The sequence below is a fragment of the Cryptomeria japonica genome, chromosome 3 (assembly GCF_030272615.1).
Source record: "Cryptomeria japonica chromosome 3, Sugi_1.0, whole genome shotgun sequence".
Lineage (NCBI taxonomy): Eukaryota > Viridiplantae > Streptophyta > Pinopsida > Cupressales > Cupressaceae > Cryptomeria > Cryptomeria japonica.
In genome coordinates, this window is record NC_081407.1 from 13,066,388 (window position 1) to 13,138,476 (window position 72,089).

At 36.7% G+C, this 72,089-nt stretch overlaps 1 protein-coding gene across 2 annotated transcripts; it reads right to left on the minus strand.

The window, feature by feature from the left end:
* Positions 1–4,115: 4,115 nt before the first annotated feature.
* On the minus strand, positions 4,116–7,879 carry LOC131049126 (sm-like protein LSM8). 2 transcript variants are annotated; one of them, XM_057983157.2, is made up of 6 exons: positions 7,688–7,879; positions 7,536–7,576; positions 7,345–7,419; positions 4,914–4,966; positions 4,611–4,703; positions 4,116–4,423 (listed from the first exon to the last, which is right to left on the minus strand). In XM_057983157.2, exons 1-5 carry the CDS (start codon positions 7,719–7,721, stop codon positions 4,616–4,618), a joined length of 291 nt encoding a protein of 96 aa, XP_057839140.1. In that variant the 5' UTR covers positions 7,722–7,879; the 3' UTR covers positions 4,116–4,423; positions 4,611–4,615. The 2 variants fall into 2 exon arrangements, with proteins under 2 accessions (XP_057839140.1, XP_057839139.1); XM_057983156.2 differs by having other exon boundaries at positions 4,611–4,706; positions 7,688–7,876.
* Positions 7,880–72,089: the final 64,210 nt, after the last annotated feature.

A 72,089-nucleotide genomic window follows, 5' to 3' on the forward strand; every position in this document is an offset into this window, starting at 1 on the left:
AGATTTCTATACTCTACTTAACAAGCAATAATATCATCTTGGATTAAACTTTGTGCTTCCTCCATAGGAATAGTTTCTTCCTTCCAAATTAAAGTAAGACAAGAGGTTTATCAACAAAACAAACTAGGTTCTGTATGCATGACATTTTTGCTTATTATTGTTGCTGTTATTAGCTTTAAAAGAACTTCACTCACTATTTTGATAGTTGGAATTTCTTGCATTATTCTATGCTTTATGATTGTTATGCATCATATGTAACATCATCTATCCCATCATATTAATGTAAGGTCAAACTTCCTTTCAAACTTATTTGTAGAATCTTCCTTGAAGCTTTCTTCTCTCTTTCCATATTTACTTCTTATACCACAAATTCCAAAGGAGTCTCTATTTCTTTGTTCTTAGAATTTTTTATTTTTTTTACATTTTCCCTTTGATGATACATGATGACTATCAATTGACTGCATAAGAAAGGAATCTCATAGGCTACCAAGATCCATCTCTAATAAAATTGCATTTGCCCATTTAAATTTTAGTTGCATTATTCCAAAAATTGTACAACAAAACATAAACTGAACCTTAATTTTGACCAATTCTATTCAAAATGCAATACTTTGATTTGGATATGTTGTATTGGTGCAATGACCCCCATAGATCATTGTATTCTAGTAATACAACAAAAAATGATGAAGTGTGTATCTCTCAATATTGTCCAAGGCTTGAAATATGCAACAACTTACATTATTGTCAATGGCTCCTAAAAAGGTGCATACCAATGCCTTTTCACTCTCAACTTACTATTATTCATATCTTCAGCAACAACTACAATTAGTACAAGGTTGACATGCTATCGAACCAATCCAATCTCAAAGCAACAACTTGAAAATTAAATGAAATAAATTCCTTAACTCTTCAAGTGGTAAACCCCACCTAATGTAGAATGTAGCATTGCTTGTTTATTTTTTATATTGTCCTTAAACCATTGCAATGTCAATTAGTGTAGATCCCATGGGTATTTGTTTTCCTTCACATTAATATTTCTAACTTGCTAGTAGACCACAACTGTCTACTACTTATGATTGAATCAATAAAATATCTACTAACTAATTATGAATTGCAAGTTTGAAAGGATATTTCTCTAATTATAAAGTCACAAGAATTAACCAACACATCAATTTGCTCTCCCTAAGGTTTTGGAACATCTTTTAAACTTCAATCTTTCAATTTCTTTTGCTCCTCTTTAAATACAGCTTTGTTGTTGGGCCTTGCGTGAACATATAATGCACATTTGAGCCCCCATCCATATATTTTCTCATCTTTTCACTAAGCAAAGTGGCTAAAAAAGAATCCAATTCTGAATTTAGCATAGAAACACTTAAAGCAATTATTAGACCCTCCCAAGTTTTGGGCAAAGAACAAAGTAATAAAATACAAATATCCTTCCCGTTCTAGCTTAACATCAATAAAGATGAGCAAACTGAAAATCAAATTAAAAGCATTCAAATGCTAAACAACAAAGCTTCCCTCTTTCATTTTCCAATAGTAATTTTATTTTTTTCAATTGTAGCTTATTCTTGTCCATCTTTATCCAATCTTCTTCAAACATATCCACAAGTATTAACTCATTTGCAACTACCATCAAATTGATCCATTTCTTCCATAAGATTCTCCATTTTAATTCCATTGCTCATTCCCAAACCATTAACTTTTCAATATCTGATTGAGATGTGATAGCCATGGCTTCAAACACAACGAATCTACCAAACCCATTAAATCACACTCACTAAAATAAAAATAACCTCAACATTCAAAAAAAGGCAACCCCCTCTAAACAAAGTTGTTAGCTCTAGTGCTAAACATTGAAAAAACCAATGAACAACAACAATGGTAGCATAAATATAGCGTACAAATCCACTTAACTTGATTAAAAGTACATGTGATCAACTATAAATCTGAAATGGAACATAAATAAGCATGTAAAACATCAAAAAAAATTAAACTAATAAACATGAACATATAACACTAGATGTATCTAGAAAAAAACTTTTTGAAAAAAAGCTTCCAACAAATAAAGGACAAGTCTACATTGATCCAAAATAAATCCATACATCCAACTTTCTCCCTTCAATATCATAGCATTCCAACAATGTGGAAGTATCCACCTACAAACACTTTTTGAAAAAAAGCTTACAACAAAGAAAGGACAAGTCTACATTGATCCAAAATAAATGTTATATCCGTACATCCAACTTTCTCCCTTCAATATCATAACATTCCAACAATGTGGAAGTATCCACCTACAAAAGATCCATTAAACAACCATTCAATGCATCCAATTATGGATAACCAGTGAGGGAGAACCATAAATGGTTTCCCAAAACCAAAACTACTAAAATCCATAGTATGGCAAAAACCAAACACTCCCACAACAATATTCAGTACACCACAAATAGTAACCAATAATGACATCTTTGACCCATGTGAAGGGGGTACACAACTTCTCAGATATGGCACCCCATTTCCAAACCAACCCCACCAGTCATAACACAAGACGCAACATTCTCCCATCTATAAGCTAGGCATGAGAAACTGGTAAAAATGAAGTCAAACCACTCCATAATTGACACTGTCATAAGTGACATCCCCCTTGATGCCACTACAACTAATATTCCAAGTTACAAGAAGATTAATAATAAAAAAAAAATCTCTCAATCACCATGGGCATCCAAGTGTACCCATTCCAAAATGCTTGGAGATTCAACATTAGTACATAAGATTTGCAAGGTTAATACTATCATAATCTTAACACATTTTACAAGATTAAAAGATATCATCGAGACAAGGGAAATAACTGATCATTATGCCAAGAGTATAGATGGTACTGAGTTGCAAAACAACAACTTCAGTCTTATTGTGTATCCTAGAGGTAGCCTGCAAAATTTGTTGCTTTGGGACTATTGCAATAGCATTTAGCCTTTTATTCATCTTTTGTTTCATTCTGATTCATCTTCATTTTTCCCAAAAAAAGGAAAATTCGTTTCCTTTTATTAAATTGATTTTCACACCTGATGCTTCCCACATAATGTAAGTTGCGGTAGATTATTGACCTAAATTATTTCTTTCTGTTGTGGGAGAATATTGTCATAGACATGCTTCTATCTTTGATTATATTTAGTTTTATGTGCTTAGTGGTGTCTTTCGATGAGATTTCTTAAAAAAAAAAATTTATAAACAGAGCTGAATTGAGTGTTTTTAGACTGCCAAGCTTTTTTTTCTTCTGTCTGACGTCATTGGATCAGAACAGTAAGGTTATATTTTTTTTGTTCATCTGTTGGACTTGTATTGCTGGTCAACTTGTCTTGATTGTAACATGTCTGGAATATAAAATTGAACTGAGAGTATTGTCATCTGGATAATCAAGGCAACCCCTCGTCGCCTTTCAATGTTTCTCAAAGTTACAGATGCACATAATAATTCTACTGAGTGGAGTTGTTTTCTCAGTTACTGTTTATCAGTCATGAATAAAAAATACAAAGAAAGATCCGACACAAAAGAAACTCAATACCATTATTCTAAGACTGCTAAATATTGGCGTTGCCACAAATTTTTGTGACCCTTACTAGCTAGCCTATTTGACCAAGATTCAGGGTTCTTGGTGCAAGGCACGGTCATTTTTCTGCAGAGTTTCTCATTTTAAAAGAGATATCTACAATGAAACATTGCAAATATTAAGAATATGATTATAATGCCTTTGGAAATAAATCTGGAAGAAACATGAGCAGAGCAGCCTTTGCATGAAAAGTTGAGAATTGTTTAGCTATTAAGGATATCGCAGAGACAAGGAAAACATTTTGCAAATTTTTTTAAGGATGGTGGCCGTAAGCTATGCATAGGTGCAGCATTGAATGTTTATAATATTTGATGTCTGGTTTTGCTTTGTCATTCGAATATATTTCTTTTATCCTTGTTTAACATTTTTGTAGATATTGCTGCAAAAAAATCTGTTGAACCCAATGAGCACAAAATATTAACCTTTTTGGTTTAAATGTAAATACACAGCAACTAGTAGGTAGAAGGAAACTCAAGCTTCAAATTTGCATTTTGAAAGTAAATACATGTAACTAGCAGAAGGAAACACAAACTTTAAATTGAGGTCTGACGAAATAAATATATATAAGAAATTGTTTAAAATTACCACCAACCAGCCTTAAGCTCTTTGTCAAGTAACCTGAAACTTCTGTATAATAAAAAATGTTTCTACAGGAGCTCGAAGCTCCATTCATTTTACACGACTGGCTACTAGGCTCCAGATTAGAATTAAGATCTCCTCTCAAGCAACTCTATATCATGAGCTTGAAATCATGAATTGATTATCTGCTTCCAATTGCTGAAGACAAAACAAATGAATAATACATCTTGATCCCACCTGTACCATGCACCCCAACAGAGTAGCATATTTCCAAACCAGTTCAATCAGTATTTGGAAAAACTTATTGATACATAATGTGAAACTAAGCTGACTAGAAAAATAAATGATCAACAAGCACTTCACTTATTTGCCAAGATGCGAGCCTTTAGAATAAATATGGAAAGCTCTGGAGGGTGTCCCAAACCTTAATTAATGAACAACGGGCTTTAGAGGATGTGCTCTGAGTTTTGATAAGTCGAGATTTGAATCAAGCTCTTCATCCAACTCTCCAACAACGCTACTGGACACAAACACAATGTTTAATCTTAATTAAAGAATGACAAAGAAAGGATGAAAATGCTCCTAACAGGAAGGGAGTTTCCAGCCTGCACTGGATATAAATTGGGCACAGGCACAAACTCCACCAATGTGGGGACTCTAACTGAATGTGCAACCAAAGCAAATTTGGTGAGACAGCCACTCTAACATATGGGTTGAAGTAGCATACATATTATCTCCTCGGATGATATACAAACCCAAGACAAGTTGCTCTACCCCTGCCTGCCCAAGAAGACCAGTGAAAACCAATAAAAGAATTCAGCATAGAATCTAAATTCTAATTGTTGCTCATTTAACAACTAAGGTTTTGACAGAGCCATCTTTAGCCTTACTAAATGGAATGGAAGAAGCAAAGGGAATTAGCATACACAGGTAGCAAAGTAACTAAGAAAATGCTGTCTAGTTTCACTCTGTCAATCAAAGAGAGATAATATTCAACCTGATAAATATGATCAAGTCTCCATGTTGCCTCTATTACCATGGAACAGAACCCAACCTCATTTAGCTCAATACAATATTTTTTCAAACTATCTACTAAGTTTCTCTTCCTGAGAATCTGTCTAAACCAATTCACAGAATGAAAAATAAACAAGTGCTTGGTAGGTAGTGAATGTCAATTTCACAGCAATCAGAGTACTCGAAAAAAGAATGATGCATCAATTCTCTTGTGCAAACAGTATGCTTATAAAACTATCATAGCAAGTACCTGTTATGACTTGAATGAAACCTTACATGATTCAATCAAGTTAAATAGTTAAACTAACTTTATGACTTGCACTCTTCTATTTGTTTGACAGGTCTTTTAATCCTCCTATTCTCTACGGACATATGCTCCATGATCTATTCATTGGCACCACACACATTATCTCCGTTTTTGTATCAAAGCATAGCTTGTTCCATGACCATGAAAGATCGTTAAATACACACCAATATCATATCAGAAGGAAGAATAACATCCTAATTGAAAAAGAATTTTAAATATATAGTTCACCATATTTTCAACAAAATTTCTGTGAATTATTATCAACCTACAATTCACCTTATTTGCAATTATTCTTCTTTGCTCAATAGTCTCTTGATTCATGTAGTCAAAAGATTTATGGCATTCTTTTAGTCTCAATCTCACGAAGACCATAAAGCATGGAACCATTTCACTCACCAATCTTTAGAATTAAAGAACACACCTACTAAGCCCTAAGCAAGCCCTAACCAAATCCCTTGGTATAGAATTGCTTCATAAACCCTTTTACCTACTAAAAATTCAAGTTTCATGCTACAATCTACGAAATGCTTATCCTAGTTTCCTATGTCCGTCCCTAATGATTGCCTCATATTTAGAACCCTTTCCATGCTGTTTTTAAGAAGTTTTGCAATTAGCCATGAGCCGAGCATTATTTGCAAGGGACAAATTATTTACATCATCTTACCAATTTATCTGCAGATTGGGAACAATACCTACTCAAGAATGTTTTATGCATCTTTCGAAAAGTTTCTTACCGCATGCTTGTGTTTGGGCACACTGCTAAGAGTACTTAACATTGGCATCACAATAGAGAATCAACGAACAGGTATTCTGATCCATTCTTATTACCCAACATAGGAAGGATACTATAGTAGCATTCTTTAAGATATGGAGATTTAAAATTTAAATTCCGATAAATCATTCTCTTATTTAACACAGCAGAATTCTTTACAGTACTGAGATTTAATCTCCCATTAGCCATTCTTTTGTTTAGAAATTACTGCCACATTTATGTTTCCCTCAAGATTTTGTTAATTATTTTCACTTGGATTACCCATTAAATTATTGTCTCTATCCTCCAAAACCTTTGATATAATCTATTTCAAAATACTCAAGGAAAAGAAACAGAATTGTGTCTAACTGAAATCAATTTAATCTCCTAAAAATGGAAAACAATAAAATTCAGTAAGAGCTCATGCAAAGACAGGATCCTCACGGATCTGATCTGGTCAACTTTAGTAAAAGTTTATAGAACTAATTCGGGGTCAGGGTTTAGGGTTTAACATCCCCTATGCATATGCTGTACACACATCTCTGAACTTCTCAAGAAAACTCGATAACAACAATAACAATCCATAAGAACGTGGTATAATAGTAAAGGGATGCATTCCAGTAAAGAGTGACTCTCCATCAAATCTCCACAGTACGATAATGTGAGATTTAACTGGCGAACCATGTCTTATAGAAGATATGGAGTGTGGAAATATGGATAGTGAGGTTTTGAAGCATTAGAAATGGGACACGTCATTGAGTATACCACTAGATTCAACCATGTTCTTTAGGTTTCCATCCACATCCCTTATGTCTCTGTCCCTGTTCCTAAGATTTAGTGTTTACTTTTAAGCGTCATATTCCAGTATTTCTCCATTCACCACAAGGGGACTGGGTGGAAAATTGGTTGAACCCACTCTTCAAGGAAATGCCGTACAATTCTAATTGGGAATAGTAAGAGAATGACCTAAGTTCATATCTCTGTTGTGCTCATTCAAGTCTGCCAGATCTAAAAACTTGAACCAGGCTTAAATTTACTAAAAATAAATTAAAAGGCCACTGATTTATACGACAGGGAACAGCTTACCGTGGTGGAGTAAACCCGTTCATGCGATTCATCGAGAATAAGATTTGTGGCCTGATCAAAACCCCTCAAAATACCCTGCATATGCAGTACTTTCAATTCTCCGCCATAGATACAAAACACATCCTTGAATCATCGTTTTAACAGAAGAACCCAAACAGAGCAAAACCCAGAAAGCACATACTCATACATACCACTATATTACGTCCATCGTTCGTAATGACGGAGATGACCTCTGAAAATTTTAAGAAACGGATTCATAATTTAAAATTTGAAGTTTAAACCCGAAATGGAAACAGTAGATGTCCATTCTGTACTATTAAAAGAAAAGGGTAAAAACACATACGGTCCATCATGGAATCCAATCCTGCTATTGACATTGCTGTGAAAATATGGTTTTGCGATACCCACAAAGCAGAGAAGACGTAAGAAGACGAGCAGGAATGTAAGAGGACATGAGAACTATATATGAATGCTATGCAACTTCTTCATCTTTCTTCAAATTGCGGGAATTAGATGAGGCTTAGGCGCTTACAATTTCTTCATAATTTCTTCATTTATTATAAATTTTTAAGTTTGGGTTCTTAAAAAATGCTAGAAACTCGTTTGGTTTTTTTAAAGGTCACCATGGGGAAGAGCACGAATTAATTGGTTCTCATATTGTGATATTTGTATATAATTATTGGTAATTTTAAGTATATGGTTATTGTAGCATTTTTAAGCAAGTAAATGTGTTTTTTTTGGTTCTTGCATGCATAATAGAACTTATAATGTGTATGAGTTATAGGCACTTAAGTCCCATATGAAGTCCCATATGAAGACGATCAAAAAAATTGTCAAAATCTAATGTACCATTTAGAATATATAGGTGCATGAAGTTAGACTACTTTACTAATACACTTCCCCTAAGTGAAACACAAATTTAATTGGAAAAGGCTTATTTGTGAAAGTTTATAAAGGGGCTCTTAATTAAAAAATTAGACTACAAAAATAAAACATCTGAAAAATATAATAAAGAAAGATTGAATTACTTAATTTATTCATCAAACAATATTACATATTTATAGTTGTTGAAGACTCAAAGATCTTCCTATAAAAATAGCTAATTTATTTGGCAGCACACTAGATATAATTGACAACAAACTAGAAACTAAGAGATATTGACACCTAACTGTTGGATATTGACAACATACTGGAGAAGGAGGACAGATCTACCAGAAGTCATTGTTGCAAACTAAAACTCTTTGACACATATCTAATTCAGTTTTGACTTCTCCAACATTCCCACTCAAGGAAAAACTAAATTTAGATGGACTTCTAACATACTTGCATACTACAAACAAGGTATTAAATTGACTAGCAATATAAAAACAAAACAATACATTATATAAAAACTATCCTTTTGAAAATAGTTCATAGATTAGTAAGACTTCTTCAAATTGCTCCCAACTGTTGAAATAGTCATGCAACTGTCATCCAAGTTCCCAACACCATTGAATACTATTTGCACATGAAGTGTCTCATCACCCTCGTAAAGGTATGATGCTAAACTTCTAGATTTTCTGGATCTCCCTTGAACTATTGGACATCAATCCTCACATGCATGTCTCATAACCTCAATGAGGTATAGTTTCTCCGATCCGTTAGCACCTCAAACTATTGAGCATCCATCTGGCCTCTACTACATACTTTCCTATCTTCAAAGGATTGACCTCTTCAAAATAGAAAAAATTCTTCATATGGTGTAAGCATCACTATCTTCATCAGATGGTTCCTCTACAACTACTGACATTCTTTCAGCTCTTATAACTGTAGTGCAAAACTTATAGAATACTCAATTGTTTAAACAAAAATCAAGCACATGGCTTTGATACCAAATTAAAAAATTAGACTACAGAAATAAAACATCTGAAAATATAATAGAGAAATATTGAATTACTTAATTTATTCATCAAACAGTATTACATATTTATAGATGCTAAAGACTCAAAGATCATCCTATAAAAAAACTAATTTATTTGACAACACACTAGATATAATTGACAACAAACTAGAAACTAAGTAAGAGATATTGACACCTAACTCTTGGATATTGACAACATATTGGAGAAGGAGGACAGATCTACAAGTACTCATTTTTGTAAACTAAAACTCTTTGACACATATCTAATTCAGTTTTGACTTACTCCAACACTCTTTTCCACTTAATTTATATAATTTTTTTATATAGTATAAATTAATTTGATTTTATAATGCAAATTTAATTAGCTAGTGTATGTGTGAAATTGGTACAATGGAGTCATATCTTGTGAATGGATTAGTATGATGTTTATGGTTGAGGATGAGATAAAAGTGAGTGATCCAATGGGTGGATAGTTGGTTTGATTATATATGGACAAGTAATTAAGGTTTTGGTTACATGGGAAATAAAAAAAAAATTATTGAAAAAAAAAAAAAGAGGAAAAAGAAAGGGAAGCAAAATTCTTCAAGTTGTGGGAAACATTATCTTTATCCATTCATCTTTTAGGATGTTAAGTTGTTTGAGAAAGAGAGCAATAGAAGTTGGGTTTTTTTTTATATAATTTATTTATTAAATTTAGTCATAAATTAGAATATATTAATTTGCTAAGTTTAATCATTTAGATTAGTTTTTGTTTTTGTTTGAATGTCTTTTGATTTGGAAACGACTATGTAGCCCTTATGATGCACCAAAGTATCATTGCCTCTCATACAAATCGTAGGGGTTAGATAGCCATTTTCTTGTTTTGATTTGTTTGCATTTTTTTTTTTGGTTGAACAATTTGTATAGTGGTAAGAATTTTTGTTTTGATTTTTTTGTGTTTATCTTGTTATTTGAATGCCTTTTTTTATTTTTGAATATGTATATAAATTAATCTAATTAAATAAATCTAAACTAAATTAATCTAAATCTATCAAGTCTGGTAACTAATCTAATAATTTATTAATAATTAATTAACAATTATAATAAATTAAATAAAATTATTTCGATTAATTTAATAAAATTAATTATTTAAATGAATGTAGTTAATTTAATCTTTTTATAAAGTAAATAAGAAATGTTAATTTGTTATTTCAATAATTTGCTTTGTTCTTGTATTTTTGTGAAATAAAATGATAAAGTAACTAGTCTAATTAATTAATAATAGATAGTTAATAATTATAATAAATTTATTTTGATTAATTTAATTTGATCAACTTAAATGATTGTAGTTAATTTAATCGTTTTGTAAATTAAACAATAAATTTAATTTTTCTATTTCTAAATTTTGTTTTTTTTCTTTTATTTTTTTGAAATATAATGGTAAAGTAAGTAATATATTAATCAATAATAGATAGTTAATAATTATAATAAATAGATCAAAATATTTGTTTGGCTAAAAATCTCGCATATTATGGTCGTACTAAGCATGCTAATGTTCAATATGACTTTGTGAAAGAAATAATTGAGAATGGTAAGGTCTTGATTGATTGAGAAGGTTGGCACTTTAAATATTGTTGCAGATTCTCTTATGAAGCCAATGACGATAAATAAGAACTCTATTGTGTGTAGGAAGGTCATGAGCCTTGATCACTATACTTGATTTTATTATTTGTATCTCTGGGATGTAATTACACTGTATAATGTCAAGTGGGGGAATGATAGGAGAGGTGATATTAACATTGCATTCGTATGTCATTCATGTATCTCCACGTTCCTTGAAAAGTGTTCTATAGGACATGAGAGTAAAAATATTTAATATTTGTTTCCTATGACGAATTGTAATTGCATACCAAAGAATTGAAGACATGTCGATGGCAGTTGCAAGTAAAAATAGCATAGAATTCTTTCTAGGAGTCTAGTTTGGGAATATGAACAATCATGAGTTGGGAGCCCAAGTTTGGAAGATGAAAGATTGTCCTATTATGTAGTCGAATGATTCATTAGGGGGTTATAAAGCATCTAGGAAGATAAAGAGTTGATTAGCTATGGGCTAGACACTAAATGCTTTTGAATCGAAGCTATGAACTAGTGAGGTCACAAATGGGGGATCTCATCCCCATTTAATTATTCAATAATAGCATGTCCCAATGGGATTTGAACATTGATGGAAAGAACAACACTACCACAACTTAACCACCACAACATGCCAATGTCGACAAGGCTAGACACCCATGTTTTAGCCATGTGACAATTAATATTTTATTGATATGACTATGGATGTCCATTATCCTAGGCATGGGTTTTTACAAGTGGTCTTTGCCTCTTGTTTGGATTATCACTATGGTTTTACCTCCCAAATTTGTTACAAATTGGATCCATTAGATAGTAGTTTTATGATTATTATTTTACAAGTAATATGGTATTGCTAGATTGATAAGAAAATAGTATGCAAGTTCATTGCTATGTATCTCTTCATTGAAGATTCATAATATACTTTCCCTCTTTCTCATGTGGAATTATTTTCTAAAAGGGGTTTGTTGAACCCAAGATAGGACTAAGAGGGGGGGGGGGGGGGGGGGGAGGGGGGTGAATCAATCCAAAACAAAAAATTAATAAAAAATACTCATGCAACACATAAACACCAAGACTTATACGTGGAAAACCCAAACAGGGAAAAACCACGGTGGGAGTTAACCCACATGATAATTCACTATGTATATCAGATTACAAAGAAAAGAATAAACTGCTCTAGACTTGCACACCAAGGTTAACTGCTCATGGGGCAAGATATAAAGAGGACTTGCAAAACCTAAAGTTAACTGCACTCAAGGCAAGATATAAAACTAATATGAAAAGAAGGATCTCCTGATCATGAAGCTATCCTTGAACTCTGCATTAAGAGACCAACATCAACACACACAACTCTAATCTCAACTACCAACACTTTGTTCTCAGAACTCTGACACAGTCTCAGCACAACTTGCATATCATTCCAGCAAAACTCTTATCCTACTCTTTACCAGGCCTCATTGATTATCCTCGTATATATATTCACCACACTTTTCTTCCTTGCTTCTCTTCTCTCTACATAAATCAATCATACACATCCTTATATACAAGATAGATCATCAAATCTTAAACCAAGTCGACTTGAATCAAAATACACTTTCTGAACTAAAAATACACACACTGATCCACTCTACGAGAAATAGGGGACCAAAACACAACTTCCAAAGATCAATTCACCAATCTGCAATCATTGAAACATAACCAACAACATACACACGACACATCCATATAAGCAATTAACGGTCAACAACATACTCTGCAATGCAAATTACTCAAATCTAGATTTCGACATGCTATGGTGAGACCCATGCCACAACACTCGAACACAGATATGTTTTCGGGCCGCAGAACCATCTTATCCATAATATCGAAACTTTATCTAATGAAGATAACAACAACACTCAACACCAACAACAAATTATGGACCCAAGCACTTTCGAAACAACCAATAGAACAACTGCAACATCAACAATGCAACAAGATAACTCTGCACCACAAACATTCTGGACCATAGAAATTCCAAAACAACAAGTTTGACATCAACGACAACCACAACAACACATCAGTACATGCTTCCAACAATCTCCCCCTTTGTCATTTATAGAAACACTTGATGACACCTGCACCTCAAAGAAGAAGAATACTGCTTACTATCTCTCCAAAAATATACATTACATTGTTGCACTATCTCTCTCAATCTCAATCTTCAAATTGTTAACTCAATCTCAATCTCTCTCTAACACATCAAACCTGCTCAATCTCTCCCCCTTTTCCATCAAGGACAAAGGTCACAACAACATTGCACACACCACTGCTCCCCCTGAGAGCAATCACAACATCAATCCAGGAAAATAAATAGGCATGAAAGCTCCCCCTGGAAAGATGCATCCCCATAATGCACCTAGATAGAAGGAGGAGAAATGACCCCAAGCTTTTCCCGAAGAAACTCAAATGTCTCCTTCGCCAATGCCAGTGAAAATATTTGCAGCCTACTCTTTCATAGAAATGTATTCCAATCGAACTTCCTTCTCAACAACTTTCTCCCTTAAATAATGATATCTGATTGAAATATGCTTTGTTCTTGAATGCATAACTAGATTCTTTGAAATGTTTATTGTACTTTCATTGTCACACATAATAGGAATTGCTTCATCATATGTTACCTTGATATCCTTACGAGTCTGTCTCATCCACATTACCTGAGTGCAACAAGATGTCACTACAATATACGCTGCTTCGACAAAAGATAAGGAAACTAAATCTTGTTTCTTACTGAACCAGGGGACCAATATGTCCCCTAAAAAGAATGCAACACCACCAGTGTTCTTCTGGTCATCAACACTTCCAACTCAATTTGCATCAATATAAGATTTTAACATAAAATCTCCAACTTTTTTATACCAAAGTCCATAATCCATAGTACCTTTCAAGTATATAAAAATTCTCTTTACAGCTTGTTCATGTGTCACCTCCGGATTTGTTCGAAATCTAGCTACCAGACAAACAACCTACATGATATTTGGTCCGAATACAATCAAACATAAAAATCCACCAATCATCAATCTATACTTCTTTTGTTCAACTTTCAAAGACTCGTCATCTTTTCTTAACTTGCACCCAACGGTTAAAGGAGTTGTAACCGGATTGCAATCATCAAAACCAAAATTCTTCAACATTTCCTTCACATACTTGCTTTGAGAAATAAAAATTCCATCGTTTGATTGAACAACTTGCAACCTAAGAAAGAAAGACAACTCACCAATCATTGACATTTCAAATTCTTTTTGCATCTCCTTAGCAAATTCTTTACATAAACTATTATCTCCTCCAAATATAACGTCATCAACATAAACTATAACAATCAACAACTTATCTCCATCAATATTGAAATAAAGATTACTATCCATTGTACCTTTCGTAAAATTTTGTTGAAGCAAATACCTATCCAATCTTGCATACCAGGCTTTGGGTGCTTGTTTGAGTCCATTCAATGCCTTCTTCAATCTGCATACCATATTTGAATCTTCTGTCAATCTGAATCCATTCAGTTGCTCAATGTAAACTTATTCTCCTAGATCTCCATTCAAAAATGTTGATTTGACATCCATCTGATAAACTTTAAATTTAGTGTAAGCATAAAATGCAAGAAACATACGAATAGCTTCCATTGTTGGTACTAAAGAAAACGTTTCTTCAAATTCTATACCTTCCACTTGAGAATATCCTTTACATACCATCCTTGATTTATTCCTTATCACTTCTCATTGCTCATTTAACTTATTCCCAAATACCCTCTTAGTTCCTATTACATTCTTGTCTACTAATCTAGGTACCGGCTCCCAAGTCTTGTTCTTTTGAATCTGATCTGTTTCTTCTTCCATTGCTTTTACCCAACTCTCATCTTTTCTTGCTTCATAAGTATTTGGCTCTATCATAGATAGAAAATAGTAATTAGCTTGATCTTGAGCTTTTGTAATCTTCCTTATGGTCTAACCACCTTTTGTCTTATCTCCAATTATCTGATTCTCTAAATGATACTTTTAAACATACTATAGTGGAGGAAATTTTCCACCTCTAGGATGATGGATCCTTGAGAACAAACTATCCCTCTGATACCTCCTCAAATTGGCACTAAGATGAGCCAGGGGATATCAGAGTTATGCTAAAGTGTCAGAAAGTCGAGAGGACTCTTTGGATGGTTCCGCTAAGCCTTTGTCCTTGGGAAGAGTGCGTAGAGCTGGGACACCAGTGTGACGCGTTGTCGTCCTATATGGACGAAGTGTAGAGTCCGAGCATAAAAGCTCCGTACGCACTAACAAAATGTATTAACTGATAAAAAGGTATTAAAATAAAACGATAACACAGAACGCGAGACTAAACCAAGAGATAAAAAGGAATGAGAGAATGTTACACGTGGTCCCCACTATGAAACCTCCCTCAAGTTTATCTCCTCTTCATGGTGAGGTACCTACACACATGCGAGAAAGGAAAATGTTGGGGGTTGTGTTTTGGAGACTGCCTAAGTCAGACCCTCATTTTGGTGTTTCCACCTCCACGGACAACCCAAGATAGCCACAAGAATAGGAAGGCGATAAAGATAATTAAAATGTAACAAAAGATTGGTAAAAGATATCAGAAAGCGAAAAATCTTTGTTGGTGTAATTAATTATTCATGTTGTATATAATTAAACACTTTACTTAAGTTTACTTAAGTACATTCATATCATAGTAGTTTGCATATGAGACACTTAGGGAGATGTGCATACATTGGGATGTGTATGTAGGAGGATTTCCACCTTTTATGTTGTGATATTGTTGTTACTTTATCATATCCACTTATTGTGGGATGATAATTCCACCTTCATTGGGTGATCCACCTCTCGTGGAATATTTCACTATTTCTCCTACCTACCCTTACATCTCATTGAGCCACATGTCATCATTGTGTGCTCTCTTGTCTCTTAGCCCTGCCTTTATAAGTAGGCTCATCTACATTGTATGTAATTTTTGATGATCTAGTTGATCAGTATTTTCATCTTGATTAGATTACAGTTTATTCTTATCAATCAATTTTGTCTCTCTTATTGTGCTATTCAACGTGCTCTTGATCTTGGCTATTTTCAACAAATTCTCACATGGTATCAAAGCCAATAGGGCTTCATCCATTAGTCATTTTGGAGAGCTTTTGGAGGTTTCTATTTTTTGATCTGAGGAGCTACTCATTTTGGGTGTGTCTTATGCTGATTTGGACCTCTCAGTTGTGTACAGGTAGCCGTTTCCATGAATTTTGAGTATAAATTCGATCTATTTTGGTGAAAATCAATTTCGGGCTTGGAGAAAAAAAATTTGCGCAATTGGGCGGTACGATATGGATTATCAAAAAAAAAAAATTATTATTATTTTCTATGAAATATCCTTAACTTCAATATTGTTTTTAAAAATTTTGCATTTTTTTAATATGTCAAAAGGTCTTTATTGAATACCAAATCGTAAAATTTTATATTTTATTTCAAAAAAAAAAAAAATCAAAAATATTATTTTTAAGGGGGGGGCTCCCCTCCCCCCTGACACCGTACTGTGCTTTATTATGTAGTGATCATCGGACATGACCATCGCCCTCTGTGTTTTTTGTCACCCGCTGCTCCGGCTCCTCCTCCCACTGACGTTATTTGCTCTATCTCCCGCCGATAGCCGCTTGTGGGTTTTTCGGCCACTGCCTAGTCTGGTTCTCCACCACCCTCCCGCCGCTCTTGCCGCCTCCAACCACTAGTGTCTAATCCTGCATTAGCGGCCACACAAGGGCCAAATCATTTTCCATGCTACATCTGTTGGAGTTGTCAAATTGTTGCTACTAGGATATGTTGTTGTCATTGATGTCAACATATTCCTATGGTTTATTACGGTGAGTTTGGGAAGATCTTCTGATCCAGTTTTGTAGAATCTAATATTTCCTTCGGTATATTCCAGTGTGATCATATCTTGTGTTGAGGTTTTGGGATATTGTTTGGGATGATCTTATGTATCTTCATTTTAGATGGTTTGTGATTTGGTGCCCCACAAGTTATCTTTCTTTGTGGCAGTTGTTGATTGGCTGTGTTCTTGAGCTTTCTGATGTTGATCGATGAAGATTTGATAAGTGGTGTTAGTGCAGCTGTTGATGATGATTCTAACATGCTTGCTGGTGTTTCCTAGTCGTGTCCTATTTGTTTTGGCGATCCCATTGACCATTGTGTGATTTTTTGATGGTTTTCATCAATTGGTGATGATTTTCATGTTATGCGGTATTTCTAGTGGTGTAGCATTTGCCGATTGATCTTGGCGTGATTTCTGGTGGATGTAATCATTTGGGAATTTGAATTAGGTCCACGCTATATAATGTAAATCATTTTATTGTTCTAGTGGTTGGTCTTTGTATCATGCAATGTAATGTTGTGAGTTGAGGGTTGAGGGTTTAGTAGACCTTGTTATCAAGGTTGATGAATTGTATATATAGGTGAGTTATTCACTTAGTTGTGGTGTCGGTATTATGTTTGCATTATCAGAGAGAGGTGAATGTGTGAACAAGAGATTTATCATTCAGTGAAGTGTTCAGGTGAGATTGGTGTTGCAGAGTAGACAATTGTGCTTAACCAGAACTATCATCAGGCATTTGTAGATGCTATCATTGCAGTTCATTTCTTTCGGATTGTAGTCCGAATCATATTGTAAGTCAGTGAGACTTCCGGGCAAATATCTTTTGAACATTGAGCTCTAGGCAGTGTGTCTGAATGCATGTGCATTCCCCATTGTAATATTTTCACATACTACTGTAGAGTATCATCTTACTGTGGATAGGTTCCCATTGTGGTTTTTCCCTTAACCAGGTTTTCCATGTCAAAAATCTTGGTGTTGTGTGTTGTGTTGTTAATTTTCTTATCTGTTCATTGTTGCAGTTTATTAGTTTTGTTTTGGAGTTTCATTTTCAGATCCGGTGAAGACTGATTCACCCCCCTCTCAGTCTTCCCTCTTGATTGCTGCTATGAACTGGTATCAGAGCCAGATGCTCCGGTAGAAGCTTAATCGCTTGAGGAGATCCAGGATGGCAGCTCAAGGTATTCTTTTCAAGGACAGTCCAAGGTTTGATGGAAGTAACTATATTGTATGGAAGAGCCTGATGGAGGTGCACTTGAAATGTCTTGGAGAGGAATACTAGAAGATTACTAAGAATGTCTATGTTGTTCCTCAGAATGGACCATCCACTCCCGATGAGATTAAGGAAGAAGAATATAACATCAAAGCGAAGGAAGCATTTCTTAGTGACTTGACTGATTCTGAAATGATAAATGTTATGAGACTTCAGACTGCACATGAGATCTGGGAGAAGCTTGAGATACTATATGAAGGTGACACTCAAGTGAAAGTTGCAAAGTTGCAAAGCTTGAAAGGAAAGTATGAGACATTGAAGATGAGAGATGATGAGAACATACATTCATACATGGCTAAGGTGAATGAACTTGTCCTTGGTATCATGTGTGCCGGTGGAAAGATTGAGGAAGATGTGATTGTTGCTAAGGTGCTGAGATCTTTGTCTCCTGCTTATAAACACAAGGTTGTCACCATTGTTGAGATCTAGAGTGTGACTATAGTAACTAGAGATATATTGGTTGGAAAACTTGTGGCATTTGAGCTGAGTGAATTTGGAGAATCACATGGAAAGTCTGAAACAACATTTAGAGCATCAACATCTGTATCTGGTAAGCATAAATATGATCTTGATGAGTGCAGGATATCCAGATATGAAAGAGAAAGAAGAGAAATAGCAGAGCAAGAAAGAGAGCTTGATGAGCTTGAAGCATTGATTGCTCAGAGATTGCCTAAAGGTGTTGGTAAGTATGATGGAAAGTTGCCCTTGAATTTTTTTTCTTGTAATTAGATAGGACATTTTGCTTCTAGATGTCCGAAGAGAATGGCTAAGTATGACAAACATGATAAGTTTGATAAGCATGATAGGAATGATAGATATGAGAAGCATGAGAAGTATGATAAGCCTTATAAGTCTAACCAGAAGTTTAGGAACCAGAAGAACTGTTATTATGCTGCAGCTGAAGGTGTTACAGATGATGAATCAGAAGGAGATGAATTTGTGTTTATTACCATTAAAGAAGATAGACTTGTACCTATTGATTCCACTAGCTATTATGTTGAGGAGAAATCTTTGACTGCTAAGGTAGAAGAAAAAGGTGAATGGGTGATTGACAGTGGTTGTTCACATCATATGACCAGTGATAAAGGCAAATTTGTAAGCATGGAAAGGTATGATGGTGGAATAGTTAGGTTTGGAGATGACAAAGCCTATGTAATATGTGGGAGAGGTTCTATTTCTTTTGATGGTAAGAATAACACTGATGATGTCTTGTATGTTGAAGGTTTGAAGCATAATATTTTGAGTGTTGGATAGATGGTTGATAAGGGTTATGATCTACAATTCAAGAATGGTAAATGCAAGATCTTGAATGCCTCTGATATAGAGATTGCATCCAGAACTAAGACTGAAGGTAACATTTTTCATTTGAATGCTGGTGAGAAAAGTTGTTTAATTTATAAGATAGATGAGAGTTGGTTGTGGCATAGAAGGATGTGTCATGTAAAATTTGATTAATTGATTAAGATCAGTTCTACACAAGCTGTTAGAGATCTGCCTAAGATTGTTAAACCTATTAATCTGGTATGTAAGGAATGTCAGTTGGGTAAGCAAACAAGGATTTCTTTCAAGAATAAACAGTATACATCTCATGGATTGTTGTATCTTGTATGTATTGACCTGTGTGGACCTACAAATGTCAGAAGTGTGCAGGGTGATATATACGTTATGCTGCTAATTGATGATTATTCCAGGATAATGTGGGTTGTCTTTTTGAAGGAAAAATCAAAAGCTTTTGAGAAATTTAAGATATTGAAAGCTAAAGTTGAAACTGAGTCCGGATTGAAGCTAAAGTATCTGAGATCTGATAGAGGTGGAGAATTATGCTCCAGTGAGTTCAATTCATTCTGTGAGATGCATGGAATCAAAAGACAACTATCTGCTCCTAGAACCCCATAACAAAATTGAGTTGTTGAGAGAAAGAACCATATTGTTTTGGATACTGCAAGAACTATGTTGATTGAAGGAAATGTTTTGAAGGTCTACTAGAGAGAAGTTATTAGCATTGTAGTCTATACATTTAACAAAGTTCATATCAAAGGTGATACCAGTAAGATCCCTTATGAGCTTTGGCTTGGTCATGTTCCTACTGTTAAATATTTCAAAGTTTTTGGTAGAAAATGCTATATCAAGAGAGATGAGGATATTAGAAAGTTTGATGCTAGAAGTGATGAAGGTATCTTTTTGGGATATTTCACAAAGAGAAAATCCTATCGGTGCTATAATAAGAGTCTGAGAAAGATAGTTGAGAGTGCAATTGTGAAGGTGGGTTATGTTGGCATTTGCATGAAGATTGCATTAATGATATGTTATGTTATCATTGATGTCAATTAACCGGTAATAATATTGTTGATATTGTTGTAATATTGTTACTGTAACTGGTAGGAAGAATTTGTGGAGTGAACCGGTAATCAGTGTAAACCTTATCTATTGATGTAACCGGTAAACCCTACCTATTCTTTTTGATAAACCCTAACCGATTAAGTTTGGTAAATTGGTTATATTGGTTTATGATCTGATGATGAGCGGTAATGATTATGACACGTATGATTATTGTATGAAGATAATTTCAAGAGATTTTAGTGAGTTGTTGTAACTATTTTTGTCTAAGGAATGAGCAAATGTATTGCATCTAATGCAAAGTGCGTGATAAGTTACTAAGTTCGATGAAGAGGTGATCAAGGAGCGATCAAGGTTTTCTTGATTGATGTACAGAGATTGCTATGTAATCCAACGGTCATACTTAAACCGATTTGTTTGTAATCTCTATGAGAATTAGGTTTTTGTTGTGTTACCGACCTAATTGATTTGTTTATAAGGTCAATGAAGTTGTTTAGTTGAATGAGTTGGCAAAGAGTTAGAAAAGATCAGTTGAGTGTGTCGTTGCCAAATCAGATGATGTATCTGTAGTTTGAGTAAAGGCAAATAGGAGCATGAAATGGATCTGATCAAGCAAGTGTAGTGCTATTCAGACAGATCAACAAACTCTTGTTGTTTTCTAACAATTACAGCAGAATTGAAATCCCCTAACCGGGTAAGATCTAACAAGCTTGGTGTTATTCAAATCCTCTAACAAGGTGATTCATTAGCTTGGATTTTCAAATCCTCTACCGAGGTTACTCCTTACAGGGTATTGTTTCTAACAAGGCATTGTAGTCAATCCCTTAACCATGTGATTCCTAACAGGATCAACTCTTAATAGGAATTTTTGTAAAGCTTTAACATGATAGGCTCCTAACAGGGCAAACTTCAGAAGAGTTCAGATAGTTATCTTGTGAGTCTCATCTCACCGTGGTTTTTACCTATTTGGATTTCCACGTCAAAAAATATTTGTGTCAAGTGGTGAATGTTTTTGTGGTTATGTTTTCATGGTTGATTTACTTAACTACTTAACTACTTTGATAAGTCATGATAACTGGAAGCATTGAGAAATGAAGAAGTTGTTTACTATTAATTTGTTGTAACAGTCAACCAGTTTATCTTATGAGTTTTTATCTTGACAGAAGTATTGCATTGTTAGTTCTAAGTTTACTTGGAGAGATTGATTTTTGAGATTTGTGAAGTTTGTATCAGTTTTTCTATCTACTAATTCACCCCCCCTCTTAGTAGTTGACCGGATACTTATTCTTTCATCATACCATCAGATGAGAACCTTGGGAAGGAGATCAAAGCTTATGATGATGGTCAACACATTGTTTTAGCTCTTGTTCAGCCTGAAGAGCCTAAGTAGAATGATCTGGTAGAGACTGTTAATCCGGATGCTGCTACTGTTGGTGATGATGTGCAGGAACCTGAGGATCAGAACAAACAAAAGACTCCAAGGTATGTTAAATTGAATCATTCTGAGAATCAGATTATTGGTGATAAGAATAAAGGTGTGATGACTAGAAGAAGGTTAGTTGCAGAAGAAGTATGTTTGATTTCTAAAATTGAACCTAAAGATGTTGCTAAAGCCTGTAAAGATGATAACTGGATAAGAGCCATGGAAGAAGAGTTAGATCAGATTGAAAAAAATAACACTTGGGAACTTTTGTGTAGACCTAAGGATAAAATGTTATTGGTATTAAATAGGTTTTTAGGAACAAATTGAATGAAGTCGGTGAAGTAGTCAGAAATAAAGCTAGACTGGTTTGAAAAGAATATTCACAACAATAAGGAATTGATTATGAAGAAACTTTTACTCCAGTTGCCAGAATTGAAACTGTTAGACTATTACTTACTTATAAAGATTTCAAGATGTATCAGATGGATGTCAAATCTGCATTTTTGAATGATGATCTAGAGGAAGAAGTTTACATTGAGAAACTTAATGGATTTTCACTGTCGGATGATGGAGACATGGTATGTAAGTTGAAGAAAGCACTTTATGGATTGAAACAAGATCCTAGAGCCTGGTGTGCTAGATTAGACAAATACTTGTTGAAATTGGGATTTACTAAAGGTGTTGCTAACAATAATCTATACTTTAAGATTGAAAATGATAACTTTCTGATTGTTGAAGTCATTGTTGATGATATTATCTTTGGTGGTGATGATGATATGAGTATGAATTTTTCCAATGATATGCAGAAAGAATTTGAGATGGTTATGATTGGTGAGATGAAGTTTTTCTTAGGTTTACAAATTGCACAAATAGGAAAAGGTATCTTTATATCTCAAAATAAGTATGTGAAGGAACTATTGAAGAAGTTTGGACAAGATGATTCCAAACCGGTTGGAACTCCTATGGTGACTGGTTGCAAATTGTTTAAAAATGATGAATCCCTGAAAGCTAATCAGAGTTTGTACAGATTTATGGTTGGTGGAATGCTATATCTTACTCAGACTAGGCCTGACATTATGCATGTTGTGTGTATGGTTGCTAGATATCAAGTTGATCCAAAGGAGAGTCATGTCACTGTTGTTAAGAGGATATTCAGATATCTAAAGGGGACTATGGCTTATGGTTTATGGTATCCAAAGAATGATGATTTTATGTTGTGTGCCTACACTGATGCAGATTGGGTTGGTGATGTTGATGACCTGAAGAGTACTACCGGTGAAGCATTCTTTTTGGGAAAGAAGTTGGTTTCTTGGGCAAGTAAGAAACAAGAGTCAGTATCCTTATCTACTGCTGAAGCTGAGTACATTGCTGCCACTAGTAATTGTGATTAGATAGTTTGGATGAAGCAAATGTTGAAAGATATCAGAGTTATTCATGATGAGCCTACTGTCATTTACTGTGATAATTCCAGCACTATAAACATGTCAAAGAATCTGGTGCAACATTCAAAGACTAAGCATATATCAATCAAATACAATTACTTGAGAGAGCAAGTCAGTGAAGAGAAGGTGAAGCTGGAATATGCATCTACAAAGGAATAAATTGATGATATTTTCACTAAGCCTTTGCCTGCAGATACATTTATTTAATCGAGAGACAAACTAGGGGTATCCACCCCTCTTGATGAGAACTAGATGCATTGAGTTGCATTGATCCGGTGGATTTCAGAGCCTTATTCTTTTATCTGGATTGGTGTGTTGTTGTCGCTCCTCTACTGGAGTAGTCTGTTGATTTGGTTGTGTATCCCAGGGGGAGAGAGATTCATGTTTCTATTTTGGGAGAGAGTTTGGTTTTCTGCTTTGGAGATCTTTGGCATTGTTGTCAAAGGGGGAGAGAGATCATGTGAAAAAACTACTTTATCTACCTTGATCATAGGAGGAGTTTGTTGGTGATATCTTCTTTCTTTGCATTGATTATTTTTCACATTCATATGTTGCCATTAATGCCAAAGGAGGAGATTGTTGGAGTTGTTGGATTGTTGTTGCTAGGATATGTTGTTGTCATTGATGTCAACATATTCCTGTGGTTTGTTGTTCTTTACTCTGGTTGTTGTCTTTTGTGTTGTTCTTTTGCAGCCTTTCTCTCTTTGTTTTGTCCTCTATAGCTTCTCTATTGCTTTTCTTTTCGTTATGTAATTGGGTTTCAGGTCCCTTAAAATATGGTTTTCCTTAATCAAAAACATATTCCTATGGTTTATTCCGATGAGTTTGAGAAGATCTTCTGATCCAGTTTTGTAGTTTGGTTATGTTGATCACTATTTTGCAGAATCCGGTATTTCCTCTGGTATATTCTGGTGTGATCAGATCTTGTGCTAAGGTTTTGGGATATTGTTTGGGATTATCATGTGTATCTTTATTTCATATGGTTTGTGATTTGGTACCCCACAATTTATCTTTCTTTGTGTCAGTTGATGATTGGCTGTGTTCTTGAGATTTCTGATGTTGATCGATAAAGATTTGATAAGTGGTGTCGGTGCAGTTGTTGGTGATGATTCTAGCATTCTTGCTGGTGTTTCCTAGTCATTTAATATTTTTTTTGGCGATCCGCATTGATCATTGTGTAAGTTTTTGATGGTTTTCATCAACAGGTGATTATTTTCATGTTATGCGGTATTTTTGGTGGTGTAGCGTGTTGCGATTGATCTTGGCGTGATTTTTTGGTGGACGTAATCATTTGGGAATTTGAATTAGGTCCATGCTATGTAATGTAAATAATAATATTGGTTTGGTGGTTGATCTTTGTATCGTGTAATGTAATGTTGTGAGTTGAGGGTTGAGGGTTTAGCCGACCTTGTTATCAAGGTTGATAAATTGTATAAATAGGTGAGTTATTCACTTAGTTTTGGTGTCGGTATTGTGTCTGCATTATTAGAGAGAGGTGAATGTGTGAACAAGAGATTTATCATTCAATGAAGTGTTGAGGTGAGATTGGTGTTGCAGAGCAGACAACTATGCTTAACCGGAACTGTCATCAGGCATTTGTAGATGCTATAATTGCAGTTCATTTCTTCTAGATTGTCCACATGGGCAGGGAGGCAAAGTTTTTTTGACAGCTAGACGGTCATCAAATTTAACTTAGCAGATTGCTAACATCATCACTTTTCAAAAATTTGAAGACCCCTCTCATTTGGCTTTTTGATTTTGTTGTTCAACTTGAAGAGGCCATATCTTGCTCATTTTAGCTCCTTTTTGGGTGCAATTTTTTTTTTATTTGGGATAATTTTTTGTGCTCTTCACAGTGGTGGAGGAATTTTTTGATTTTGATAGACAGATTTTTTAAAATTTGCAGTTTTTGATGACTCTACCTGTCCTATCCTCAATTTTCCAACTTCAGAGGCTTCATTTGGAGTCATACGATCTCCTTTTCATGTGCCATTGTTTTTGAAAGTGCATAATTTTTCATCTACTTTCATAATTTTCCATCAGTTTGCAGTGATTTTGAGTAGAAATTGTATTTTCAGTATCTGGTCATTTTTGGTCTATTTGGTACTTGTATTTTGCCTGGATCTCAATTTAGATCACTTGCAGTATTTGTTGGGGTCTCTTATAGCCTATTTGAGGCAGTTGTAAAGTTGAAATCAAAAGTCCACCTTTCCTTGTTTTGCAAGTGACCAGTGTACATGCACTAAGTATAAAGTGCCAAATCATCATTTGGGGGGGGGGGGGTTTCTTTGATTGAGTAATTTGGGGGGGTGTCTTATGTGATTGTGCCTCTCTCTATCTTGTGTTTTTTCATTTTGGTGCTATGGGTTCTCCTAAATTTGCACTTTTAACTCCACATAATTATGCATCATGAAATATTAAGGCATGGAGTAAACTAATGGAAAAAAGACTCATTCATTATGTAAATGGAACAATAACAACAACACCTGATCCTAAGCCTAATCCCAATGCTCAAGTTGAATGGATCACTAAAAATTATATGGCACTTGGAACATTGAGAAAGTATGTATCAAATGATCTCATTTTTCACATTGAGAAGTGTACAACAATTAAAGAGGCTTGGGATATTTATGACAAATTATATGGTCAAGTTGATTAGATTAAGGGCTACAAGATTGATAGTGAACTCACAACATTGGATCCCAAGGATTTTGATACAATCCAAGATTATGTCACAAAAGCAAATGAGCTAAGAGCAAAGCTAAAGGATTGTGGCATTGACAAAAAGGATGCTCAATTGGTTTACAACTTGTTGGACAAGCTTCCATTAGAGTATACAACCTTTGTCTCTAGCTTTCACACCCATCAGTTGGCTCAAGGTGTCTCCTACACTCCACCATCTTTTGATGCATTCACAAAGATGTTGATTCTTGAGCAATCTAAGTTGACTAAGATGGGGATTCTCAAATCTTCGAAATCACAAGATTTGGTGGCTAATAAAGGGAATAAAAGAAATCAAAGAAAAGGCAAGAACCAAAAGCAACCTAAGCCTAAGCCACAACAAGATGGAGCACAATCATCCTCTCCATAACAAGGTGATTCTACATCCTCACCTAAGAGGAAATCATACAAGGACAATCTTTTTTATGCATATTGCAAGAAGTCGAGACATGATGAACAACGTTGTTACAAGAAGGATATTGATGAATTGAAACATCTTCTTGAGAAGAACAAAATAATTTTGCCTTCTAGAATGTCTACTTCGACTTCTTCTTCCAAAGAAAAGGATAAAGGGAAGGATCGCTTTTTTGATTCAAAAGGAAAGGGACAAGCTCTTTGTGCTACTACAAGTCATGATTCAGGTAGATGTCTTCTAGATTCAGGGGCTTCTCATCATATGGCATCTTCGCAGTCCATGTTCTCTTCATTTGAGCCTTGCCACATGCCACAAATTTTGATGGACAATCATACATACATGGATTTGATTGGGAAAGGATCTATTGCCATTGGGGATAACTCCTTCAATGATGTGTTGTGTGTACCCCATTTGACAAACAATCTTCTTCCCATCTATCAAATCACACATGGGGCAACAAGGAAAACTATGGAGTTCACACCTGATTCAATTATCATTAGATACTTGGAGACTAGAGATATCATTGCGACTGGGGTGGTTGATCATGCATCTCAGTTATACTCCTTTTCACATTTTGGTCCTATTGATGAGGTTGATTCTTCACATGATGATTCAAATTTTGAGAACTTTGGGTACTTGAATTTGGGTGTTCTCACATGTGATCCCATTCTTGAGCCTTGCATTTAATCTCCTACTATTTATATCACATCACCTATTGCACCTGATGATGCATATGTTGTGATAGTTTTTCCTTCTTGTGATTCAGTGCAACAGGATATATCTTGTCTTCTAGCTTCAGTTCATTGGGATGACTATTTGTCAGACATTGCAGGTTTCTTTGTGGAGTCCTACATTGTAGATTTGGGAGACATGATTGATGATATTCATCTTCTCTTTTATGGAGATGATCCTTCTTCGATTGTTGTGAGGGAACACTATGACCCTCTTGTTCATTCTCTACATGATCATTCTTTTGAGGTTGACATGATTGTGGATACTTATGTACAGAAGTTGGAGGAGGTCTCTTTATCTTTAGAGTAGACATGTGAGTCTTTGGATATTGTTCTACATTCATCTCCACTAGATCTTGGAATGCCTTTTTCAATAGATTGGATCAGTTCACCACCTTTGGAGGGGGTAACCTTTAGCATCAACATGGGGAAATTTGAGCAGTATTCAAAGACTTCATTCATCATGAGTTTTTTCCTACATATTCCCTTCATGATTGGGGAGAGTTCATGGCTACACCTTTGGTTTCGTTTCTTCCTGAGGGGAGGAATGTTGTTCGACGTTCATGGAGCAGTTTCTTCATTCAACTTCGAGCTTCTACCATTGGTACAGATTCTACATTGAGGGGGGACTACTTGGTCTCTCTTCTTCTCTCATATGGGGGGGACTTTTTCCTCACACAAGGTTTTTTCCTTCTCATACTTCCTTGAGATTTCCTTTGTATATATTTTTCATCTCTCTTTTGGGGGAGGGTTTTTTTCGCATTGGGTTTTTCTCTCTTTCCCCGCTTTATGGGAGATTGCATTTGCATTTGTATCTGGGTACCTAACATGGCCTTGTAGCCGAGACCCATCTTGCATTGCTTAATTGCATTGTAGACTTAAGTGCATTCCCCTAAGTTGCACTTAAGGGGTGGTGTTGGTGTAATTGTTGGAGATGTTGGCGTAGAGTGCTTGAGGTGTTGTAAGAATGGTGGTGCTTTGTGAAATGTTGTCCAAAATGGTCTCCAAGAGCTTTGTTGGTGTAATTAATTATTCATGTTGGATATAATTAAATACTTTACTTAAGTTTACTTAGGTACATGAATATCATAGTAGTTTGCATATGAGACACTTGGGGAGATGTGCATACATTGGGAGTGTGTAGTAGGAGAATCTCCACCTTTTATGGTGTGATATTGTTGTTACTTTATCATATCCACTTATTGTGGGATGATAATTCCACCTTCGGTGGGTGATCTACCTCATGTGGAATATTTTTCTATTTCTCCTACCTACCCTTACCTACCATTGCATCTCATTGAGCCACATGTCATCATTGTGTGCTCTCTTGTCTCTTAGCCTTGCCTTTATAAGAAAGCTCATCTACATTGTATGTAATTCTTGATGATCCAGTTGATCAATATTTTCATCTTGATTAAAATACAATTTATTCTTATCAATCAATTTTGTCTGTCTTATTGTGCTATTCAATGTGCTCTTGATCTTGGCTACTTTCAAGAAATTCTCACAAGCTTCAACCTGCAAAAGATCATCAATTTGCCAAGAGAATCCTTCAAAATGCCTTCGAAATTGATAGATAAAGGCCTTAGAAGGAAACCGAACATCGGTGGGCGCATACAGAGGTGTTATGATCTCTTTCGAGCGTAGGCGTAACACTCAAACAACCACCCGCGACTATCAGATTCATGGGATGCTAGCGCGTTGTACAGACGTCTTTGCATCGCGCCTGTGTCCCCAGAGGTGATAGGTTGGCAAAGTTGGTAATACATTAGCTGGAGCTGACAAGGATAGCTTGAGTGGACAAAAGGACAAAGTGGTGGGGTTTGACCTCCAAAGGCATTGGGACGGCACCATTTGTCATGTTTATCACCAAGGGGTGAGATTTTCGACACTACATTTGCCCCCACTTTAGTGAGCATGTCTCTTCGAAGAGATGCAAAGCTAAATTAGAGAAAAAGATAAAGGAAAATAAAGTCGCGATAGGGAAGCATATTTTCATTTATTAGATGAGGTTTCCCCTAGTGAGATGATGCTAAGATTTGGAATAGATATTGGTACTTGGTACATCGTAAACACGCTAGCTGCAAACTAGCTTGATAGATGGTAAGGTAAAGGAAATGATAAGATAACGTAACAACAACAAACCTCACCTTGGAGGAAAGCCCCTGGTTACGAAAAGATATGAGATAAGCGACTGTCATTGGTATAAGATACGTCAGTATGGGTAGAAAGATGCATTATGCTAGATGGCCATACAATAGGGCATGGTAAGAGATAAATTTTCCGGCATGGGTAGCGACACGCTAGATAGCCATGCGATAAGGTAGATAAGAGAAATTTGTCGGCATGGGTAGCGACACACTAGATAGCCATGCGATGGGGCAGATAAATTTGGTAAGTAGTAGATTGGCACCTACAAAGGCAAACAAGAGAGAAAAGTTAAGAATGGTATGGCCCCCATGTAGGCAATTGTGGAAAATGATCAAGTGGTTTGGCCCCCATGTAGGTGATCATGGAAAACGATCAAGTGGTTTGGCCCCCACCTAGGCGATCTTGGAAAAGGAAAAGATCGAGTGGTTTGGTCCCCACCTGGGAAAACAAGGGAAACAACTGATAAAAGATAGTAATACAAAGGTTAAAAGGATAAATGTAGATATGATGCCCCCCCCTTAGAATGATATGCATGGAAGACATGGCATTCTAAGGAGAAGAGCGGTTGTGGCACGTCAACATAGCAAGATGTTTTCGTGGAATGCCACGAAGAGCAAGTGGAACATAGATATCCACAGCATAAAAAAGTTGCAATCCAAGAGGACAGGGGGATCCGATATGTTGGCATCATAACTCATAAAAGTGTCAAAAGGATATATAATATCATTGCGAGATAGGTGTATTGTCATAGTGCCAAATTTCTCGGATCTGAAGAAGAGCACATAAAGACAAAGTTAAAATAAAAATCTGGGTCAACATGGAAGAAGGAAAAGAATGCCCCCATCGCTTTGCATCATTCCCGAATTTCAAAAATGATGCAAGAGGGAGGATGCACATCAACACAATAGATTGATATTTGTAACCCTTTAATCATATCAACGTATTAGGATAGAATCTACCACTTGAGAACAATCCTTAATAAATTTCAATAGAGACATAATTAAGCCAATCTCTTCAGTGATATTTAATAAATCCTAAATAAAAACATTTCCTCCAAGTTATAGCCAAATCCAACGATTAAAACAAAAGTTATGATAATTTTCCCAAAACTGCTAACCCTAGGTAGGGTTCCAAGCAACCTGCACCAAATTGCTTATAACTTTTGAAAGACTTAATGAAATTGAACCAAAACACCATTAGATTAAACTATAATAATTTTTTAAAATTTTACAATTGGTTTGAGGGATTTTATTTTACCAACAATCTCCATACCACAAATTTTGTAGACTGTTATCTTCACAAAAAACTGTCAAACTAGACAACCTTCACCAAAATCGCCATATCTTACACAAAACTCAATAAAATTTAATGAGACAAAAATATTTGGAAACTAGAAACAAATATATTTCCATCCATATATTATAGTTCTCAATATGAGACCATTAAAGGGCCGTAAAATAGCATGTTTCAAACATCAAATTCTGAAAACAAAAAAAAAACATGTAAGGATGCTACAAAAATAAATTCCTTCTTTATTCCATCGTTGTCCAACCTTCAAAAACCTTCAAAAACTCATGGATTTAATTTTTGAGGACATATTTATGTATTTTAACAACCAACAACTATCAATTACAACTGACGTTTAAATGAATTGACCCTTCACCTTCCAGATACAATCCAAAATAAAAAATTGCATGACAACATTTGAGAACATGACAACTTTTTACAATATTTTCCATATAACCCACATATCACCTCCTAAGACTCAAAATCAATACAAATAATTCCAAAATGGTCTAAAATACCTCATTACATTATCAAAACATAATGCTAAATCCATATTTACAAAATTGCCTCATGGAGGCCTAAAGTCCATCAGGTGCTCCTGCACCAGAAAAGCAAGAAACGACAAATAGAAGTAGGAGGTAGATGGATAGAAGAATGTGTACGATAGAAAATCCCTTGTATCCGATCATCTACAGAGTAACTCGGGTCTTGCAGGGGAGCACAATGGTCTTGTATCAAAGTACCTACGAAGTGACGTGGGTCCTTCAGGAGGGCACAAATAGATAAAGCAACCATGGGGGAGCACAATCACACACACATGCAAACAAATGTAGAGGAAATATAAAAATCCTAATGACCAAATCTTAGGAGGGGATCATACTATAGGAGATCATCATCCTCAAGGAGAGACTCTTCCTCCCAATCTAGTTCATAGGGAGAAGGCGAAAGAGCTCAGAAAGCAACAATGGCAAGAGCGACACTAGGCACCTCACCCGCAGCGAGAGCGAGGGATGAGGCCACATCAATGTCGATGTCTGCAAGCTCAGAGGAGGTGAGGGTCAACGATCATGAAAAGATCATGGGCGAAGCTAAGATGTCCTCAAGGGAGTTGAACATGCAAGCCTTCATGGAGGAAGTATGTGACTCGCTCAGAGAAGAGGAAACAAGAATGGGACTGCCAACCTTTGGGAGAGGGGCAGTGACAAACTCTGGAGAAGATGGGGCCTTCTTGATCATGCACACAAAGATAGACAAAATAGTAGGCATTTAGACAGGCAGAGGAAGGGGTGAGGAACATACCTATGAAGACTTGTGTCGTTGGAACTCTGGGACAGGGCCTTGCTCGAACTTGTGTTTACATGGGATAGGAGTGTCAGGCCTCCTATCAACTGTAGCAAGTCAAGGGACCTTAGGAAAACTTGGATGTTGGAGTGGTGGTGAAATAGGTGGGGCAGACAAAGCTACGTTGGGCACCACCTGTGTGTGGAACATATTAAGTGGTTGGGACAAGGGAGGCATGTTTGGCAAAGAAGTGATAAGAGGAGGCTCCAAGGAAGGAGCGATGAAAACCTACACCCACTTAGGGGGAGGTTGATTGAAAGCCCCTAAAGTAGTAGGGAGAAAGACAAAAACATATGCAAAGATAGGAGCAACTGAAGGGATAGGCTCCAAAATAGAAGCACTAGGTGTCGGGGCCATGCCAACGGACTACAAGGCAACGTCATGCTCTCGAGCTCAAGCCCATAAAAAATGTTTACGCTCTCATGCACATTATTTTCAAAAAAGGTGAGGACCACCAATCGAAGCCATAGAGGATTCAGGAGCATCATGCTTCATAGGAGAGGCCTCTGAAATTGTGTCAAGGATGGGAGAAAGCCCAACTGATGACACAGGAGGTGCATCCTAGAGAGGCACCACATGCACAACAACGGGCGCTCGATCTCGTTTTGCTCGAGTAGCAGTCAGAGGAATAGAGGGTGTTGACGTGGGTTGTGAGGATGGTGCAAGCGGAGACAAAGAAACATGAGAAGAGCGCTTCCCTTTCTTGTAACAAGAGGGCTGAGGAATATCGACCATGATCGGGAGCTCGAAGGGAGGGTGGGTTGTGGACTTCGACAACATGGGTGCCTTTCCCTTGGTTGTGGTAGGCATAGTTTTAGGAACAACAGACATCGTTAGAAGCTGTGCGGTCCTCAACGGATTCATAGGTCTATTCGGGGGAGCAGTCTTATCTGTGGCCCCCGATGATGAGGAGACATGAGGTACTACCTACTCCAAGATCAGAATCGATGGAGGAGGGGTCGATGCATGAGGTGGAAATGAAACACTAGGTTGCATGGATGTAGGGGCCGACTCCGCCATCTTATATTGATAGTAAGCACGGTATATTAGGTCACCATGGGGAAGCATGGGCCCCACCGGAGCAAGACAAAAGTGGTCCAACAAAAAATCCCCCTCAGGTGATCAGGGGTTGATATCCAGTGTCTTGGATGACATGCACCGTGCCCTCATGGGGGAACTTAAGACGCTTGTGGACAACTGAAGGGACCGCCTCCATGGCATTTAGCCAAGGAATGTCAAGCTTAACTCGGAAGAGGTCCGACTCAGGGATGATCACGAACACAGAGGACACCGCCTTAGGCCCTACGAGGACCATCAGGGTGATACTACCCAAGGGGCGGATAGAAAACCCATCATGCATCCTCAAGGTTGTGCGAGAGTCATCATACGCCGACCTATGCCAACTGTTCACAAAGAGAGTCTCCTATGTGATAACGTCAACTCTGCTCGATGGGTCAATCATCACACCTATGACAGTTTCACCATTTAGCTTGGCAGGGACATAAAGAGGAGCAAAATCTCCAAAATACAGAGCATCCAAAGGGGTAAATGACAGGGATAGATCAGATACCTTCCCCTTTTGGGTCGGATGCATGTTAATGGGGGTGATGGTGACCATGTTCACATATGGACCATCATCCGAAGGAGGATCCGATGTAGATATAAATTTTGCTAAATGCAGAGGGAAAGGATCGGTATAAATTTGTAAGTCGTTGTTGGTTTTATCAATAGACTTGCTTGATTTGTGCTTTCGCGCATCCACCTTGATTGCACCACTGTCGATGTGGTCTTGGACAACATGTCAAAAACAATAATACCGCTCATTTTCATGACCACGCACATAGTGATAATTACAGAACTTCGATCCATCATACCAACGGGGATAGGGTCGACTATCAGATAACGCTTTGATTTTCCAAAGGGTGATAAGGTTGTCTTTCAAAAACCACTGCATTATGCTCAAGTAAGAGTCAGTCAACTTGGTGAAGACTATTTTGTTGTAGAGCTTGTGCAATAGCCATCGAAGGAATAGCCGCAACATTAGCGATGACTTTAATCTTTCGGGACCCATCCATGGATGTGCCTGCAAAGGACCCATCGTGAGGGTTCGAAGATGCATCTCTAAATTGTGACACAGTATGCTAGTAGTTAGTGAGAGCAAAGCACATGTTAGCAAAGTTTTGGTATTGATTAAGGGAGAGTTTCTCCCTCAATATCGATTGGAGATTACCGATAAACATCCTTTGCAGGTCACTATCTAGTAGGGCAAAGGGGATCTTAGTGGAGATAGCTTGATACCTCGAAATGAAGTCTGTGATCTTCTCATTAGGCTTTTGTTTACAATGAACAAGGTCAGCAATAGTGACCCTGCTACCAATGTTTGCCTGAAATCGCTTGAGAAACAAATCCATAAGCTGATAGAAGGTACGAATGGAATGATCAAGTAGAGAGCTATACCATTCTAACACTGTCCTCTTGAGAAAACGCAAGAACAACTTAAGCAGAACAAAATCCAGACTATGGTAATCACTATACATAGTCATGAAGGAATCTATATGCACATTTGGGTCCTCGTCACCATTGAACCTATCGAACTTCAAAGACTCAGTAGCAGTAGGGAAGATAATGTTCAAAATGGTAATATTAAGGGGACTCTTCTTGTAATACGAAGGCACATATGATTGACCAGAAGTAGAGGCTAAGTTTGTCAGCTGCAACTGCAACTGCCCCATGTTCTGCAAGATTGGAAGGAGGAGGAGGTGGAGGTGGGCCAGATCCACCACCACCTCACTGGAACCTCAAAAAGGACCAGTGCCACTGGCAGATGTAGTGCTGGTTGGCTTGACTGTTCCTCAACTATCTTTAAATTATAGTCATCTCTCTAAAAAATTGAGTGTATCCATGGTTTGTGATAAGTTTTTCCAATTTTTTGGAAAAAAATGATTTTTTTCAATTAAAATAAGTGGAAGTTATAGTTAACAAAGAAAAAATATCCAGATGGACAATGCCATAACTAGGAAAAGGAGAGAAAAGACCCAAATGAGATTAGTACAATCCTGACTCCAAGAAGATCCCATGGATAAGAGGATCTTCTCATGTCTCAAGGAGAGACTTCAAACCAAGAGAACCCAAAATACCATGAAAGACAAAAATACCAGCCATGAAACCGAATGAGAATGCAATTATCAATTCCTAAAAACTATCATTGCTAAAAACTATCATTTCAACCTATTTGTACTCGGGAATGCACTTATCAATTCCTCTAAGCTGCCCAGTGAGAAACTTCAATGTGTTTCGCTAGCTGACTATCCTGTCCCCTGCTACCCTCTCTCGGGGGAGGTTGGGATCCTTGGTAGAAGAATGGTATCTATTCTAGAAGCTCTAGCAAATTGAAAAGGGATGCTAATATCTATAATAGAAAGATAGAGGCTATAATTAACTAGAGTATATAGTAGTATCAACAATAAATACTAGATCATTCTCTGCATCACTTCTAAATCGAATGGGGACTGTGGTTTGATGACATACCTCTGCATCATACACATGATTCAAGGATGATAGTGCATTGTGTAAACATCCTATATGGTTAGTACATAAGAATCTGTACCAGATAGTGCTAGGTGAAATGTATTTAATATCTTATTCTTACAAGGACATATGGGGAAGTTTGCATGTGTGATGATGCCATGAAAGGTTTGATATCCCTATGTATCAGACTGAGAAAACCAGTGAAAGACAAAAAAAAATGCATCGAGAAGGCAAAAGGTTGAATTGCCTAATGTTTGGTGTTGAAGTGATGTCTGGGGACCCTGCCAAGTCAAATACCTTGTTGTAGTTTTAAAGGGTGGAAAAAGAATAAGCATTTTATTAACTATCCTAATAGACCATCCATCATAGAAATGATTACCAATGATGTGTGTGTTGCAAACAAAGTTCTAGAGGAAGGCTCTTTCTATTGTAATACCAAGTGAGTGTTCATAGACCTTGTGCAGGGTCCTCCAAGCCTAGAGTAAGGAGTTTGAAGCCTAGATACATTGATTTGGCCTTGTGGCCATCAATGAGTGTTGACCTCATAGGAGAAGTCTTGAGAATGACAATTTTGTAAGTGTGGCATTGTTGAGAGCCAACACTTAGGTGTGAACCCTATCTTCACAAATTATGATAAGTTGCCATGATGCTTGACCCTATCCTCATGGTATTGGTTCAATTCACATTAGTTTTCCCAAGCCTAGAAGCCAAGTAATGTATCCAATGGTGTCTATAATAATGGAGTGTATGATCATTGACTTTGTATGTTGAAACCATTATACATGCCTGACCATTGAGGGTATTGAGGAAGATTGGGAAAAGTGTGTTTTGGTGAAGAAACTTGATGTGAGAAGTTTGATGCAGAGGCAAGGGTAGAACTCAATATTTCATATTAGGACAACAACCACATTGATTAGGAAAGTCAAATAAGTTCTCTCCAATGTTTAGGATACACAAGGGCAACATTAGTCATGTAAGTATGCATGAGCATGTGAATGGATAGTTACTTTCCTTTTAGACTAACTTGGGTCTATTACTCTTAATGCTGTTCATCCCAAAAGTATATGTAATATCATTCACTTGCACCCAAGGTGTGACTGAGAATTTTGTCTTACTTGTCACTGATTTGGACAATATTGAGAGGATCCTATAAGGATGACTATCACCATACTCTTGATGACTTCACAAAATTGATAATGAATTCATATTAGACACTCATGTATTATAATATGTTGAAGGGAGTGTCATGTTGTGTTTGTAAGGGTTGTTGAGTTGTCAATGAAGGTGTAAGGTTGTTGTCCTAACAGTAAAAGGTTGTTCAAGAGTTGTGAGGCCGGTTAGTGACTTCAAGTGAATTGAGTAGGAAAAGTTATCATTCTTGGAAGGTTGGTTGAGTTAGCAAGTCGATGTGTATTGAGGCCTGACCATTGAGGGTATTGAGGAAGATTGGGAATAGTGTGTTTTGGTGAAGAAACATGATGTGAGAAGTTTGATGCAGAGGCAAGGGTAGAACTCAGTATTTCACGTATAAGTATATATCACAAACAACATGATTTTTGAACTGAATGCCCTGAATGTCATATCAGTAGATATCGAATAGATCAAATAACAAAAAAGGTGTCTCACAAGGTTCTTCATTATATTCCCATTATTCCACATATGCAACGATTATTCAAGTGCACTAGCTTGGCACAATTTATGGATTACCATGCACGCAATAGAAGTCAAGATGACATTGTTCGAATGCTTGTGGATGGTTCAGTATTTATGGACATAGAGGAAAAGTGGCCACCCTTGAAAAAGAGCCTCATAATCTCAGGCTTTCATTGGCAGCGGACGATGTCAATCCATTTGGAGAGTTGAGATCTGTTTACTCGGTGTGGCCTGTCTTTGTTATCAACAATAACATTCCTCCATGGATGTCAATAAAGAGGGAGCACATAATGTTGGCAATGATTGTTCCAAGTATTTTATCATTTAATAGTCGTCTACATTTAATTATAAATATTGTAGTAAAATGGTCATAATAATTATGTAATGTTTTTGTTCATTTGATTAGGTAAGTACCAAGTTAAAGATATGAATGTATATATTGAGCCTCTTATCGACGAGTTGTTGGAGTTATGGAATGGTGTCACTATGTATGACATCTCTAGACCAATAGGACAAAGACAATTTCAATTCCATGCGATGCTTGTATGGACAATACACGATGCCCCGGGGCTAAAACATTTTTGTGGTATGTTATAGTGTTCAAGTTGCACATGATAACTATAATTAAAAAAATTAACATATTTAATCCAATTATACATTATCTTGTAGGCCTTCAAACATAGGGAAAATTTTCATGTCTAGCTTGTGGTCCAAAGATGAAATCTCGTCATTCAAAAAGTTTAGGAAAGTAGGTGTTTGATGAGTATAAGCACTTTCTCCATAAAAATCATCAGTATCGAAATATTGAAAAATATCTTTTCAATGGGAAAGGAGAGATTACATCAAAGCCATGAAGAATGACACCTCACCAGTGGAAGTTGGAATATAATAGAATTAATCGTCAAGGTACTATCATTCCATCTAATGGTTTATGTCATAAAACATCTTTTCTATCGTGTTTTGTTTACTAATGATGTGATTGATGAGTGTGAAGGTTGTCAATGCATTAATGACCACCTTCCTAAGGGACTAAAAATTTATCCCCAACAATTTAGTAGGTTGCCCTACTATGAGTAGTTACAAATTGTGTATTTGTTTGATACTATGCATATTGGAAAGAATATAACAGAGACATTATGGAAATTATTAGATGGAAGACGTGACAAAGAAAAAATTGTCAAAATTTCTAGTGACATTCAGGAATCCAATCATGCAATAAAAATGTCATTCAATCAAATAGCCATGGAGACCAGATTAATATAAGTGACCTTCCTTGGTTATTAACAGACCAGCAAAGCAATGCTATAAAAGAAGTCATATGAAAAATTCGATTTCCCATAGGATTTGCTGTGAACAAAAACAATCTCATATCAAAGAAAAGTGAATTTGGGCCAAGGATGAAAACGCATGATTGGCATACCTTTATTAAGGTCATTCATGTTCTTGTGTATTCACTATATATTTGTATACTGCACATGTACTTTTCATTGTATTATGTTAGAGAAAAATGAAAAGATAATTTTATAATTGATGCAGTATGTTCTACCTCTATCTCTCCCAGACCACTTTGACAATAATGTCAAGCAAGTCATATATGATCTTGGAAAATACATGAGGTAAGTAGTGATATTTGTTCAATTCATTGTATAGATATTATATTTGTGATTTGTTTTACTTGTTATGTAATATATATTTTTGCGTCTTGAATGTCTTGTAGGTGGTTGTCATGTAAAGAAATCCATAAAAAAGATAAAATATTGGAAGAGAAAAATTCCTCATCTAATGTGTGAAATGCAAAAGTATCTACCTTCAACTTTTTTAAATGCACAAGAACACTACCTCATACAACAAGTTGAGGAGATTGAATTGTGTGGACCTGTACACACTAGGTCAATGTGGGTGGTTGAGAGGCACTTGAAATTTTTTAAGGCTTTGGTTCGACAAAGAGCACATCCTAAGGGTTCTATGGTGGATGGATATATGGTATACCAGACTATGGTGTACATTTCTGAATATCTTCCTAAGTTTGTAGCAAAGATCCACATGGATCGCATTTGGGATCCCAACCTCATTAACAAATTTGAAGGGGATTACTCGATGGGGAAAGGTAGATTGAGGAAAGTGAGAGGTAATTATAAGATGTTATTGTAGTTAATTAATTCTTAATCTTCAAAATAAATTGGTTGTAAGTCGTCTATTTATTTTTTGTACAATTGGTCGAGAGTGGGATGCACTACATTTGTCAACATTTTGGTCGCACATTAACATGGGAAGGTGTGGCTTCATTGGTTAAAGAAGCTCATCGTAATGGAGATTCCAATGTTACGCAAATGGAAATTGATTTAGCATATGGTTTAAGAGACAAATAGGTACATATAAATTTATTAATCACCCATATGTTTATCAACTCACGATGCAATAATTTTTACATGTTTGACATATTGCAGGTCAAACACCACAATGCTATGTGCTGCAATGGTCATAAATTTCACATCAAAAAGTTGGATAACACGAAGAAAACTTGTGATTCTGGGATAACTGCAATCTTTGAGGTGACAAATATTTCATCGAGAAATGACATACATCGTCAAGAGTCTCAAAATCGATACTATGGTATTTTGGATGATATACTTGAGTGTGACTTTAATTCCTTCAAATTAGTTTTGTTCGTCATCAAATGGTACAGGCTACAACTGAATAAAAATGATCCTGATAGATCTGTTATTGAACATGATAATGGATTTACAATGGTTAATACAAGGTCGTTTGAACCAGTTGGGGATGAGCCCTATGTTCTTCCAAGCCAATGTGAGCAGGTATTTTACTTAGAGGTTCCACATAAACCGGGTTGGTCATTTGTTGTTAGACATGATAAAAAAGGAAGGCCGATAAAGTATAATGTGATGGAAGAAGAAGATATCGAAGAAGTAGAAGATGATTTAGATGATGATCACGATCGACAGTTACTCGATGATGAAGAAGAAGAAGAAGCTGATAATGATGGTGATGGTGATGGTGATGGTGATGGTGATGGTGATGGTGATGGTGATGGTGACAATGACATAGACGATGACGATGATTTGTTGTTGATGATGATGATGATGATGATGATGATGATGATGATGATGATGATGATGATGATGATGATGATGATGATGATGATGATGGTGATGATGATCATGATGGTCATGATGATGAGATGGATGAAGAAGAAGAACAATGACATGAATGAAATGTATGAGGTATGCATTTAGTATATTATCTATTTAATATTGATTTCTTAATAGAAATTTATTTGACTTATATGGTTACATAATTAATTCATTATGTTTTGAATTATAATACCATTACATAATTAATTCATGATGCACCTTTTAATATTTTTAATTCATGTTCCACCTCTAGTAGGTCCTAATAGTATAACCATGCCACCCCGAGGAGATGGAGATAGGGAGAGTGACTATTTATGTGGCATTTTTTAAACTTTGTGTTTATTTATGGAATTTGGATTGTTTATTAGCTATGTGATGGATTACATGTTTATGATGATAATTGTGACATTTTTTGAACTTTATGTTTATTTATAGAATGTGGATTGTTTATTACCTATGTGATGGATGGTGATTTATGATACATATGTGATGAATTACATGTTTATGATGACACACATGTGATGCTTATGATGCTCAATTACATATATGATGATACATATGTATTTATTGTTTATCAACTTACAAATGTAATGCTTAAGATGCTCAATTGATGGTGTTGATTTCATGTATATATTTTGTGTGATGTTGTCACCCTTGGTGGAAACAGGTAATTGACTATAGACATCATCAACCCTTTAGCTAAGGATCTTTCATAGTCTACATAAAGTAAAGGTAAGGAATTAAAAAAATTACAATTATGATGACAACATTTTTTTTTTAATACTCTTCTTGTCTACAAAGTTCATGTTGTGTACTATGCAATTTTTAGTATACGTATCATGTAAGTTTTAGCTAACATAAGATAATTGAATTACATGTGCAGGAACCTGAACCCCTTTGACGAGGATCCTGCATAGTCCCATGGATCGACAGGTATAAGTCAATACACCCTATAGAAACAATTTATTTTTAAAAAATTACTTGGAAAACAAACGTTCTTAGTTTTTCAAACCTCGACATTAGCAACAAATCTAATATAGTTATCAACACTTGAGGACCCAGTTGGACTTATTCAAATTTTAATCTCAACATCAACTTTAGGGCCGACTTCTTCATCAACATTACCCTCATTTGCAAAATATCTCTCTCATTACCAACTAACTCTCCCATTTGATGGAGTGCAGGTACCACCAAATAGGTATTTGTCAGACATGTCTTCCTCAAGTGAGGGAAATGCAGGAATAGAAAATGAAAGTCAGACCTGTAGTAGGTCTACAATAGGGAGATCAACTAGAGGTCAAAAGATTAAAATAAAATTCAATAAACACATAAAAATTTTCCTTGCTCAAGGGGGGTCATGTTCTTATGATGGTGAGACCAAAGGTGACATTGAGGTGCCCTTGAGGTACAAACATCTACAGAAATAATGGGTACCCAGGGAACTTCCTCCAATAAACACTGATTTTTGTGTTAACGATAGGATATATTGCATAACACCATTGTCGTTACATGGTTTGGGCCTATTTTCCATGGATGGCATAAAGGTCTGTTACAACAAAGTTGTTGAATTGATGGAGTTTGTCAGACCTTGTTACAATTACAAATTTTGGATGCAGATTGTTCGATATAAAAAAAGTATGCGTAGGTATGCACTGTCAACAAATTATATACAATAGAAAGATAATGATCAAAGTAAACGAGTGGCTGTATACATTGATGGAAGGCCAAAAGATATAGGGAATATTGCAGGTTTTATAAATAGTACGTGACATGGGTCAACTAATAAGCAACCCAATTGCATATTTGAGGTGTGCAAGGGAAATCATGTATTCATATGTGCGATAAAATCAATAAGTGTAGGGGAAGAGCTGCTAATCGATTATAATTTGAATCGTATAGATACAAACAAAGTTACTATCATGGGGGTGGTATGTACTATATACCATTTAAATTAACCAACCTCCAATTAATGACTCCAATATACCATTTTATTATTAAGTTTTTTTGCTAAGTCTATTGGTTTCATTTCGCTAACGTTTTAATATTTTTTCTTTGTCACAGGGCGACATGGATCCATCACATAGCACAGACATGGATGTAGGTCACGACACTTCTACTGAGTAGGTAAACCTCATTGTAATTGTACAAATTAGATAGAAGCAACCTATTACATTATTATGTTCTTTTCTTGAGTGTTTTGGAGTAATTTTGATAGTGCTAATGATATTCTTGTCATAGACGGATGTTTGGGGAAAGGGAAAGGGAGCTGGAATACTTGAGCACCTCTCTAAGGATGTGGACTCAATAGGATTAAGTGATGATGGTATCACAAATTCCACAAACCCTATAGAATTGATAAAAAAGTCTATTAGAAAAATTGGTAGAGAGATTGTTTCTTTGGCATCCGTGGAGCCTCATACTGATGAGATACAAGAGAGGGTGCAAACATTGATGCGGACAACATAAAACTTGCAAGTAAGTAGTAATGAAAGCTTTAATTATAACAAAATTTCAATAATGGTTTATATTGTATACTCTTTTATGTCATTAACTAAAATATGTACGTGTTGTTTTTATAGAAATTTATGCGTCCTCATCAACCTAGTGGCCATGATCAGGGTATTGTAGGTAGTTTAGGGGATGACGATTTTCTATACATTAAAACTACTCCTTCTTTGGACTTGTGAACTTGATTTTTTAATGCTAGTGTTATTGCTCATATATTTATTATGTAGTTGATGCAGAGGGATCTAGTTGATGCCCTTCATGACTGATCATTCATACCTTAGGGAAACAAACCCCCTTACACATCCATTCACTTGTTCTCAACAAACCTCCAACACATATTTTTTCTAGATTCTTGACTTGGATCAACCCCTTAATCATAGGACCTTGGGTATTTATCTAACTCAAAGGAAATTGCCACTTGCACTTGCTCTGACATTTGACCCCACTATGTGCCAAGACAACAGTAACAATGAGATCACTGTCTACCCCTAATGTAACTGTCCTACTGTGATCCTACTGGCATACTCATCTTTCCCAAATCCATCTTGAGGACTTTCACTCTTTGAATCACTCCAACTCTCACAATTTGACTTTGATATAGTACTAATTCTAATTTGGACCACTAATGGTTTAAAGATGCATCTCCCAATGCTCATTTGTCACACACCAAACTAGTGGTTCCCAATAACACATAAATGAACTTCTTTCCCATGAAAAAAAACACAATTCTCAACCCTCCCAACCACCCTAAGAAACATCTTGACCCTCTGTTGTCTTCACATTGTTCACAAAGATGAGAAAACACCAATGAGATAGTCTTACTTCATTGATCCATTCACTATTTTATAACCCTTCAACTGTTCCTGGAAAAGACATAAACTCACCCAAACATTCCCCTAACATTCAACTTTAACACCACATCTAATAATCAGGACTTTAACACCACATCTAATAATCAGGTTGATCCTACAAAATGAAAAGGTTTCAATTTGCTATCCTTTTTGTGACAATCACTCACAAACTCAACAAACTCTTCCTTCCACTATTTTGACAGTCTGAGACACAAATTCAGTCTTCTTTTACATGTTCACACATGCAAAGTCCATTAAGAATCTACAACCTTCCTCATAATGTTAACTTCCAACAAGACAAGTTACATGTTCAAGCAACTCCATGTTAGCCTTAACATTGTGAAAATACCAATTATTTTAACCATCATACCTTAACATATACTTATCCATGTCCTCCAAGAGTGTTCTTTCACTGTCCTCATCTCATTAATGTCTACTCCAACTGCCCAAGTACTCATAATCTGCACTTACTCATACAATAAGGAACCCAAATTCCAAAAATGCAAAATAAGGAACCCAAACTACCATTCATTGTGACTGTCATGATCGAAAAAGTAGATTGAAACTTGCTTGTCTTATCACTTTGAGTACCCAAAACACATCATACTTGATACTGTCAATGTTCATAATAAAGGTTCATCCTTGTTTACAATTCTTGCAGTTTAAATATATTTAATGTTTTATATATTTAATGTATTATTCTTTAGGTGTTGTCAATGTTCATGTGCAAATGGCACCTCATCAGAGGTTAGCCCCACATGTATTGCCGATGGTAATGTCGGCAACACGCAACATGCAGACATCCTCTACTGCACATCATGTTGGTCGGCCCACTATTGGTAGATCCCTCTTTTGCTCTATCTTCTGTTATGTGTTTATTTCCCTTGAAGCCTTCTTTCTTGGGGGCATTTCATAGTGGATTCATTTTCTGTAGCAGGAGATGCACATGAGGATGCGCCAGAGGTGACTACTGCTGATAACATACCATCATTTCCTAGATCTTCCCATATTGCTAGTATAGGAATGTTGCAGGCGACATTGGTGGTGAGCGACGAAGAATTGATTCCCTTAAAGATACAGAAGGTTCCAGGTACTTTAAAATTATTATTATATATAGTCTAATTGTAATTTACTTACTGATCACTCGTTGTGGACTAATGATCCCATGATTTTTTTGCAGGAAATTATATTTTTTATAAAAATCTTAATGACATTGCATTGCAGATATTTGGGCCCACCATACATAAAAGGTGGAACATCATATGTGAACTAACCCTAATCCACTATTTTGATTTCATATCATTGCTAGAATAGTTTTCCTTTGATCCATTTCTTGAACTATAATAAAGGTAGTTTTAGTTCATTTCTGAATCTAACAGGTTTGTTTTTGCTTTAAAAGGTGGAATGACCAAGAAAAAAGGTTAAAAGATGAATTGACAAACTGTATGGTTGAGTTGTTTGGAAATGACACATTCGATAAAACCAAGATCCTTGAAAAAGATGGCACATATCTAAAGTATGTGAGGGACCAATATAGGACACATTTAGAGAAGAACGTAAAGTACGAGCCTCCCCCCATGATTCCAGAGAGGGAGTGGAAGGACATGATTTTGGATGCCAAGGAGAGAATTGAAAGGAAAAAAGGATATACACCACCAGATGCCAAAAGAAGGTATGGGATACTATTAAGAATGTAATTATGTACTAATTACTCTTTATATTGATATAATCTAACATATTTCAAACTTTTCATAGACTGAGTGACACGTCAAAGGTAACCACAGCAAGACAAGAAAAGAACGGGCAACACAAACTCGACTCTGGTGGTTATATGAAACTTGGCACACAAATTGTAAGTATCAGTAAATGAAATATCACATCAAAATATTAATAAATTGCAAACAATTTTTTTTTATCAAACAATGCAAGCAAAATTAACGATACCAAGCAAAATTATAGGGCTTTGAATTCAATAGAGCGCCCACAGAAGATGACAAGACAATTTCCTACCAGAAAGGCTATACAACCGTGGCTGAACGACTATGAGAATTGAGTGGGCAAACACAAGATTCCGGTGCATCCGTCACATAGGTAAATAAGATAAATGAAAATTGTTTTAAATTGAATACTTTACCAATAATCTAATTGATGTTGAGTTCCACCATAAAGTGACTATTTTTGTTTTAAATAAGCAAGCAATGATAAGAATGCACATGACATTGGAATGCAGCCTACTAATTGTGAAACAGGACCTGCACATGAAGGCCTGAATGTGTATCCCAGTAGTGGAGGTATTCATTTGCTATTCAAATTTATTTATGTAATTATTAATACAATTAGACATCTTGAATTGTAATTAGTGTAGTAATTAATGTAACCTTTTTTGTTAATATTTTAGAGCATGTAGTCGGTGGTGACCAAGTGGAGCATGATCCAGGTACACAACATCAGGAACGTGATGTTCCCCAATCTGGTAAAGAGGACCATTGTTATTCCTTTAAACAAATTTAATTACAATTAGTGTTCAACATTAATGTAACCTTTAGTATTTCAATTCTAGAGGATCTAGAGGGTGTTCAACATGTTGAGGTTGAGGCTAGACAAAATGATGTGGAAGATGATGTGGCCCCATCAAGTAAAGAGCATCACGGTTATGTTCTTTAAATTAATGAAATACTGGTAACAATAATAAAAAATGTTTTGAATTTAACCCATTTCTTTGTTATTGCAGAGGACCCCCCTTCGCTTCAGTGTCCTTGTCCTCAGTATAGGACTAGGCATAGATCGAGATCATGAGTAGAGGGCAGAACAACTGAAGAGGGGGGAAATGATGAAGAAAACGATGCTCCACTTATTCTTTACATAGCTTCAAAGAAAAAAAGAAAAAAACAAATTATTGTAATCTACCTTATTTGATAATGACCGATTTTTATGTGTTAATGAATGTAATTATGTGTTAATGAATGGTTATGAATGATATGTGTTAATTATTAGGAATCCCATAGATACTAAGAGGGGGGGGTGAATCAGTATCTAACCGGTAATTAGAATTGCTCAATTTAAAACATGCAAAACATATTATAACAATGTACCGGTATGCAAGAAATAATGTAATGAATAGAATTTAAAGCATCCACATGAAAAGCACACCATAACACAAGGATTTAATGAGGAAACCCAGTGTGGGAAAAACCTCAGTGGGATTTGTGACCCACAATATTCACTTACTAGCCAATAAGAGAATATTACTTACAAGAGGGGCCTGCACATGCAGGAAGGCCAATTGCCTAGAGCTCACTGCTCAATGGGAAGTCTCATTGACTTACAATGTGGATTATACAAATCCAATAACTTGTACTACTTTACAATAGCATCTATAATTCCTGATCCAGTACCGGTTTGTGCTCTGTTCTTTCCATAAAACCTCTAACCTATATTTCGCATGATAGGTCTGCCTAATATCTTCTTCTTTTCATTTACATCGCCTTTTTTTTTAACTTCTTTCCTTACTTACAAAATGTCTATAATGATGGCCTGTTAATGGGCTGCAGAGGGCTAATCTTTAGAGTAAGGGCAATTCAACCCCGGAGTGGACTCCACCTGAGAAGGGGTGGACTAAGATTAATTTTGGCAGAGCTTCGAGGGGCAATCTAGGACCCTCAAGTGTTGGGGTGATTGCTCGAGATGATCAGGGTAACATTCTAGCCATTGCAGCCAAGAGATTGGTGGATGGATCGAACAATGTTGCCAAATGTCAAGCTATGTTGGAAGCAATCCTTATGGCTAGGAAATTGGGAGTCAAGAAACTTCATTTGGAAGCTGATTCTCAGGTTGTGGTGAATGGGATTGCGCGAGGGCGAATGGAAGCATGGTTTTTAGATAAGCAGGTGCGTAGGATGCAATTTCTGCTGCACGATTTTGAAGATTTTAAAGTAACCCATATCCTACGGGAAGCTAATTTGGAAGCTGACAAACTTTCCAATGTGGGAGCAAATGGTTCCTTGGAAAATTTGTTTAGTATGTTTGAGGACTTTAGAGATTGTAGTCTTCTTGAGTAAGATTTGAGTTGATGGCTTTTTGGAAAAGTGAACCCAAGCTCGTTTTCTTTTGTCCACTCACAACCCTGGCTCTGTGGGAATTTAAGTCCCTCGTGGTGTGTGTTCTTCAAATTTGTTGCAAGTGGCCTTGAGGTGTTGGTTGATGATGGAGGTGTACGGAGTGAGTGACCGACGATGATGTTGGGAGTAATGCAAAGCGTGTGAAGCTTTCATGACAAGAGATGGAGGTGGCTTTAAAGACCCTTGTGTGTTGATTCCTGGCACTTTGTGGAGAAAGCTTGGTGTTTGACGGAGTGCTCAGGGTTTCTTTCTGTGCAGTGGAGAGATAGGATGGAGGCGAATTTTTTGTTGGAGTCGGACGGACAATTGCCTGCCTTTCATGGGCTGGTCTCGAGGATCAGGCTTTCGAACGTCTTCAGAGTGGATGGAGATGTCTTCTGGAGGGCAGTGAGGCTTCTGTTGGGAGAGGAATTTCTTTATCATGATTGGCGACCTAGAACAAATCTAGACATTTCGTCTCTGTTTACTGCTTTGGCCTTGCAGGTGGGGAAGTTGAATGAGGAAGTGCAATGGATTACTTCCCTGGTTTTATGACCCAAATGGGCAGGAGGTTTGCAGGAAGTAGTGGCTCGTGCTGTCATTGGTGTGGGGCTGAGGATGGCAGAGGGCCCAAGCAGGAGGATTGGAGTGGACGTTGGGGAGCTACAACCTTTTGTAGTCTGGTCGGCTTCTCGGCCGGTCACTTCGCAGGTGGAGGATGCAAGAAATGGTTGGGCTGAGATCGTGAACTTTGTTTGCCAATTGGGGCCGACTGAACGTGATAAAATCCGCGGGAAGGTGACTCCCATTCGGTCTGAGGCCCCCCTAGATGAGAATGGGAGGCCTTTGGTTAGGCACCAACTCCCAAGGAAATCAGCGAAGGTGGTGGAGTGTGGGTCATTGTGTGGAGGAAGGCCTGGAATGATGCCAGGTGGTGGGAGTGAGCTGTAGGTGGCTGGTTCCAGCAGGGGTATTCCCAATTTCTCAAGAGAGGAAGCTTTGGGATGGTTTTGGTGCTAGGTTGGGCTAGTTGGGGTTTGTGGTGTGGTCCTTTTTGTATGTGTAAGCGACCCCTTTTGTGGCTATGGGTCTTAGTAGGTTGATGCTTGGGTTCTTTTTTGTAGTAGGGGCGTGACCCCTTGGTTTTGCAGATTGTCAATCTGCTCCTTGGTTGTAATACTTTTCTTTCAAAGCAATATAATACTCTATGTTATCGATAAAAAAAAAAAATGTCTATAATGATCTCTTTTATATATAAGAGTCATTTTACAATAATATCAAGTCAGCTTACAAAGTTTTTACAATAATAAACAAAATATAATATAACAAAATCCCATCGGCCTCTATGCCGGTAAACTTCCTTTCTTTGTGCCAGTGTCGGTGTCCCGAGTGCCGGTGTAGATTGTGTTCGTTGATGTCGGTGAACTATCTTGCCGGTGTAAAGCCTTGCCAGTGTAATGCCTTGTCGGTGCCATAGGATTGTAAGGTTGCCATCAATGACAAAACCTTCAATCACCTACAATGTCTCATTGAAGTGTGCATATGCCAACAATCTCCCCCTTTGGCATTGATGGCAACACTCATGAGAAATTTCAAAAGTGTATCCAAAAATGTGAAGTCAAAAAAATGTTACCAAAAATGTGTGTGCTCCCCCTGAGCATATGATTCCTATGATGTTGAATTTTCTCATCCCACTACTCCCCCTTTGGCATCAATGACAAAGGTTGTCAAGATGTCAGTAGAGTTTGTAGTTTCAACCTTGTAACTGGGTAGTTAAAATTTGAAATAGATCCACCAAAATCAGGTTTATACTCTCCATAAACTTTTTACTATCTCTTATTGATGTCTCTGTTCTTTTAGTTGTACCGGTGAGATGTTGCAAATGCTTTGCGGGTATTTTCTGTCCCTGTATTAGTGCCTCAGATATTTCCTTTCATAATGATGCTAGATAGTCCAATCTTGGACTCAATTTTAATCTTAGATGCTTTGTCTTATTCACTATTCTCTCCTTTTCTCTTTCCAATTTAAGTAATTCTTCCTCAAAATTTGTTATCTTCTGTTCAAAAACTGATAATGTATCAGGTGAGTTAACAAAATTATCTGCAAGTTTATTGATTTCATCCTGTACCTTGCTCATCTTCTTATCTATATCTACAGTCAAAAATTTTGTCTTACAGGTGTCTTTGTATAGAGTTTTGTACTCTTTCAATAAATTACACAGTTCCGGTAGAAGTGTGTCAAAATCTCTAGTACACTTCTTTATCTACTCATCAAAGAATCTTTGCTTTTCAATTTCCAATTTATCCTTCAATGTTTCTTCCTTTATTTTCTCAATGTTTTCTGTGATATATTTACACAAGGTATCAAGTTGTCCTAAAGAATCTTTATTGTCTATATTACAGTTAGGAGCAATTACCTTCAAAAATGGTATGGTGTCATCTATTGCCTTATAAGCTTGTGAGCTGCAATCTGTTATCTTTTTAATTGAATCTAAGAGTACCTCAGTCACATTAGTTGATTTGAAGCCTAATGATGAGGAACCTGCATTCTGAATATCGTCGGTGGAAGTAACCAAGCTTGTATTGACCTCTGGTAGGTCTGTTTGTGTTTGCATTTCCTTAAGCAATGGTTTGTGTACTTCACCAGTTGTCGGTGACACTGTTTCCTCATGAACCTGTTCCTGTTCCGGAGCCTTTTGCTCTGTTTGTTTCTCTATTTGTTGCATTGTCTCAGTCTGAGTCTGAGACTCTACCTGTTGCTCTTTGTCATTTGTCAGTTTCTCTTGTGTGTTTTTCAGTTTGCTCATCTACCGGAGGCTCACCTGCCATGTTAGTCTTATCAGCTATATCTTTGTCTACCACAATGTTGATCTTTTGAGTATCAACATCCACTGTATATAAGACTTCAGGATTAGGATTAACATCCTCTACATCCATACTTTCAACTGTCGGTTGATCTTTTGTTGTCGTTGTTGTTACTGGTGGAGTATTCAAAGGAGGTAGTGGGGATAAGTTGTCTTTAACTTTTATACTCGGAGGTCCACCAACCTTTCCTTTACCCTTGTCTCTTTCCTTTTGATATACCTTTATTGGTTTGGGGTTCCGGTATTCCTCCTGTTTTTCTTTTTCTACTAGGAAAATGTCCCATGCATTTTTTGTCTCTTCAGTCACCTCATTAACTCTTCCAACCATTAAAGCAATGTGTCGGTGTGCAGTAGAAAATACTGACCGGTTGGCTTCAACAATTAAGTCATCAATTTCTTTGGGTGAATTGACTGGATATATAGCAAGTAGCTTTTCTATCTTGATTTTCTTGTCAAGTTCTATTACTGCTTGTCTCCTTGCTTCCTATCTTTTGAATAGTTCATCTGGTACTTCATCTACAGAGTGTCATATAGTTTCTCTATATTCTTCAATTTCCCTTCCTCTGTAATTTCATTCAACAGTATATCAAGAGGGACCAAGTCCTTATTTGTCCTCTTCTTCTTTTCGGGTGTCATTTTCTTCTTCTTTGGTGTATTCTTTCTTACCGGAGATCTCACTGCTTGTTGTTTTTGTCTTGTCCTCCTAGGTGAGGGTGTGGTTGCCGGTGAGGGATCTCTTTTCCTTACAACTCTCTTGAAAGTTGTAGGCATGTCATTCTCTGAAGATGTGCCTACCGGTGATAGGTGACTTTCAGGTTGTCGAGCTGCTAACTCATCTTTTGTTATACCGGTTTGTTCCATTACTTTATCCTTGATTTCCTTTGCTTGCCTAGAACCTTTTCTTACAGCTGCCTCAACCTTTTTCACTCTTTTCTTAGATTGTATTTGGCTTTCAATAGTTTTTGCACTACCAAATACTTCTTCCTTAGGTTCTTTAGGGGCTTCCAGAAGTGCTTTAGCATAAGTTTCAATTATATGATCATTTGTTTCGTAGCCCATCTCCGTTACCCAAACTTTCCTAGGGATGACTGCTTCCATCCAGATCTCATCCTTCTTGATTACAAAGCATATTTCATATTTATATTTGTCAACAATCTTTTGTGATAATCTAATTCTTTTCTTCATTTTGGCCTTAAGTGCTTGAAAGAAATCATGGATGTTGTTTTCCTTATCTTCTCGCATATTATTGAATAGTTTTGTTAGTTGTTTACCTACCGGTATATCATATCCAAGTTCTTTGTAGCCTATATCGGGAACCTGTTTGGTTATATGTAGCATCAGACATACTAACAGATTTCCAAACCTGAAAGTTCCTTTCTTGTCCTTCTTAATCTTGCCTAAGTTGTCAATTAATTTGTCCTTCAACCACTCACATATATCAGTCTTTGCATTATCTGTGACCATGTCATAAGCACTCTTAATGCATAGACTTGACACTGAATTGAGTCTGTTTGCATGAGTTGCCTTATATCCTAATATCATGCTGATAAATCTTACATTAGTATCTTTTACATCATTGACTCTTAAGGACCTTTTATCAGATGTGGCACCAGTTAACTGAGTAACTAGGTCATTGGAAACCTTCTTAGTTTTGTCTGGTCTTTTACCGGTGGTCCGTAACCCTATGACAGCTTTCACAGCTTCCTTAGTGATTTTGTGAATTGCATCTAACCAGAAAAATTCACCATGTACCTTGCTTAAGACTATCCTAATCACATCCTTGGGAAATTCAGGAATGCTAAGGATCTCTGTAAATCCTAGGGTTTCAATGATCTTATTTTCCGGTTTCACATTTCCGGAGTTATCACATATGACAGTTTTAAACATGGTTTTAATCTCTTCATCTCCTAGTTCCTTAATGTTGCAATGAATTTAAATTCTGGGGTCTTCAACATAAACAACTCCATTAGGAATTTGAGAAAAAGCACCTAAATTATCATCTTTCTTTGCTACTTCGGGAACTAATTGAAATACGGGCCTAGGTCTTTTTATAACTTCGACAACAGTAGGATTTTTTATATATTCAAGTGCAGAGGTGGATGCCATGATAAAATACCTTTTACTACCTTTAGGATGGATGATTGCTTGAAGTGTTCTTGCCTCTTGCTCGAAATGCCTTAGCTTGGAATCTTCGCGCTCTTCGTAGGTTTGAAATCTCGGTGAAATGAAATGGAGCCAAAACCTCAAATTTATAGTGTTACTTTGCCATCTACCACATTAAATGCATGCTGGTTAAGTATTCACTTAACATTGTCTGTCGGTAATAAGTAATTTCCAACTTCTCATCTCTAACCGAGGGAATTATAGCACATGTGTCATTAGATTGCCAAACCCTCAAGGAAACTTTCTTCAATTGGATGAAGAACTTATTGTCGGTGGAGCACTGCTCTGTCTTGTCGGTGAAGCATCACTCTATCATGCCAGTGAAGCATTGATTGGTTCTACCGGTGGAGGAGTATTCCCAATATTTAGATCAGCTTTTCTAATCCATTGCTTTGAGAATTCTTGCTTAACCTCTTCAACTTTTTCTTTACCCTTCAAGCTAGAACTTTTGTTGTCTGTCGATGATCCTTTACTTCTGTAGAATTTTGCAATATGCCCAATCTTGTTACATGCATAACAAGTCACATTATTTTTTTGAATAGCTTTTCCATAACCTATGCCGGTTTGTGTTCTGCATTGATTAGATAAATGTCCAAATCTTCCACAAACATAACATCTCACATTCATTCTGCAATTTTCGGAGTTGTGACCAACTTTGTTGCATTTAGAACATTGACCGGTGGGTGTGTTGATATTTTGATAATTTCTAAATCTACATTCATTTTCTCTATTGCCATACTTATTACAATTAAAGCATTTTCCATTGAATTTATAAGCATTAGGCTGCCTTACCGGTTTGCTATGATCCTATGTGTTTGCAGTACCAGAGCTTTCTCCAACCTCAAAGCCAATTCCAGAAGTGTCACCTTTAGGTTTTTGATTCTTCAGTAAGGTGCCAAGTTCCTCTGAGCTTTTCTTGAATTTTTCTTTATGTTGATTTGCAATTTCTAGTTCTCTTTCTAAGACTTCTTTCTGTCTCATCAGTTCATTTGATTCATTCTGAGTGTGCACCAGATCTGTCTTCAACATGTCATTTTCATAGCCAAGTCTTGTGTTCTCATTTGCTGCATCACTTAGTCTTTTGGTCAATTCTTCTTCATTCTTCTTCCTATCTTCAATCTCTTTACAAAATCTCATAGTCATATCCTGCATCTCATTCTTTGTAGTTATGTTCTCCAATTTCAGCTTGCTTAACATATCATTAAGTGATTCATTTTCATCATTTTCATTTTGCATCTTTTCACAAAGTTCTCTTCTCTTGTTTCTTGCAATAGTAAGATTCTCTTGGAGTGCCTGAATGATATCTTGAGCTGCTTTTAGATCATCTTCTAGTTTGATGTTTTTCAATTTCTCTACATCATAGTCTGAAAGAGCTGCTTCAAGTTGCTTCATCAGATTTTCCATCTTTACCGGTGTCAAGATCTTCCTCAAGCTGTTAGGCTTCTGAAAATAGTGGACCAAGCTTTGATACCAATTGCTAGGAATCCCACAGATATTGAGAGGGGGGGGGGTGAATCAATATCTAACTGATAATTAGAATTGCTCAATTTAAAACATGTAGAACATATTATAACAATGTACCGGTATGCAAGAAATAATGTAATGAACAGAATTAAAAGCATCCACATGAAAAGCACACCATAAAACAAGGATTTAACGAGGAAACCCGGTGTGGGAAAAACCTCGGTGGGATTTGTGACCCGCAATATTCACTTACTGGCCAATAAGAGAATATTACTTACAAGAGGGGCCTGCACATGCAGGAAGGCCAATTGCCTAGAGCTCATTGCTTAATGGGAAGTCTCATTGACTTACAATGTGGATTATACAAATCCAATAACTTGTACTGCTTTACAATAGCATCTATAATGCTTGATCCAGTACCGGTTTGTGCTTTGTTCTTTACATAAAACCTCTAACCTATATTTCGCATGATAGGTCTGCCTAATATCTTCTTCTTTTCGCTTACATCACCTTTTTTTTTAACTTCTTTCCTTACTTGCAAAATGTCTATAATGATCTCTTTTATATATAAGAGTCATTTTACAATAATATCAAGTTGGCTTACAAAATATAATATAACAAAATCCTGTCGGCCTCTATGCCGGTAAACTTCCTTTATTTGTGCCGGTGCCGGTGTCCTGAGTGCCGGTGTAGAGTGTGTTCGTTGATGTCGGTGAACTATCTTGCCAGTGTAATGCCTTGCTGGTGCCATAGGATTGTAAGGTTGCCATCAATGACAAAACCTTCAATCACCTACAATGTCTCATTGGAGTGTGCATATGCCAACATTAATGAATATTGATGAATGTTGTGTGTTAATGAATGTTATATGTTAATGGATTTTATGGGATATTAATGGATGAATGTTATATTTTATTAATGGTAGAAAGAATGAATGAATGTTAGATGTTGACAAAGAATTTAGAGTGATGTTAGGGGGGGAGGGGCCAAATGAGCTTTCACCTTTACATGGTTGGCCCTGTTAAGTAGAGAATATTAAACTATTCTCAAAACAAAGTGAAGCTCAATAAGATAACACAATTTTTAATATTTTATTATGTTGCACAGTTAATCTTATTGAAAAAGGTATATTGAATCTTAATTGCAGGGTCCAACAAAGCCAATACGAACAACAACACCACAAGTTGTTGGGTATAATGAACTCCCATATTGTCTTGTATTTACACTAACACTATGAGTTGCTTCTAGTGTTGATATCGGCCATGGCGCGAGTGAAAAAGTTGTGAATATGCCTCATCCTTGTAAGTTTTTTATTAGTTGACATTTTCCTTAGCATTTTTTAATATTCCTCATCATTTTCTCTACCACTGCATTCTATGGCATTGTATTTGATTTGTTCTCTATACTCACATGACCTTAATAGTCCTTTTGAATATAATCTTCAATGATACCAATGAGGGACTGCTCTCAATTGATTGTTCCAAATGGCTTTGGCACCTCATTACTATTCTAAATACCTTGTAGCAAACTATGTTTTCTCTTATGTTGAAATAATCTCAATCACTGTCTTATGTTTGTCTATAAATGGTGTTCATTAGTTATTTATTGTTTTTGATGGTTCATTTAATTTCCATCCAATGTGATTGTTGATATCTAGCTCTATAAATGATCCTTATAATGATTCTCTTCAATGACAAACATCATTGTGTTGTTGATGACCATTTATGATTGCTACTTATTGAATCTATCTCTTTCTGATAAGTTTCTTTCTTGTATATAATAGTGATTCTTGATTGCTACCTATTGAATCTAATGCTTGATGTTATTCTATATGCTATCAATCATTGTTGGTAAAAGCCACTGACCTGCCTTTGCTTGTACACTAGTCACCAAGCTTGGTGTTGTTAAAAGAAACCATACTTTCATAGTAGGAACCACAGCCAATATTGTTTTACTAGAAAATTCCTTGGTACTAGAGCCACAAAATAGTCTTTTGATGTTCTATCACTAATCTTTTGATGGTCGATCACTAGTCTTTTGATGGTTGATAACAAACTCTTATTTATTGATCTTGTCAGTATATTTGAAGCCTTGAAGATTTGCATTTGATGTTGCTCTAATACTATTTGATTTTGAGTTGTTTATGCCCTTAAATTCTTGTAACCTCCACTCTAATACTGGCAAATAATTTTAAATCCACCTCTAGTCAAACATGTCTAGACCTAGGACTATGAACCTTTGTCTTCCTATTGCTTACTATGTTCGATGTTTTTCACTGTGTATATTTGTATCATTGCACTCAAAATGGAGAATGGATTATGCTATCACTATTTCTATCACCAAGTCTTCTCTTTGGGAACTCTTTATGTGAAGCTTTCCTATCAATATGTCATAAACATGCCTTGTGAAGGGGCTTAGTTTTTGTGTGGGATTTCTCTTCACTGGTGAAAGGCTCATGATTTTATTTGTCATTGTGAAGGTTTGACAATATTTCTTCTTCCATTATCAAAATCTTCTCATGGCACCATTTTATCTTTTCTTGCTAATGATTTCTTGAATACAATAGTACTCTTATTCATTATTTGGGACTGTGAAAGACAGTGATCAAATTATATGAACCTTAATATCTCCCTTGAAGACTGCTCTAGCTTTGAAGGCCAAACAAATTCTCAGGTTTGATTTCTCTTTTGTTAGGTCCGAGAACACAATTCTAGTGGTTGGGAATGAAGTTGGACTAGCAAATATGGACTGAGAATAAGTTAATGTTGTGTCTAGTGCATTGGAGATGATACTTCAAATCTAAACTAGCAATATAGCCCCCTCAATGGTGCCACAAAATCCCCCAACAATGGCGTCAAACATGAATTTAGACAAAATTGCCCCTCTACTAGGAATGGTGTCAAATGCAAATGTTCACAAAGCTAATAATGGATCCCCCAAAATGATATCGCCAGCCCCCCAGATCTTTATCTTCCCAAACTAGACATATCCCTTCCATGTCGATGTAGATGGATCCAAAATAGAGATATGGGCAATTCTAGCACAACCTAGAGGAAACAAATACTGCCCCATAGCCATCGCACATAAGAAACTCTCACAAATGGATACAATTATACAAAAAAAAAAGAGGCCTTAGTATTGGTGTATACAGTACCAAAATTTAGACACTATTTGCTCTCTACATTTATATTTTATACTCAAGATGAACCATTGAATTATTGCTTAAACAAACTAGTAACACAAAGAAGAATATGCAAATGACTCTACTCTTTCAAGAATTCGATTTGAACCTTATGATAAAAGCAAGGAAAAACAATCATGACCCCATCTATCTTTCTACAATCGAAACTAAAGAACCAGATCACTACAAAGATCTCACTAGCACAAATCTATTTAGAGTAACTATGGTATCATTAGAGGATGTAGCAACTTTACTATGCTAAAATATGAAAAAATCTCAATCCTTTCAATTCTTGTTGTTTCCATTCTCGACACATTTTAGTGTCTTGAATTATCTTAGTAGCTTTCTTTATTTTTTTAAATCGCTTGATAATTTATGCTATGCTGATTAGTTTTAATTCATTAAAATATTTTTGTTAATTTTTTAATTAATTTAGAAGCTTTATAGAAGTTATATCATTTATCACATTTAACGTCAGCATTGTCTTCAAGTTGTTTTATGTCACGTTCATTTTCTTTAGTTATCATTTTGCATAGTCATAATTAATTAGTTCCATTTGCACAATTAATTTATTTTCTATCTATTAGTCTATTAGATCATTATTTTATTTTATTGAAAAAATTATCCAAGTTTGTTTGATTAAATCATAGTGAATTTAATTGAACATTTGCATCATTTATAAAAAAATTATATAACAATCTATAAAACATCCCTACATGTAGATCAAATGCCTCAATATCATATATATACACAATGTCTCATTTATACAAAAATCATCACCATTGTATCAAAATTCAGTTTCTATAAATATAATATCATGTACAAAAATTTGCATCGATGTGTGTAGCTTGCTAACCCCTCTAATAGTGTTGTTACATATGTTAGCGGTGGGAATTTTCTAATGGAGGCTATAGATCAATAGTATCCACTAGATGCACTCTATGATGCCCTTCATGGGTCTCTAAGATCACCCCTCAACCATCTGATATTTTCTTTAAGGCCTAGCTCCTACTCTCTAAAAGTTGCAACATGATCTATCAACTCCTATACTTTAGGAAGATCGAGGTAAGTGGGGATAGCAATCTATTCTCTCTAAAAATATCCACACATCTAATCAAACTGGCTCTATATAATTTCATGTGTCATCTCAACAATCTCTACTCTCATCATGACTTGGTCTCACTCTCCCTTGAGTGCAATAACTTTCACCATGAGATGATATTTGTATGTAGTCATTGCCTACACATTTGATACTCTTTGATCTTTTTTAGAAATGAGTGTAGATAGCTTTATAGTCCTTTGACTCTATCACACCCTAGACTCCTCATATGTCACTCAAATATGTGAGATGGGCTAAAAAATCTCTAGGTGTGGACCAACAATTTGTTGTGATGTATATTCAAGTTGCACTGCTCTCTTCAATTATATAATGGTGACCATCTTAGCGATGAGTCAATTGATAAACCTGAGTCACTCTCATGTCTTCATTACAAAATGTAAATAAATATTTGTATCAGTATATTACCATGTATCACAAGAACAATGCATGAAAGATTATATTCAAAATATACCATGTATATAAACAAAAATATCATAAATGGTATATCACATATTTCATTGATCTAAGAGTTTGGATCTTGAGTAAAAGGTGGCCTCAAAAGAGATACAATGGTAGTCATAGATGATAGAGTAGAGGATCTCACAATGGCTGCATCGCTCGACCCCCTCTCTCTTCATCTAGCTTAGCATGTTTTCCAATATAGATAGTGCTATTAATCTAGGTTATAATCTAGGCCTCTCCTCTACTATATTCTCCTTGTTGTTGATGCTCTACTCCTCACTGAACCCCTATACACTAGGATCTCATCTAGGATAATCCATGAAAAAATGGGTGTCAATCCAGTAGTATAACACCATGTGATGTAGCTTAGAGTCACCCCTACATCATTTGCATCCAAAATTGCAAAAGTGTCATCTCCCTTGTTGTCTAAGTCACTCAATTTGATTTTAGAGACAATAGGATGAGGTGAATTACCTACCCTCATAATGATATGTTATGAGAACATGTAGGTAGGTATAGGTATATGAAATTGTTACACTTTCCCAAACTACCTCATCACTTGCTCATAGTAGAAGGGCATCATAATGTAATCATATCTATCAAAAAGTAATTAATCTATTCTTAACCTAGAAAGTTATCTCAAAAAATTTGGCCATAATCACATCTATATATAAGCCCTCCATATAATTTGTGTGCTATGTAGCCTATCTAATTTTATCTAAAGAAGTAAAATGTTGAATCTCCAGTCTCTGGTATAATGGATAAGTGTGAGGTTAGGGCATACCCAATAAGATATGGCCCAGAAAACCAACAATTCTTGTGTGCATAATATGCTCAAAGATCCACATTTGAAGTAGTGTACAAGCCATTAGGCTATGGTCTTTGTGATACATGAAGCAACCGAGATCAACATGCAAGTTAATAAACATGCCCCATCCCCACTCAAAATATCTAGCTCTCCTCCATAGCTAGGATGGAATTAATGAGGCCCCCATCTAGGTGTGTGCATATTCTATCCATTACCACTCACATGGATATGGTCACAATCATGATGTGTCTCACCAAAGGCATGAGAATTGACCCCTAGTCAAGCCATCTCACATAAATATGACCATAGTACCACTTTCTATCACTCAATGGAGATCATATTGTTTCCCCTCCTATACAATGATTAGTGATCTCTACTTCTTAATTGTAATGATATGACCTCATATGGATAATCTCAATATTTTGTAGATATCCTCCAAGGTCACCATCATCTCCCTTATCAAGAACATGATGTGGATCTGTGTACATCAAATTGCTCCATAAGTTCCTCTAGCATAACAAAGCTCCAATAGATCCCCACACATTAAAGGAGTGAGATATAATCTATCGAGAACTTATTGATGATTGGCTTCATACACCAATCACACTATCATTCTAGTCTTCCTTTAAAGCTCTACCACATTCTATCACACCATTCAAATATAACAAGAGCATCCTCATCAAACCAACAATAAGATGGGTGATATTAAATGTGCAAAGAGTGTACCACCTTCTCATCCCTTTGGTCTTTCCTCTACTTTAAAGTTTCTTTTTACTTTAAGGATGCCTTGGAAACATCCAACTTGTGATTTAGTGAAAATTTAGTTGGTTTTCCCATATATTTGTATATGAATTAGTAGTCTTGTTATTTATGACATTAATCACACATATGTCCACCTTTTTCTAATCACATATAAAAAATAATAATTGTATGATTAATGGGAAATTTGAAGACTTGTTCCTTTCATCTTAGTCAACAACATTTGTCACATAGACATCCTTTTCCTTCCTATATAAGCTCACATTAATCACATCTTGCATATTACTCTAGTTCTAGTTGAAGCAACAAAAAAACAATCAACATCTTCAATGATAAGGTTTACTTGTAAGGATGAAAAACTCTACTACATACTCCTTACGCCTCTAAATTCAAGAAAGGTTAGTGTCCTTATCATGCAAGGGCAGAGGAACTAGTACTTGAACAAATTGACTTCATAACCATGGGTACTTACATCAAATAATGGAGAACCTCATTCTTTTATGGAGGATGAGATGACATATTATTTGTCTATGACTAAGGTTGTATGTGTTCTTGTCACGTTGTTCTGATTAATTGAAAAACAGGTTTTAAGGACCCGAAACCATTACAACATAGTTATAAAGAAAGATGAGAAAATAGAGTCCACATACAGAGTGGCTGGTCAAAAGACCAGCGAACAAAAAAAACAGCTAAACAACAAAAAATAGCAAAGAACCCAAAGAGACACTACATGGTAATTTTCTTTAGAAGATCCTCTACCTTAGTCACTAGCTCAACATAGGTCGCCCCAACTGCTTTTAGCTCCTCCAGGTCCTTATTCACATTCTTTTCCTTCCTCTTTCCATGGGTGCGGGTTCTGGGACCTTGGGCTTCCCCTGTTCCTTATGCATCCAGGTCAATTTCCTGGGTTTCCTTTTCGTCATCAAGTTTGCTGATGAGGGTATGGGTGTTGTTGGCTGAGATTTTTAGAATGTTGAGGCTCTGCTCCGCAATGTTCTTGAGGCACTCCTCTATCTTGTCCACTTTGGCAAATGTGTCCGAGAGCGTTTTTTCACTTGTTTCCTCCAGGGTCTTTCTATCCTGTATCTCCTTTTCAATTTTCTCAAACCGGGGATTAAAGGCATCTCTGATGTCTTCCGCTTTAGCAATTGTGTTCTTCAGATCTTTGATATAATTGGCCATAGTGTTCCCCTCTCCAATGTTAATAGTCTCTAGTATCAGGACTCTGTTGTAGAGATTTTTGTACTCATCCGCAGTTTTCTTATTCCCATCAATAAGCCATTCTATGGTTTTCATAAAACCCTTCAAGGCCTCGGGAGGTGGACCAGGAGAAGGAGTCACATTTCCAGGGGTTGTCTGTTCATCTTTAGAGATATGGAGGGCAGAAATAGTATTGGCGGCCCTGAGAGTCTCCTCCATAGTCTCCATATACAGGCTTTGTTCAGCTTCCAGGGCCCTTGTTTTCTTGTCCTCTTTCCGTTTCTTGCCGGTCTCCTCTAGTTCTTTGCCAGTCTCCTCTATTTTCTTTTGCTTCTTCCTGGGCTGGGCTTGGTTCTTACTTTTTTCCTTCAGCATCCCCTTAGGGTTCTTCTTCTCCTCAGGGACATCAAAGTACTCTTCTTCCGAGGAAATACTAATCAAGGGTTTGCTTTGGGGTTTTTTGCTCTTAGAAGAAGAGGGTCTTGATTTCCTCTTCTTACTACTCTCATACTCTGAGTCGTCAGAGCTTTCCTCATTATCAGTCGAGGAATCATTGTCTGATTCCTCCTCCTCCAAGAAATCAGAATCAGACAAATCTTCTTCGGAATCCACATAGAGCTGCATTCAATTGAATTTACTGGCCTTTAAATGGTCATAAATGAGGACCATAAGTCCCTGGTGCATTGCAGTATCACCCCAAGGATTTTCTTTATAGGCTTTTAGGGGGGCATTCATAGAATAGAGCAAGAAGTAAGGGAAATTCACCTTATCATTATGCATAAAATGATTTAAGAGGACAAAATGATACCCATACACTTTCATAAACCTACCATCTAGCGTTATATACTTCATTAAAACAAAGAGAATTTCCCGCCAGGGTTTTGCAAAAGCCCTAGGCGGGTAATAGGTTTTACTCAACTTTACCAGTCTTTTCTTCTCTTTCTCCATGACCGAGTACCTTTCAATGGCTTCCCTATTGACCTTCCTGTCTCTGTAGAAGTTGCAGCCCTCCCTTTTGAGCCTCGTGGCTTTAGCTATTAAGTCTTCGTCAATTTCCACTAGTCGGTCGCCCATTTTAAGCATGCCCTTCTTCCAATTTTTGCAGAAGAAGCTAGTTATCTTTCCATCCCAACCATGGAGTCTCTCAATGAAGCTTGAAAGACCACCCTTCTGCAAGATTTCCCACACCTCTTCTTTCTGTTTCCACTCCTTGCAACTGCTTGGCTCATATCTTCTTCTGTTTCCGCCCATGGTGTCGTTTCTCACAGTCAAGTTTAGATTACAGAATTGGTGAAAAAGAAAACTTTTCGAAGTTAAAACAAAAACCCAGAAAGAGTGCGTAGAAATAATGATTTGATGGGTTATAACACACGTTCTGCTGGCTTTGATATTATAATGAGTAATTCCCTCATTATAGAAGTAACTCGAAGTGCTTACTTCAGTACTTATCATAATTGCCCTGTCAATCAAGAGACTTTGGGGTACTTCGATATCTTTCATTAATTATGATTTGTCTGACATCTTCGGGGAGACCGCTCTTACCTGTCCACGTGGTAATCGTCTCATTCTTAACAACCACGTTTGTAGCCCAATCAGCAAAACAGTTGGCCTCCCGATAAATATGGGATATGTGGCATTTTTTGAAGGTTCTAATGATATCAATGGCAGAAAAAATTATATTATGAATCGACCAAGAGGGCTTTGAGGTCCCATTGAGACACTTAATTATATTATTGGAATCCCCTTCTATCCAGAGATAGGGACAGTTCCATTTTTTGGCTAGAATAATGCCTTGAAGGGCTGCCATAGCTTCCGCTTTATGATTGGTTTGAATGCCAATAGGGACAGCAATCATACCTTTGCATATGCCTCTGTCATCTTTGAGAATAGCTCCACAGCCTGAGGGACCTGGGTTTCATTTGGTTGCTCCATCAAAATTGATTTTGAGCCAACCTTGGGGAGGGGTTTGCCATTTAACTTCAAGCCTTTTATTATAACTGATATTATGACCATCAATGATCTTCATATTCCAAGCTCTTAAGATATTTGACTCCAAGGAGTTGTTAGAGTAACAAGATACCTCCATAATTCCCATATTTTCCTGAATAGCCCTCTGAATTTTCTGAAAAACAATGTCTTGATTTAAGGACACATCCCTGAATATTCGGTTGTTTCTTTCCTTCCAAAGACCCCACAAAATGTGTGGAAGAGAGAGTTGCCACATACATCTCAGAAAAGAGTTGGTCCAATGAATTTTCCGGGAGGAGAACAAATCTCTGATGTTACTGGGAAACACCCAAGCTAGACTAAAGCTCTTGAGGAAGCTTTCCCAAACAGAGGTTGAGAAAGAACAGTGGAGGGCAAGATGGTCCACTAACTCTTCCTCTTGAAAGCACAACACACACCTGTTTGGAAGGGCAAAACCTCTGCATTTTAGGTTGTCAATAGTAAGGATCTTATTCTGGAGAATAGTCCAGAAGAACAAATTGATTTTGGGAGTGAGACCTTTTAACGAAGCTTTAGACCAGAAGGGATTCATAGGAGGGGAAGGGGAGAGGATACAATAAATCAAAGATACAGTAAAAATACCTTTGGGGTTATATTTCCAGATCAGGGAATCCTCTTCCTTATTCAGCCAAATAGTAGACAATTGGGTTTTGAGCTTAAAGAGACTTGGATGAATACTATCAATGGTCTACCAGTTGTTCCCATTCCAGTAATCTGCCACTAAGGTACCAAAAGAGCCAATACAGGAGGGGGCATGGGAAGCCCACTCATAGAAATCCATAAGGGGTTTGTCAAAAAGCCAGGGATCCTCCCAGAATCTAACTTTTTTGCCATTTCCAATTTTCCATGTCACCCCTTTAGCAATCACATCTTTACATTTAGAAACATGGTTCCAGATATGTGATCCATTTATGCTGATATCCGAATTAAGAAAAGAAGAAAGAGAAGATGGCAGAAGAGAATACTTACTTCTCCAAATTTTGCACCATTCAGAATCAGAGTGAAACCATCTCCAAGCTTGTTTAGACAAGAGAGCTTCATTTAAAGTGCGAATCCTCCTGAGCCCCAGACAACCTTTGCTTTTTGGCTTGCAAACCTGATCCCATGCCACCAAGGACATTCTTTGCTTTTCCTCAACCCCAGACCATAGGAATCTTCTTTGAATTTTCTCAATAGCTTCAGCATACTTGACTGGAATTCTGAATAAACTCAGAGCATAAATGGGAATACTTTGAAGAGTAGCCTTAAGGAGAAGGAGCTTACCAGCTTGACTTAAGAGAGCCCCTTTCCAACCTGAAAGTTTTTTGTGAAATTTATCAACCAGCGAACTCCAATAGGAGTCAGGGGGGGCAATCCCCATGGGGAGACCAAGGTAGGTGGCAGGAAGGTCAGCAATTTTACACTCCAGAATTCTGTTGATCCTTTGTTGTCTTCTCTCCAGTGTATTAATGAAAAAGACATCACTTTTGGCCCAATTAATAAGCTGCCCCATAGTAGAAGCATATTTACACAAAGTACTCTTTAGAACTTTAGCTTCTGAGATGCTTGATTCCCCCATAATTATTGTATCATCAACAAACTGCTGGTGTGAACAAATAAGGTCAGCAGAAGAAGGTTTGAGGCCCTTAAAGGATCCTATCTACACCAAGTTTTCCATGGTCTGACCAAAGCATTCTGCCAAAATAATAAAAAGGATGGGGGAGATAGGATCTCCTTGCCTAAGACCTCTCAAAGCTTGGAAAAAGGTTGAAGGGGAACCATTGACAAGGACAGCAAAGGACACAGAAGTAGTAAGTTGGGAGAAAAGATCCACAACTCTTGGGGCAAACCCAAAGGAAGAGAGAACTTTCTGAAGAAGAGACCAGTCAACCCTATCGTAGGCTTTGGAGAGGTCGAGCTTAAGGATGAGGCCCTGCTTCTTTGCTTTATCAAGAGAGTGAATATTCTCATGAACAGTAATAATGGAATCAAGAATTTGTCTTCTAGGAACAAACCCATTCTGCTGGTGTTTAATTAAAGCCGGGAGAATAGACAAGAGTCTAGAAGTCAGGACCTTAGATATGATCTTGTAAAAGGAATTGCAGAGGCTAATAGGTCTGAACTTATCCAAAGAGTCAGCCCCTTGAATCTTGGGGATGAGAGCAATAAAAGTACCATTGATTTCCTTCAAGAGTTTTCTAGCCCCAAAGAATTCCTTAACCCCATTAGCAACATCAGTCTCGATAATTTCCCAAAACTCTTGAAAAAAGAGCATTGGGAAACCATCAGGACCAGGAGCTTTGTTTCCATCAAAGGAGAAAACAACATTTTTAATTTCTAAGGTGGAAGGAATGGAAGAGAGAAATACATTATTTTGGGCATCAATGAGACGAGGAATGTTCTGGAGAAAAGAGGACTAAGCTTCAGCATCCAGACTTTGATCCCTCGTTAGGAGGTCCGAGAAATACCTCTTAGCTTCATTCCTTATTTCATCTTCCTTGACCAACTCCCCACTGTCCACAACTAACTTGTTAATCCTATTGGCTGCTTTATGTTTGATGGTTGACATATGGAAGAATTTTGTATTCCTATCTCCTTCTTTGAGCCACATGCATCTCGATCTTTGCTTCCGGAACATTTCCTCTTTAGCAATAATGTCATGGTATTTCTTTAGAATCTCATTCTCCTCAGCAATAGAAACAGTACTGAAACCATCCTTCTGGATCTGGTCCTGTATTTCTTTAAGGTTTTCCTAAATTTTACTCTTAGCCTCAAATATATTCCCAAAGTTGTTCTTATTCCAGATTCGAATGTTGTCCTTCACACTTTTGAGCTTCTTAACAACTTTGAACATTGTCGTTCCCTCAACTTGGATACTCCACCATTTTTTAATATATATTTTAATGTTGGGGTGAAGAGTCCACATTTTTTCAAATCTAAAGGGATAGTTTTTTCTTCTATTGATCGGATCAACATTGAAAGTGATTGGAAAGTGATCAGAACCAACCTGAATATGTGCAGACAAAGAACATAAATACTGACTGTACCAATCATCAAAAATTAGAGCTCGGTCAAGGCGCACTTGAATAAGGTCATTACCATTTCTTCTATTAGTCCAAGTGAAATTACAACCCTGTATCTCCAAATCATTAAGAGCTAAGGAATAAATAAAATCCATAAGGGCCATCCTACTTTCCAGCTGAGGAGGACTGCATCCAAATTTTTCCTCCTCTTTCAAAGGCGTATTGAAATCCCCCATAACCATCCAGCTTAGATTTTTGAAACTTTCCCTAGCCTGTCTAATCCTTTTCCAAAAAGAGTTTCTAGCCTTTAAGGTATTAGGAGCATAAATGTTTGTGAGAACCCATGAAAAGCCATCTTTAAGATGCTCAAATTTTATACAAGAAAAATTACTTTCTTGAATAATGACCTGGCCTTTAACAGTGTTGAGATTCCAGATGGTTGCAATGCCTCCAGAAGCACCCTCAGAACTTCCCCCACTAATATTACCATTTTTGAAGAACTTCAAAGATTCAAATTTTTCTCTACTCATTTTGGTTTCTTGAATAAGAAAAATGTCAGGATTGCTATCTCTTATCATATTCCTAATAATATCATGTTTATGGGGATTGTTTAGACCCCTTATGTTCCAAGAAATTATCTTCATAGCTACTTACCAATTCCCAGCTCCTTGAGAGTCTTTTGAGTTCCATCTGCTATGTTCTTGCTGGCCTCCATATCTCTAACTTTGTGGTTAGAGGGTCGTCCTGGGGAAGAGGAGATGTATCCCACATCAACTTGAGCTATTCTACTAGATTTCCTAATCAGGGATGTCGAGGGTGTTGCTGCTTTCTTACTCCTGTGTTTAGGCTACTTCCATTCCATTTCTGACACAGGAGCCACTTCCGGATTGATAAGGATTTTGGAAATTTCATCTTCATTACCCCATTTAGGAGTTCTGGACTCAGTTGAAATAATGTTTGTTGTTCTTGAGTTATGATCCGAATCCGAAAGACTCAATCCCAAAATTGCACACTTTTGGGCTTCTTGAATTTCAGAACTAGGTATTGCTATAGAAGAATCTGTCCTTTCAACTTGTGGATCTAGAATTTCACCTTCCTCAGGTTGATAGTCTCTAGCTTCCACTGCCTTGTTTTCATATGTGTCATCAACCACTCCATCTTTCACATTTGGAGGATCATTCTGATCGTTCAAATCCTTTTTCTAAGTTGTTTTTATGGGACTAGCTTTGGTTGTTTCATTTCTATCTGCTTCCTGTACCGTGGGACTGAAGATAGAGTTTGAGGCTTCCTTCTGTTCCCCCAAAGGAGAAAAGCGATTGGAATTTTCTTCCTTATTTTCTGTGTTTTTAACTTGCCACACCCATTTCTCTAGCACATTTTGGCATTCACTCTGAGGTTTTAACTGATTAGGCTCCACCTTTTGCTTTTTTGGGCAAGATTTTGCCCAATGACCTACCTTTTTACAATGGAAACATGCAAAAGGAATAGTTTCATATTCTATATGTTGCTTCCAAGTTCCCAGTTTTGAAACTAGATCAATCTGTTCTAGCATATCTGCCTCAGGGGCTACTCCAACATAGAACCTTGCATGGGTTAATCTTCTTTTTGAGGCAGTGACTAGGTCTATAGAGAGCAGCTCACCAAAAGAACTTGCTATTCTAGAGAAGATGCTTTCTGCCCAATACTCAAGAGGCAATCCTGGGAGTTTTATCCAAACTGGAACCTGCGCCAGAAGAGAATCATTCATGTTCAATTTCGGATGCCATTTTCTTAGAACCAGGGTTGTCTTTCCCACCATCCAGGGACTCCCGCACAAGATCTTAACCTTATCTTCTTCGCACGAAAAAGAGAAAGACAGAAGACCTTTGGGTAGTGTCGAGACCTCAACGTTTCCTTTAAGGGCCCATTTTCAATTAACAAAGGCCCTAACAACTTCAATGTTTGGGCGCAGACCCATAAATTTCCCTACCAAGGAGTTCGACATACTGTTGATATTATGGTCCAGAACCTAGTCAAGGATGGAGATAGCAAACTTACCACCAGAAGGGTCAGAAATGTTCTTAACAGGAGGAAGGGAGGATTTACCAGTTGGTCTAGTTCCAAAAAGGGAAGACCATTTTTTCCCCTCCCTCCCATTATCCACGAGGTCAACTAGTGGCATGGGCCCCCCATTGGACCCTTCTCCCAGATGCCCAGAAGAATCCGCTGTCACGGCAAACAGAGTACCATCAGACTGTGAGTCAGCAACAGGAACTAGGAAGTCCAGGGGCTTGTCCTTATCGTCAATAGGACCAGCGCCATTGATCTGGCCTCTCTCACCATTGGAACCAGGGTTCCCGCCTTGCTGGAAATTTGAATTTTGAGCTCCCGCTCCCACTCCTCCCATAGCTTTTTCGAGAAAAAATCTTTTTCTTCTTGTCACGTTGTTGATTATTCATTAGATTTTCATTATTTGTTCAATTGATCTACCTGGTTGTGTGCTTGAATTGCTTGAGCTACTTACCAGCTTGGTTGAGTTGCCTAACTATTTGGTTGAGCTACTTGGATGTCTACTTCAGCTTCTTGTCTATGTGTTTTAGCTACCTGCCTGTTTGATTGAACAGGCTTGTCTGTGTAACTAAATTGGCTGGATGTCAGCAAAAGCTGGTTGCTTGTCTATGTTAGCTGCCTATTTGCTTTTTCTTTGACATGTCATCTTTGAATATTCAAAAGAGTCGATTTCTTTGAATCGAAAGTTTTGAGATAATATATGGTCACTAAATTTACTATTTCCCCAACTATTGAATGTGGTCAAGAGTTCACACTTGGCATCGCTTTCATATTTTCCATGTTCTTTGACTGTGCGGTTTGGTGTGTTGGCATCTAGACTAGGAAACGTTTCTGAGTGCACTATTACATGTTTAGCAAATTCTTTTGTGGTGGATTCTATTAAAAAATGCCTCTTTATTCGGTCTAACTCCACCTTTTTTTTGGCTCGATATTTTGGTGAATCATATAAGAGCATATTGTTCTGTCAATAACAGTTGAAGGAGTTCACACTATTTTTGGGGCTGCGATGGTTGGATTTTGTGGCTATTGTACTTCAATCAAAAATTAAGTATACCAACAATTTTGATTAGTTTGAAAGAAGATACGTCAATGCAAAAAAAACTATGCTATGGCCGTTGGCTATAAATTAAAAAGAACATAGACATAGTTGAGATTTTTGTTAAGGATGATAAGATTTGAATGGAGGCTAAAGGGATTACTGGGATGCTATGATTGTGTTAAGTGTGCTCAACCATTTTTAAAGGATATATTTTGAGGATCGAAGTTCTCAAAAATTGATGCCAAGGCTATGATAGTGTTATGCTGTGATATAGAGAAATGTTGTGATAGAGAAGTGTAGTGATAGAGAAGTGTTGTGAAACAGAGACTCTTACAAACTTCAAGTAGAAAAATATTCAAAACAAGAAGTTTTGAGGTCAGTGCCTCTTTTTGGTGGAGTGGGTGCTTCACCAGTGCAGTTTGTGTTTCTCAGAGAGTTGGTGTTGTTGGTGCTCTTTTATGTAGTAAGGGTTGGTATCCATCTGGTTGGTGCCCATTTTTTTTTGTTAATAAAAGCTATTGTATGTCGTGATTTACTATCTGAAAGGATTTTCCACAAAAAAATCAGTGTTTGCATCTTGATGGTTGCTCTCTTTAAATTGTTATGTGTTTTCATACATTTAAAAAGTTTTAAAATCTATGGTATACGTTAGTCCACTATGGTATATATGTTACTCCACTATGTTGGTAAAGTGTTGTAAAAAGGCACGTGTTGTTGTTGAAACTCAAATAAGCTAGCAAAGTCACTTCAGTTGCTACTAAAACATTATGGAAAGGCACACAGCACTACTGGAGTATACATATGGATACCAAAGTGTTGTAAGAAGGCATGTCAGGCAAATTGAAGCACACATTTAATTGACAAAGCAAGGAATTTGTTGCCAAAGTGCAAAATAGTGAGAAAATGTGCACTTTTTATTATTGATCACCTATTGACTTGAAAAGACCATATTTGTAGGTCTTTTGCTCATATGTATTATTTAAGTGAGTTTGAGGCTTGCATAGCATCCTTTGTGATACACAAAGCATGGATCAAAAAATACAAATGGAATCCACTATGCCAAAAGCCAAACGCCTTCTACCTCAAGTCCAACAAGAAAAAGCCCAATGAAACAATAATACTATTCGACTCAAAGAGATCTAAAAGAACATTTTGTCTACAAGTTAAGTCTTTTTGCATGTCTTGTGGATAAGACACAATTTTGAAAGGGGGTGATGTTGGCAAAGATATACCAAAAGAAAAAATAGAGATGTTGAGGAAGCAAAAGCCATCACAAGGTGCCACAAATGGAATGCAAATCCCAAGGCTGACTAAGTCCGTTAGTATTAGGTGTATATTATAAGGGAAAAATCCCAAATAGTATGTATATAAAGGAAAAGACATAAGAGGAGAGAAATAAGAGAGATAGAATAGGAGATTTGATAGGCAGGAGAAGTGTAATGTCCTTGACTTGGAGTTTAACTTGTTTGTTCTAAAAACTAACCCGAAGAAGTGCATGTTTGGGGTTACAGAAGGCAAATTGTTGGAACATGTAATATTAGAGAAAGGTATATATATTGATCCCAATAGGATAGAGGCTAATCCAAAATCACCATGCCTAGTAGCAAGAAAGAAATCAAAGTTATTCTTTGAGAAGGTCAACTTCGTCGGGAAGTTCATTACAAGTTTTATTGAGATAATATGGCCACTAAACGAAATGTTGAAGAAACATGCGAAGATGGAATAGACTCCACCAGCCAAGAGATAATTTGAAGAGATTAAATAGGCAATTTCCAATGCTCTCATCCTCATAAATCCAAACCATATGAGGCCATTTTACTTATACGCATTCATGAGTTCACCGCTTGAGGATGCTGAGTTAAGATACCCCAATCTCTAAAAATCAGCAACATTCTTTTTTTTTTTTAAATAATTTGAATGTCGTTGGAATTCTGACAGTAAAGACTGACACGTCCAATGGGCGTGCTATATGCCCGACAACATTGGCTCATCGGATGGGTGGCAGAGGCCGTCGAAATTCCGACGATAAAGACTGGCATGTCCAACAGGCATGCTATATGCCCGACGGTATTGGCTCGCCAGATGGGTGGCAGAATACTGTCTGAATTTCGATGGGAAAGAGTGACACGTCCGATGGGTGTGTTATATGCCTGATGACATTGGCTCGTTAGAATGGCGATCACATTCACCATCAGAGGTGTCCTGGTGTCTGTCAGAATTTCGACGACCTCGAGTAATGTCGGAACAGCCGACGATGCTTTTGGTCGGTTGTCTGACGAAATGCAATCAAAAATATGATGAATTACCGTCGGAATTCAACC

Coding starts and splice junctions, on each gene's coding strand:
- LOC131049126 (XM_057983156.2), bottom strand. CDS start 7,721: ATGTCAATAGCAGGATTGGATTCCATGATGGACC. Junction 7,577..7,687: donor ATTGGATTCCATGATGGACC/GTATGTGTTTTT, acceptor TAAAATTTTCAG/AGGTCATCTCCGTCATTACG. Junction 4,967..7,344: donor AACGGGTTTACTCCACCACG/GTAAGCTGTTCC, acceptor CTTCTTGGGCAG/GCAGGGGTAGAGCAACTTGT.